At 38.5% G+C, this 72,089-nt stretch overlaps 1 pseudogene; it reads left to right on the forward strand.

The window, feature by feature from the left end:
• Positions 1-23,665: 23,665 nt before the first annotated feature.
• LOC149236315 (putative inactive purple acid phosphatase 2 pseudogene) lies at positions 23,666-26,611 on the forward strand (annotated as a pseudogene).
• Positions 26,612-72,089: the final 45,478 nt, after the last annotated feature.

The following is a 72,089-nucleotide window of genomic DNA, read 5'->3' on the forward strand; positions in this document are numbered from 1 at the left end:
TCCTTCTGCTTTAGGTTCTTTAGGTTGGTCTCTTGTACACCATTGGAGGTATTCCCTGGATACAATTACACATATTTTCAACAAACAAATATAATAGGACCAATTATTGATAGAAAAGTGAATTTGTAGTAATTAAATGGTGTAGGTAGAAGGAATTTAAAACCAACGAATAATTGATTCATAAAATATCTCATACATCGAAGATGAATACTTAAAATATAACTATAAAATAAAAAAAAACAAATGTTAACACAACAGATATATATATATATATATATAAGCGATATTCTAATAACATAATGAAGAGGGTGTTGCAGTGAAAACATTCATTCCTTCATTCTCATATTGATCCAACAATAAATACTGAATTAATATTATATATTAAAACAGTAATATCGTAGACAACCAGCTTCAAACTGAAGGGATTCCTAGTTAAACTTATATCATAAACACATAAACAATACTTAAACTATAAAAGGAAAAAAATACATGCAACAACTTAAAATTTATTCAACAAGCGATTGATCTTAGGTTTCAGAGGCATGCTCATGGAACTTTAACTTCAATAAAAAATGAACAATACTTTAATTACTGAATTCGATAGTAAATAATAGAACACAAGGCAACTAAATAAAACTAATGTTACAAAATATGAAACCATTCGATATCTATTATGCATGATATCAAAACCATTGGTGCTCAAATAGACATTCCTCTCATAGCTTATGTCAAGGCACTTATATCTAACTTATTCAAATTATCTTGAGTCATTGCGAGCAAGTGGAAACCTCAAAGAGATTACCTTTCACTCCCTTGAGAAGAAGTTTGCTGAAAGAGAGAAGGATTTTGTGAAGAAGACAACTCCTTAACCTTTTGAAGAAGTTGTGTGTCATGCACATAAAAGAGAGGAATCACGCACAATATTCTTCTAGAGGAAGAGGTAACCAAAGAGGAAGAGGGAGAAGGAATTTTAGAGGCAAGGGCGACAAAAAATTCCAAGGAGAAAAGTTTGAGCTTCATTGCATATGTTGCAATAGAGATGGACATGAAGCATCCACATTTAAGTTGCCCTGGGAAAAAATTGAGCAGGAAAGAAATGAAGCCAAAGTTAAAAACAATGACAAAGGGAAAGATAAAGAACTTGAATACACTCACTAGGTTGTGGCACATTGTAATATTGGAGTAAATGAAGACTTGTTTAATGCTTCACTTGCTTCTTGGAAAAATGATTGGTTGCTTGATTCAGGAGAAACTTGCCACATGAATTTTAGAAGAGAGTTTTTAAAAGAATTTACTAATAATGTTGATGGAGGCAAGTCAACCCATTAGGGCTTGGCACCATCAGGCTCAAATTGCTTGGTCTTCGAGACTTTCTTCTACATGATGTTATATAACTCCCAAATTTGAGGATAAACTTGTTGTCTTTGGTCGACATCTGCTAGCAAGGACACTCCATTCATATATTTGATGGCAAGGTTGAGGTTATAAAAGCATCAAATCACTCACCTATCATGACGGGGATAGAAGAGGAAAGACTTCTGAAGTTGCAAAGTACCTTTGCTTGTGCACAAAACTTTGCATACCATTCTCACTATGGCATGCTAGATTTGGACACTTGAATTATGACAACATTCGCATGTTGAAGAGAAGTGGTGTTACTGGTTTGCCTCCAATTCCTAGGAAACTTAAGCAATGTGATGCTTGTATTCTAAGAAAGTATAGAAAACAATATTTTCATGATTCTCATTCCAGAGCACATAGAAAACTTGAACATATCCATTCAGATTTATGTGGCCTAATGCATGTTCCTTCTACAAATGGAAATATATATATATATATATATATATAATGAAATTTATTAAATAACTACACCAGAATGTGTTGGGTTTGTTTATTGAAGAACAAATCTGATGCTTTTCAAACATTCAAGAACTTTCATGCATGGATTTAAAATGATGCACAATCCCATATTGGTGCTATTCACACTGATAATGGAAAAGAATACACTTCAAATGAATTTGGATACTATCTTCACCAGCATGGGATCAAACATCAAACAACTGTTCCTTATAATCCCCAACAGAATGGAGTAGCTGAAAGAATGAGCAAGACAATCTTAAATATGGTACGTTCCATGATGTTTTTCAAGAATGTAAAATTAATGTTTTGGGTTGATGCAGTTCTATGTGTTGTGTATATAAAGAATATGTTTCCATTTAATGCTATTAGAAATAAGACTCCTTATGAAATGTGATATGGTCACATTCCTTTGGTAAAGCATCTCAGGGTCTTTGGTTCCACCTATTATGCCTTGATACCTAAGGAACAAATAAACAAACTTGGTGCAAGGAGTCATAAGTGTATCTTCTTGGGGTATTCAAATGCATCCAAAGCATACCATCTCTATGATGAAGTTAATAATAATTTTGTTGTATCTAAAGACGTGATCTTTATTGAATCTTGCAAGACTAGCAATGTTGTTGAGTGACAACTTGATCGCTTGGATAGATTCAGACATGCAAAGTTGCTTCAAGTATTTGATAATTAGATTCCACATCTTGAAGGGGGGATTCCTATACTGGATCAATTTGTTGAATCTTCTTCTGAAGCAATCTCTCCCCCACATGAAGCTCCAACCATTAATGACAATTTGAGTGATGTGATTGAAAGAATTGGGAGACTCAATCTTGATTCAGTCCCAACTTAGTCAACTGAGTAGTCCGGACCATCTCAGAAAGGTCCTCCAAAATGACTGACAAAGACACTTGAAAGTGTTCATTCCTATGAGGTTGGAAAGATAGGAACAAGAAATTCAACTATGAAAAATGGAGGTGGTGTAGACGATTCTTATTCACCTGTTGATATGGATGTTTCTTATGATTATGAACTGAATTTGTCTACAGATTTTGAACCAACTTCCTTCAAAGAAGTTGCTTCTCATGATGAATAGAAAGAAGCGATGCACAAAGAATATGATGCCTTGATAAATAATGGCACTTGGAAGCTGGTTGGTCCTCCATTGGGAACAAAACCAATAGGTTGCAAGTGGGTCTACAAGAACAAGTATAAATTTGATGGCTCACTTGACAAGCACAAAACTAGGCTTGTGGAAAAAGGTTTTGCACAAAAGGAAGGGGTATACTATGAGGAGACTTCCCCCCCACATTAAAATCGGCTACCATCCAGACACTCTTTTCCTTGGCAACTTAGAACAGTTGGAAAGTCCATCAAATGGATTTAAAAACTGCTTTCTTGAATGGAGATCTGAAGGAGAATGTTTTTATGTCCCAGCTAGAAGTTTGTTGTGAAGGGCCAAGAGCACAAAGTATGCAAGCTTGTGAAATCCTTGTATGGCCTCAAGCAAGCACCACGAGCTTGGTATGAAAAGCCTACTGAGCATCTTTTGAAACTCAACTTCAAACATTATGATCTTGATGATGCAACTTTGTTTGTAAAGAAAGTTGGAAAAACAGTTGTATATCTTGTGGTGTATGTAGATGATATTTTGATGATAGGGAACAATGATAGCTACATTGCATCAATAAATAAGGAATTGAGGAATGGTTTTGAAATGATTGACTTGGGGTTATGTTCACTACTATCTTGGTATTAAAGTAACCCAACATCCAAAGTTTATATTCCTCTCTTAGAAGAAGTACATTGGAGATTTGTTGAACATGTTTGGCATGAATGAGTGCAATCCTTTGACTTCTCCAATGGAACATAACTTGAAGCTCACGTCCATTGAAGGAAGATAATTTGAGGATGCAACAAACTATAGACAACTTGTATGAAGTGTCAACTACTTGACTACTACCAGACCAGACATTTCATTTATTTTTGGAATACCCTTCAAGTTTATGCAAAATCCTTTTGAGGGACATTGGTATGCTGCAAAAAGAGTTCTAAAGTACTTAAAGCGAACTCAAGACTTTGGACTAAAGTATACACAAGTGGGTGACTTCATCTTGATTGGATACTCTGATTCAGACTTCGATGGAGACAAAGAAACTGGGGTATCTACTTTAGATTATGCTACGAGTCTTGGATCAGGCGTTGTCTCCTTGAGATCACACAAACAATCAGTTCCAGCAGATTCCACAACTGAGGCAGAATATTTGGAAGCAACTGAAGCAACAAATGAATTTTTGTGGCTCAGGGAAATTCTGGAAGATTTCCAGGAGAAACAAATGCATTCAACTTATCTCATGATTAACAACACTTCTACAATAAAGTTGCCAAGAACCCAAAATTCCATGATTGAACAAAACAGATCAATATGAAATACCATCTGATTCAAGATCATGTTGAGGCCAAGACAATCCATCTACACCATTGTTTAAAAAATGAACAGATTGCAGACATCTTCACCAAAGCGCTTGGAAGAGAAAAGTTCTAAAGATTCAGAATGATGCTTGGACTCACAAACATCCCTTTAGATTATGGGGGGGAACGTTGACACCTAATCTTTGGGATTAGGGAATTCATGTAAATATAAAATAAGGAGATTAAGAATATGAAGATACACTGGGAGGTGAAGCCCAAGATTCTCTCCCTCCATGTATATATCCATGAGAAATCTTAATGAAAAAACACAATTGGCATTGTCGAGTTACCTCCTGGCCTGAAATCCATATACACTCCCATGAAAGTTCCCAATTTTTTTGCCAAGATAATCTTCTTGCTGATGTTGTCCATAATCAGAATAAAGAGAAGTGGTGATAAAGAGCATCCCTGTCATAATCCTCTTCCCACTCTAAAAAAGTCAGTTGGGAAACCATTTATTAGAACAACAAGCTAGACATCTTTTATGCATGCCATGATCCATTCCACATTATGTATCTCCAACCCAATCTTCATTAGAATAATCCTAAGAAAGACCGAGTCCACAAAATCATATGCCATTTTTAAATTGATCTTCATCACCACCGCTTCCAATTTTTTGGTGTGAATTGTGTCGACACATTCCTGTATAATAGAAATAACATCTTATATCTTCATCTGTAAATGTAGAAGACTTGTAAAGGTTAAGGGGAAACTCATTATTGATACTGATTCGATTGCCAACTAATGGTGTTTTTAATTCAATAGGATTTTTATTATGAGGTTCCTCCTCATAACACTGTTACAGATTCGTTGACCTAAAATGAATATGCTTTCCAGTGTGAATGACCAATACGAGGTCGGGCTGAAGGTATAGCCTTGCAATCTTCGATTGAAAATAAAATTCATGTATGAAGCTTGTTCTAGATGAGCCCAAAACCTATCTCAATGCCCTCATTGCATACATAAGCAAACTATCCTTTTTTCCTACATGAGTAGGAAGAACGTATCGCAACACCCTTTCTTGCTGATGCTACGTGACATATTTCCATCCCTCAGCTCACACAATCCAATAAAATAAATTATCCATTGCCATTTAACATCATCCATGATGTCTATTTATTTAATGAATATATTCATGATTTTAATGAATGTAGCATCACGAAAATATTCACCAAGCTTTAACAAATATTTAAATTTTGCATTGATAAATTATCCACCCTATTTCAAACATAACCATATTTAAAATTTCTTAAATTGATTTAATGACACTTTAATATCACTTTGTAACTCACTTGAACATTGTTGTGCGCTTGTTTTAATTAGAAAATTTTAACTTATTCCCATTTCATTTCTTAATTTCTTAAAAGGATAAAATTTTAAGAATTTGAAATGAACCTTTTGAATATTTTATCTTTTCATTTTCTTCCCATCTCTTTTATATATAATTAATTTTAATTTTAATTTAAAGTGAAAAACTATATAAAAAGAGATGGGCTACAAAAAAGAAGGAATGGTTGGGAAATAATGTAGCTTCTCTTTTAATATTTTCCTTACTTTGATTTTAATGAAAGGGAATGATCAAAGAAATAATGTAACACAAAAGCAAAGTGGTTTTAGGTTAGTGTGAAATATTTAATATACATTTTTTATTGTTTAAATTAGAATTAGAATTATAATTGTATCAATCTACATATATTATTGATGTTGATGATAATTAACATTTATTATGGTTAAAAATTGATTTAATAGTATGTATATCTATATAACAACAAATATTTTACGGGTGGCGTTGCCGCCCCATTTCGACTTGGGGTCCAATGCAGCGATACCTTTGAATACAGAAGATAATCAGGCACCACACCCAATAATCCCCCACTTGGAGACTGATTATAGCAACTCCATCGTTGCTTCATTTGCTGGATAATGGCTCCACTTTGGACCTGGCTGTTTCTCATCTTCTTCATCATACTTGAAGACCAATTGTAACTGGGCAGATTCTCAGTTTCTCCCTAGTTACAACTTTTGTTAACATATATGCAGGATTCTGGCTGGTCTGTATCTTTTCCAGCTTCAACTGTCCATCTTCCAACATTGATCGTATGAAATGGTACTTGAGCTGTATATGTTTAGTCTTGGAATGAAATGCGGAGTTTTTTGCAAGATGTATGGCACTCTAGCTGTCACTGTATAACTAGCCCAGCTCCTGCTTCTTACCCAATTCATCCAGAAACCTTTGTAACCAAATAATTTCTTTACTAGCTTCTGTAGTAGCAACATACTTTGCTTCTGTTGTTGAGAGTGCAACAACACTTTACAGTTTTGAGACCCAACTAACAGTTGTTCCACCTACAGTAAACACATACCCTGTTGTGCTCCTCCTGTTATCTTTATAACCCGCAATATCTGCATCAACATATCCTTGTAGAGAAATGTTTGAACCACCAAAGCATAATGCTTGATTTGTGGTACCTCTCAAATACTTGAGAATCCACTTCACCGCCATCCAATGTTCTTTTCCTGGATTGTTCATGTACCTACTTACAACTCCCACTACATGTGCAATATCAGGCCTTGTGCAGACCATTGCATACATTAAGCTTCCAACTACTAATGCATATGGAACAATAGACATATGAGCCATTTCTTCCTGAGTCTTGGGACACTCCTCCTCACTTAATTTGAAATGGCTAGCCAAAGGTATACTAACTAGTTTTGCATTCTGCATATTAAATCTTTTCAACACCTTTTCTATGTACTCACTTTGAGACAATGTTAATTTGTGATTCTTCCTATCTCTAGTTATTCTCATACCAAGGATTTGTTTTGCTGCACCCAAATCCTTCATTACAAATGAGTTTTCCAATGTTATTTTGAGCACATTTATTTCCTGCATGTTAGAACTTGCAACAAGCATGTCATCTACATATAATAACAATATAATATAGCTGCCATCATTTTGCCTTTTAAGATAAACACAATGATCAGAGTGACATCTAGTATAACCTTGTTCAGACACAAACATATCAAATTTTAGATACCATTGCCTTGGAGCCTGTTTTAAGCCATACAAGCTCTTCTTCAACCTGCACATTAGTTTCTCCTTCCCTTTTACCTCATATCCTTGTGGCTGCTACATATATATCTCTTCCTCCAAATCCCCATGGAGAGAGGTTGTCTTTACAACTAATTGCTCAAGGTGAAAATCTTCAACTGGTATTAGACTTAAAATAGTTCTGATTGAAGTAATTTTAACAACAGGAGAAAATATCTCATCAAAATCTATACCCTTTTTCTATGCAAACCCTTTCACCACAAGTCTAGCTTTATACATTTTTCTACCTCCATCTTCTTCCTTCAACTTGTAAACCCATTTATTCTGCAATGTTGTTTTACCTGCAGGAAACCTGACTAAGTCCCAAGTTTGGTTATGTGCTAAGGAGTCCATCTCTTCTTTCATGGCTTGCTCCCATTTCTTCATGGTTTCTACCTGTACTGCTTCTTCATGACATTCTAGTTCACCAGAATTAGTCAATAATACATAATATAATTAAGGAGAGTATTCTTTAGGGGGTCTACTTATCCTGGTAGATCTTCTAACACCACTTTCAGGTGTTCGAAATACTTGTTGCTGTTGTGGTTGTTGTTCTGGATGTTGATCATTATGATTCTTAGGCACCATCACTTTTTCTGTGATCTCGTCAAGCACTGTGTATTCTCTGTTTTCTTTTTCCTGTTTCTTTTCTTGCAGCTGATCCTTATACAAAACCTTTTCATTGAATATGACATCTCTGCTCCTAATTATTTTTTGTTTTTCATAATCATAAAAGCGATAACCAAAATCATTAACACCATATCCAACCAAAGTTTTCCATTTCTTGAAAGTATCAAATACATTAGATTTATTTCGAATACAATAAATCCAGTTTTTTCTGGTTGCATCATCAATAAAAGTAACATAATAACGAGATCCACCAAGAGATGATACCTGAGCAGGTCTCCATACATTTGTATGCACAAGCTCTAATTTTTCGCTCTTCTTTTCTTTCCCAACTCTGAGGAATCTGACTCTCTTCCGTTTTCCATAAACACAATTCTCACAGAATTTTAAATCAACATGCTTCAAACCTAGCAAAAAATTTCTTGAGTGAATAATTTGCATCCCCTTCTCACTCATGTGCCCGAGCCTGTGATGCCACAATGTCGTATCTTCTCTTGTAGAGGTTAAAGCATTAACAGAATTAGAAATACCATTGCATAAATACATTGTACCAACCTTTTCTCCTTTTTCTATTACCAAGGATCCTTTTGTGACCTTCCAGGTTTTATCTATAAAAGTAGTCACACAGCCTTCACCTCTCAACTGCCCTATTGAAATTAGATTTTTCTTCAAATCTGGGACATGCCTTGCCTCCTTTAATAGCCATTGATTTACATTCTGCTATTTTATGAAAACTGTACCAATTCCAATGATTTTACAGGGTTTATCATCACCCAATTGAACCTGTCCAAAATCTCCTTGAACATAATCATAAAAATATTTCCTATTAGGTGTGGCATGCAATGAGGGCCCTAAATCTACCACCCAGGCATCAATAATATTTTCTAAAGAAAGAATCAAATCATCTTGCAACACATCACCTGTCACATTCGGTTCATGATTGTTTTCTTGCTACACGTCTCCCTCTTTTCCCTTTTGAGACCTGCAGTCTCTCTTCAAGTGTCCTTTCTTCTCACGTTTCTAGCACACTATCCCTGATGTAGACTTGGATCTACCTTTTCTTGACTTACTGTGATATCTAGGGCTCTTTCCTCTTTCCATTTTTCTTCCCCTAGTCTCTGCAGTCAAAGCATTACCTGATGTCTCACCAGAGCTTTTCTGTCGCATTTCCTCACTAAGGATTACACCGACAACATCATCAAACTTTAAAGTACTAGATCCAGAGACATAGTTACTAATGGCCAAAACTAAACCATTATAACTTTCTGGCAATGAGCATAGAAATAACAGAACCCTAACTTCATCATCAAAAGTTACCCCTACAGAACTTAACTGACTAGTAACTGTATTAAATTCATTTAAATGATTTGCAACAGATCCACCTTCTGACATCTTCATATTAAATAAACGCTTCATAAGAAATACCTTATTTGAGGCCGAGGGTTTTTCATATAGTTTGGGCAATGTCGACATTAAACCCTTTGTTGTTGTTTCCTTTGAAATATTAAACGCTACCGACACCGCTAGGCACATTCGTATTGTTCCAAGTGCCTTTCTGTCGAGAATATCCCATTCTATGTCTGTCATATTCGTCGGCTTCTTTGTCTTTCTACTCAATGGTTGGTACAGATCTCCCTGATATAGATAATCTTCCATCTGCATCTTCCATAGTTGGTAGTTTTGGCCATTGATTTTTTCGACCCTAATCTTACCATCTTTTGCCATTACTCCCACTCGAACCAGGAACCCTTCTCTCTTGCGAGTTTTTCAGCCAAATAGACCTTTGGCTTTGATACCAATTGTTAGAAAATTATATATTATAGAGCAATGGAACATATAAAATATTGCAGAAATATAAACACAGAAAATGCATAAAAAAGAGAGACATAGATATACGTGATTCACCCAGTTTGGGCTATGTCCATGGAGGAATAGCCAGTCCTTTGATTTATATTATCCAGCGAATTGAAGAGATACAACCTACAACATATCTGCCGTAATTCCCTCTTCGCTCTCAATCTCCTCTCTCTTCCTCACTAAGAATACTGATCTACATAGACACAATACAATTCCCTCATATGTAACGAGGGGTTTCCTTCTAGGGCAAAAAACCTTAAATTAAACATAAATTATACTGTCAGATCTCCGCCTAATGAACAACGCAAATTGACTATGGAATTACAACATTTTACAAGGAAATTTTACATCATTTCTTAGCTTCGGGGGTGCTGCCTTCGATCCCACCACCAGGGGGGGGGCTTCCAAAAGGTCACAGTGGCCCCCCTGGACCCCCCCTGCAACGAATATTTTACAGGCGGCGTTGCCGCCCCATTTCGAACTAGGGTCCAATGCAGCGATACCTTTGAATACATAAGATAATCAAGCTCCACACCTAACAATATATATATATATATATATATATATATATATATATATATATATATATATATATATATATATATATATATATATATATATATCTATATATATATATATATATATATATATATATATATATATATATATATATATATCTATATATATGTATATATGTATATATATATATAGATATATGTATATATATGTATATATATATATATATATATATATGTATATATATATATACATATATATATACATATATATATGTATATATATATATACATATATATATGTATATATATATATGTATATATATATATACATATATATATATATACATATATATATATATACATATATCTATATATATATATATAGGTATATGTATGTATATATATATATATATATATATATATATATATGTATATCAAATTTAATGTGGAATTTTATTCCAAAAAAATTTGTTATCGATTTTTTATTGAACTTCAAGGTCATCGAACTCAAATTCGAAATCAAACCAGGTGACATAGGATGAAATATGCACACACTAGATTTGGGAGAGCTCGGGGTTATTACTCTTCCTTTCGACAAATTTTTCTTTATAAAATTCTGGGAGAATTACAAGTAGTTATCGGAAGACGGTGGTGCTTCTCATGAAGCAACGATGGTGACTAGCCACATTCATATTGTTGCCCACTTTGGCCAAGCATGCTTTCTATGCAAACGCCATCTCGGGGCCAACACAATATTTACATGTGAAGGTAAATATCTTTGCTATGATTCCTTTCTTGATATTTGAGATGTGAAATAAGATGAATTCTTTTGACAAGTTACCAAATATGTTATGGTAAGGTTTATATACATAAGCATCAACATATTCAAGATCATTATATTTATCCTCCTCTCCATATGGTTTTGTTGGTAAGAGATATGCAAAGAAATTGAGTACGATATTCTCGAATTTTACTATTCTAATTATGGTTGTACTAGTATAAAATTGGAATTCGTTATCATATATGTCTTCCCAATTTCTTAGTGTTGAAATATAGTTTTAACTTTTAAAGCTAACTGATGCATATTTAATTAAATCCTTGGTATTGAACCCATGGAGGAGGCAGTGAAACAATTGCACTGATTTACTGTGAAAATTCTAGAAACCTCGAATCACTACTACAACAACTTGATATTACTTCTCCTACTTGTTAATCCATGCAAGTTATTTACTATGTTCTACTGTAAATATTGAAGTAACTACAACCGCAGTCTTCACAACTTTAAATAATATGTATAAACAAGAATCCAAGTAAGAAAGAAATAACACACAAAAGTGACACCATTATTTTTGGACCAATGTCCCCGGAAAAACCCAATGTGAGAAAACTGGTGCAGTAGCTGAGGGTTTGAATTATTATGTAGTAATTTTTTAGTACAATTCTTCAGATGCCCAAACTGTAAATCCTATACAAAGATCTACATGGATAGTGAGATGATCTCACCTTGTCATTGGGAAATCCATGACTGGTCTGTGTTAGAGATGAGCCTCTGTGTTGTCTTTGTGCAGTCTCTGCGTAGTATTGCATCACACCCACGCAGTTATTGTGTCATTACTGTTGGGACTATTTTGCACCTCCTCTCGATCCTCTGCTCGCTGGAAAATTTGACCCTCTCTCCTTCTAGTCTTACACCCTAGCTTCGACACTAGATCCCGATTGTTTCCCAGCAGAAATAAAAACTCCCTTTGAAGATCTGTGCTGCCACAAAATAGCTCTACGTTGCCTCTACGTGGCCCAGCGTTGTCTCTCCAGACTACTCTCTGCGCTCTCTACCTTGCACTCTATGGATCAAGAAAACTTTCTCTAGAAAATTATCCCTGCCCCTCACTACAAGAAATCTCCTCGATCACCTTCTCCGACAACTGCTGCATTGCTCTCTTGAGAAAATCGATCTCGGATCTCTCACCCAATGTGTTTTCCAAATTCCCATCAAGCCTCTTCTTATAATCCTCTCGTTGATCAATCAAAAACCCAGATTAGATTTTAATCAATGGCTCAGATCATTTTGGCTTGATCCTCGTTTTCTTCTTGATGTTTGACACCAAGTTTAATTAATACCCTTTAATTATTTTAATTTCATAAGTTTATACTTAGGAATCCATTAAAAATAATTAATTATTTAAATAAAATTGTCTCTGGGCAGAATTTCCCAAAACGATTTATGGGTATTTTGGAATACACGTGTCCTGGCCTTCCTGCAAATTTTGAGGCTTAGAGCACATCCGATGCAACCAGAAATCAACACTCCCTCTTAGCGAGGAATGTGCTCTAGTAATGTAACCTGCTGAAGCATCAATTTGACACTGTAACATTTCCCTCAGCGTTGTTTATGTCTGACATCACTACCCACCAACTACTACACAAATGCTACATCTGTGTTGTTGCTGACTCTGCATGTTACTGCCAACTACATTACACTGCAACCTTCTTCAATTGATGTTGCTACAACTACAACAATTGCAATGAAAAAACATCCAAAATACTGAACATGTGTTTAGCATGATGCATTTTTTGTTGGAGTTATCACTGTTGCTAGTCTCTGCGCTAACCCTCTAAAGCCTTTGCGTTGTTGTTGACTCTGCACTGTGCCAATTGCACTGCTTCCAACTTTGCTCTGCATTGCTCAGCCTCTGGTGCTCCTAGCCACTATAACTGTCACTCTAACACTCCTCTGTACCAATGGACATTGGTCCATCCTGCTACTTCTGAAATGGGCTCCCATAGAAAGGTATTTATCTAAGAGGTGGACTCCTCAAGGATCCTGCCCATCTGTAGTTCTTTCAAACTACAGTACTAGATCACCCCACCTCTCCCTTGGAGATATCTGTGCAATCATGGAAAACTCCTCCTCCTCGATCTTTGTAGTTGTAGCCTGCGTATCATGTTTCTCGTCCTTGTCCTTCTTCTTGAGAGGACATTTTGTATCTTAGTGACCAAATTCACCACACCAAAAACATTTGATCTTTGAGACATCCTTCGTCCACTTCCACTACTCCTACTTCCCCTTTGATGCAAGGGTTGCATTCTCTCCTCCTCCTTGGGCTTCATTCCACTATTGTTGTTGCTATCAATTTTGTACTTGAATAAGTCTCACCTCATCTCTCCTGTTGAAGAGAGGCCCACATCCCTTCCCAATCCGAAAATTTCTCTCTGCCCAGGATACTCTGGACAAATACTTGCCATTCTTCTGAGACTGAATTCAGGGCCAACCTCACCATCTCTATAGGCTAAGGCGATGGCCCTACAACTGCCAACTGATCTCGGACTTCATGAAGCTTCGATAGGAACAGATCAATGCATTCCCCCTTCTGCATCCTCACATATCTCATTTTCTCCTCCAAGTACATCTTCCGTTGAAGATCCTTGATACAACGTAGCCAAGGCATCCCACATCTCCTTGGTAGTCCCTTTGCCAACAATGTGACATACAACATGATCCCTCACTCCATCGAGGATCAACTAATTGACCTTCACCATTTCAGCCTTGTACTTCTTGAGTGGATCCACATCTGCAGGTTCAACTACCACATTATTGACATAAATCTTGAGATCATGCTCATCCAGAAGGCATGAGATCATAACCTTCCAGATCACATAGTTGGATGCTCCATCCAACCGATCTTGATCTCTCAGCCCGTTAGCTTCCATCTCTGCCAATAACATGTCGAATTTCCTCCTCTCTTCTATGTGTTGCTACTAGGATGGCCTACACACTCCCTACTAGAGTTAGTATATCTGCTCCTCTCTACAAGTGCTTAGAAATTGAGAAATCGAATTCCCTCGCTTGGAATTCTTTGAGGAATAATTTACCTGAAAAAGTGTCTCCTTCCTTCTTTTGATGTTTTTCTACCCCAGCAACTACTATAAAAAACTGTGTCTCACCTGAAGATTGCTCTGCGCTGCTCCCTCTGCCTCTCACAAATCTCGATCTAGAAATCTTACCTCTTTGTCAACTCACTTAGAGAGAGATCTTCCTCGAGACTCTTTCCCTCATGGCCTGGACTACGAAATCCATCTGTGGATTCGATCTGTTTCCTATGCAACACTTCTATCTCCCTCCTTCTCTTCAATGCTGGGCTCTTCCTGTCTGCTCTCTTGCTTCACGTGTGATCTGATACCATGTGAAGCAAGAAGCCCCAAATCACTACATCAACAAACTTATATTACTTCTCCAACTTGTTAATCCATGCAAGTTATTTACTGTGTTCTACTGTAAATATCCAAGTAACTACAACTGCATGCTTCACAACTTTAAATAATATGCGGAAACAAGAATCTGAGCAAGAAATAAATAACACACACAAGTGACACCATTATTTTTGGACCAATGTCCCCGAAAAAACCCAATGTGGGAAAACCAGTGCAACAGCTGAGGGTTTGAATTATTATGTAGTAATTTTTTCATACAATTCTTCAGATTCCTAAACTCGAAATCCTATACACAAATCTAACTGGACAAAAGATAGTGAGATGATCTCACCTTGTCACTAGGAAATCTGACACTGATCTGCGCTGGAGATGAGCTTCTGTGCAATCTCTATGCAATATTGTGTCACTACTGTTGGGACTGTGCTACACCTCCTCTCGATCCTCTGCTTGTTTGAAAATTCAACCCTTTGGCCTTCTGATCTTACACCCCAGATCTAGAACTAGATCCCGACTATTCCCCAGCAGAAATACAGACTCCCTATGAAGCTCTGTGCTGCCACAACGTAGATCTACGTTGCCACTGGGTGGCCCAACGATGCTTCTCCAGACTACTGTCTACCCTTTCTTCCTTGCACTCTTTGAATCAGGAAGACTTCCTCCGGAGAATTATCCTTGCCCCTCACTACAATAAATTTCCTCGATCACCTTCTCCAGGAACTGTCGCACTGCGCTCTTGAGAAAATTGATCTCTGATCTCTCACCCGATGTGTTTTCCAAATGTCCATCAAGCCTCTTCTTATAATCCTATCGTTGACCAATCAACGAACCAGATTAGATTCTAATCAATGGCTCATATCATTTTGGCTTGATCCTCATCTTCTTCTAGAAGTTTCACCCCCAGTTTAATTAATACCCTTTAATTATTTTAATTTCCTAAGTTTAGACTTAGGCATCCATTAAAAATAATTAATTAAATAAAACTATCTCCATGTGGAATTTCCCAAAATGATTTCTGGGTATTCTAGAATACACATCTCCTAGCCTCCTTGCAAATTTTGAGGCTCAAAGAACATTCGATGCTACTAGAAATCAACATTCACCTTTAGAGGTTTGAGGTTTTCCATTGATTCTGAATGTTTTTCATATTTTAAAAGTTGTAACCCCTATGAAAATAAATTGTAAATTGTTTTTCGTTATTTTGATCTAAGAAGGGTAGGGAGAATATCAGGCGCAACTGCGAGGAAAATGTCAAAACTCTAGCCCAAGATTTGTTAAGGACAGGGAGAGGTAGTGCCTTTGGTGGTGTCCTGGCTCAAGGTCAAAAGAAGGTTCATCAAGTACACTATCTTATCATCTACGACTATCTGATATAGTACAAATTTTGAGGGATTAAGATGATTTCTCATTGACTTCTATTATGATGTTGTTCCTTAGGGTATTGTTCATAGATTCGTCATCCACCACATAATATGTAAACTCATTATTTTAAAAATATTTCTTTCGAGGCACGTAAATATCAGAATTACTTTGTTAGCACATCAACGTTATGAAAGCCACAAGTGTTTCTCTCATGACAATCCATGTCAATAGGTTTGGTATCAGTCTTTGTTACATGTTTTCACCCATTGCCATCTCTTTTCATCTAATATTGTTTTCAACCATTGCCGATTAATTGCACACATCCTCAAAATTTTCAAAAGGTAAAATCATTCGATCAAAAAACAAGATGGCGAGTAGCAAGATTCAATGCGAAAGGGTTTTCCAGCTTATGAAAAGAAATAGTGTCGGGAGCCCACATCGCAAATATTACCAATAGTTATTATTTTCCTTTTCAAATCTCTGTGTATGTAGGTGCCTTATATTAGTGTTTTTGTGAAGCATATTTTGGTATTGGGGAGACCTACGAATGTGCCTTTTTATGTTTTTTGTGTTCTTTTCAAGGGTGGAAATATCCCAAACACCTAGCAAAACAACTTGGCTAGTTTGAAAATCCAAAAAAATGTCGTGTTAAAGGTGGGAGATGGCTAATCTTGACAATCATTCTTCATTTCAATGAAGTGGGCAGTTGAAACATCTTTAACACGATAACTTCTTATATCTCGTTGCTTCAAGATTGTTAATGTCATTATTGTATGAATGTTTAACATATTTTAACATTTAACAATCGATGTTTCTAGAGCCTCTTAAAAACCTGTATTTTGAAGGGCATATGGATAGTTTATAAGTGTTTTCTTAAAAATAATCTAGATCATATATTCAAAATGTCATTTTTGGTCTATGCTCCTAAGGAAATCTCTCATGGAATGTGTTTCACTACCTGTGGGCTTGAAATTTTCATTAATTGGGAATGTGTTTTCATCAATAGTGGCTTTGAACATGTCATTAATCTTTAGAAAACACACAAAATTAATTGGGAATTTGAGAAAATATAAGGGGGAAATGTTTATTGTTTTCAATAGGCTTCAAATTTATATTTTGTTGATAATAGTAATGACTTTTAGGCTATTTCTTCAATTTTTATGTGAAAACCTTCCAGGGAGAGCTTATAAAACAATTTTGGTGTTGCTTTTCACCTTGCAATTCCATGGATTGCCCAAAACGCTTGGTTTCTTATCTTGTGCTCCAGATTGACATGGTATGGTATGCTATCTGAAAAGATGGACACCCCAACATGCAAGCGCCTTTTGGGAATTTTTTGAGTCCCATGTCTCACATTAAGAGGCATATAATGTTAAGCTTTGAGTTGGGTATTTTATGCTTTGGATGTATTGAGGCATATAACGTTAAGCTTTGAGTTGGGTATTTTATGGTTTGGTTGTATTGTTGAGCTTTGCTATTGATGAGATCCTGATCTTTCAATGGCTTCCAGTTCCTTAGAAGACATGGCTTTGCCTATGCTACAAAGGATATTGTTTAGGGTAGACCATTTTCTTATAAGATTTCCACCAAAAGAAGATGATATGGACTATTTTAATGTGAAACCATTCCCTATACATGAACTACCTATGGATTAGATTTATGAATTTCTTACATGCGAAGCTTTGGACTTTACCAAATGTTGTGTTGAAAGTACTTGAACCTAATAATATTTCAACTATATATAGTTTTTAGGTCTTTTTGGGCAAGAGCATGCCATACTTTGCATATTTGAAACCTATTCAAGCTTTGGTGGATGAAGATTGTTTGGTCCAAGTCCAAAGAACGGAGTTATGGCTCTAGTGGTTACATGATGTCATGGACATTCTTTCATAAGATATTTGAAGTTTGTACCACATTCATGGATTTCAAGTATATGTACAATGTGAAAAGAAATGGATCTTAGTTTTATGCAATTGATCGACATTTTTTAGATGTTGCAATTGGAAATGCAAATTAAATTTATTTGATAGCATTTTACTTAAATATTGGTTTTACTTATTTCCATATTCCCACTTATCTTATCAACGTTCCTTTGTACCTCTCTCATAGGTAATATTTTAGATTGCAATCTTAAATCTTAAAGGAAAAGGTGTTGCTTCACACCCGTAGATGACATAAACCCGTGGAAGGCACGCGATATCAACAATTCAATTGCCATCCACTCTCATTCACCAGTTTGAGTTGTGACCCAAGGTGTCAGAGTTCGAATGCGTATTAGAGATTTTAATCGCAAAATTTATGGATTTGAAGGTGGTATTGGTAATATTTTTTTCAGAAAGAAAAAGCATGATGTATTATATAAGATATATAATGGACAGATACATTTTACAGATAGATCTTCATAGGGGCTATTTTAGCCGACTTTGGATTTTCAGAAATTGACCAGCCCATTGAGTTGACACAAGTTGTTGTCAAAAAAAGCATGATAACCAGATACATTGCTAAAATAGAAGCATAAAGATCTCTCCAAAGAGAGAAACAATATTCAGAAACTTGTTCAAGGAGATTCCAAAATTTCTTCAGGCATAATCAGAGCTGTATGGAAGAAAAGACCAAAAAAACTAAAGCCAGATGCAAAACTAAAAACAAAAAGATTTGAAATTAAGAGCCTGGCAAGGAAAAGTCCTGGATAGAGAAAATTTCCTCGCCATATTTTACCTTCATGTACCATATACCTTGCTCCAAAAGGAGACCTTCCTTTGATAAGGTATCCGCTTGCTGATTCTGTGATCTAAAAATGTGCTCGATGGAGCATCCATCCAATTTCTTCCAAAGGAACTTGATTCTATCCAGCCAACCTGTAAGGAGAGGGCTGCTGATTTTGGAGCTATAAAAAGGGTCTCTTTCACCTCTAATTACCTCACATTAATATGTCAATCCGGGAACGTTTTGTTATTTCAAAGAGTGTCTCAGTCTGAGGCTATCATTTTCCAGAGTAATGCTAGTAGTACAGTGTTCAGAAATACAAGAGTAAATTGATGCTTGTTTATGGCTAACTACTTTAAAAGATTAAACCACACATTCAGAAAGCTAAGCAATTTATCAGTCAAGGGTTCAGTAGCAGTAACTCATCCCTTTGTAAACTGATGGAACTAAGGTAAATTGGAGAAAAGATCATGGATCTGGGAGCCAGACAGTAAATGTCAACGCTCACTACAGCCTGAGATCGTTCTTCACACCAAAATAACAATTGGAAAGAAATGAAACAGAAAATGAGAAATAGGGCAGCAATCAAGAAATAGAACAACAACTCTGAAATGGAACAGCAAATCTGAAATGGAACAACAAATCTAAAATGGAACAACAAATCTAAAATGGAACAGAAGTTAAGAAATAGAACAACAACTAAGTCTAACAAGCAGTAACCCCTTGGTCTATAAGATCAAATGCACTAATCGTAATCTACAATAATCAAACGGCAATCCTTCACTCTTAAGGACTGATTGAACAACACACCAAAATGGAATGGCTCAGATTAATGATGAATTAAGGAACAACACTCCAAAATCATATATGCACACGACAACCCTAAATAGTAACCCAATCTTGGTAAACCAATTATCACTCTTCAGCTATAAAAGATTACGACTGCGTTTCAGAATGGAACAACAATGTCTATAAATACAACAATCGCAAAGAACATAATTGCTAAGATGAATTCCGTGATAAGTGTACAGCACAGAGGCTCTGTAATTGAACAACAACAATATTCCGTAAAGACTAACGGTATTGTATCAACATTCAGAAGAACAGTGATTCGTTGCAGAGTCAATACAATAAGTCTGCCTTTAGAACTCTTACTGAATTAAAAATACCAGATCATGTAATGTAAAATGTACAAAAACGCATCAGATTACCAAATAACATCGATACGCAAACCACGCATGAACCAAACATAATGATACATAAGCAAGTGTCTTCCAAGGCCGGGCCCTTAGCCTCCAAGGGTACACCGCTCGAAGTTACTCCAAACTCAGAGATGAAATAGTAACCAAGTTTGTATTAATGCATAAAGCGAAATTACAATGGATCAGTTCTCGGAAAGATGAAGCCTGGCCGGAATAACCAGGAGGCAGGAGAAAACAAGCTTTATCTTTGTTTTTTGAAAGTTTCAGAACGAAACCTCAGAGCATCCAGTGCAACAACAATATATCTCAAAAACACACCACCATGAACCAAATTTGAAACGGATGTCTTGACAGGGTTTGTATATTCCAAAACAATTCTTTAATCTATCAATGGAAAACCACGACCAGACCAAATTTACAGACCTTAACATAAGGATTTGAGCATAAAACCAGGAAAATAACAGGCCGAGGGAAGGTAAATTCAGACTTCTAGCAGAAACGGAATTCAGACAGAAAATTGAAACAGTAATTCAGAGTTCATAACTCATATGAAGTCTAAAAATCCTTTTTTTCCCTAAATTTACAGCTTCCATACAGACAAAAAGTCTATCATTTTATGATATATTATGGTAAAAAAGACTGACCTGTAAAGCAGTGAGCGTTTGTCTGAGTGAAGAGCACCGCCAAACCGAGCAGGAAGCCTGAGCCGAGCGATACTCCACAAAACATAAAGTTTCAGCACTATCTGGCCATTACTCTCGCTCAAAAAGAAAACTATAGACCTCGCCAACCAAAATGTTGATTTTCTCCCAGAGCACTTTGCCAAAGGATGAGATGGGACGAAAACTAAGCAGGGGACATGCAACAAAATGGGCCAAAGGTTCCGGGAGAAAACTATAGACTCAAGACAAAGGAAAGTTGGCTAAGCAGGAAAGACAAAAGATAAGTCGAGAATTTGAGCTGACTGAAATTCACAGCGTTAGTGAAAAATGGCGAGAAAGGGAATGTCCGAAACTTGCAAACCCCGCGTTTCCTTGGACAAAACACATTTTCTGAGAGGATAACACGTCTGAGCCTACAAACCAAGCATCAACCATGTCTGTGCACGTAGCCTTTTGTCTTGAAGCTCCTCTGTTTCTGAGAGGGTGACACATCTGAGGCTAAAAAAACCAATCTACAACTCTTACTATGCACGTAGCCTTCATGCATCCGCCCTTTGATTGTTGTAGCTTCAGGTCTTTCTGCTATTGGACAGAAAAAAGCAAGCACTTAGTTCTGATATGTCGGTCCGCAGTGCTCTCCACTAGGCGCCCCTTCCCCTAGTGATAGCCTTTAAGGTGGTATTGGTAATATACAATAATGATTTTTGATATTATATAAACAAAGTTTTTAAATATGTTAGGAGTCTTTATTTGTAAAGAAAAACGGGAAATGGTGATATTGAGAAAATGAAAACTGTCATTTATATTTGAGATAAACGTCATGCATTTAAAATGGTTAATAAATTGAAGTCACATATAATTTTTATGTACTTTTTCACTTAAATTTGATGTTCTATTAATTATTTATGGTTAAGTTTTTTTATTAAATCTGATATATTATTAAATTTGATTTATTATTAATTATTTATATGGTTTATAACATTATATTTACGCCGTAAGGCGTTCCCTCTGAGAGGAACTCCCCTCTATGCTGCGCTGGCTCGTTATGGGCCTTTAGATCGATTGTTAGACGATGGAATAAACTCCAGCCATTAGATCGTCCTTCCATCCTTAAGACAGTTGTCACTCAATGATGGGCCTTAGAGATCACGGTTACAGCATCCTCGCCTTGGCCATGCGCATCAAGTCCCCTGAGCTTCTGCGCCTGCAAAACCTCACCATCTTTACTCTCAGCGACGATTCCGTTTTCTCGAGCGAAGGCCAAGAATTTTCGAACAATGTGAGGTACCATGTGGTTCCCAACATGAGGCTGCCTTTGGCAGATCTGGCGCAGCTTCCGGCGGGCACAAGACTGAAGACTCTCCTCCAGGGGCAATCGCTGGTTGTGAGCGACAGCAAATCCTTCTCTGTCAATTATGTGGGTATAAAGATTGCGGATGTTTTCAGCAACAGATGGATAGTCGTGCATGAGATTCTTCGGCCGCTCATAAGCTCTGTGGATGATGGAGTGGGCTCCAGCGACAGCAGCGAGATTCTTCGGTCCCTTTTGATGAGCTCAGAGGATCAGATGGGGTTTTACAGAAACAGCAGCACTGGTGATCATCATGAGTAGTAGTAGGTCAATAAGGAGCTAAAGATTCTTTTATTTTAGTTGCTGTCTGTGTATTTGTGATGTATTTTGCCTTTGCAATTTGAGTACAGTGGTATCCATGAGAAATCATGTCCAGGAAGCAAGCAATTAAATGTCTATGAATGCAGCATGTTATGTTCCTCTATCAAGAAGCCACATTTTGCTTGAACTGTAATGGTCGATTTCTTATTTGCTAGGGATGGTTGATGTTTCCCACAAGACGTACATGGCTGTACTGGCCATATGCTTTCTGCTGATATACAGGCTGGATTGGGACTAAACAAAACTATTTCTGAAAACATTCAGAATCTTGGATGTGAAGGCTGAATTTAGAGGCTGGGATTTGTGACAGATGACAAGAAACTTTCTTGAGAAGGCTGTGTGAATGCCCAACTCAGGTTGAGTAACCTTCAATAGAAGTATGACTGTTGCACTTGGTTAAAGAGCTACTTTTCCACTATCCATAACAAATATTCCATTCATGTCTTATTCTTAGGCTTAAAGTTCTTTTTATAACAAAATTTCACCTTTTGCGTTAATTAAATTGACTGCCTATTAACATAATTTGACTAATTTACTGATTATTTTTCTTTTAACTCCCACTTTTTTTGTTAATTAGTCTGACCAACAAAAGTAGACTGAGTTATTGATCAACTAATGTTGAAGCTGATTATCCTAGAGTGTTGTAACAGTCCCCTCTCCTTGAATTACTTTGCCCCAAAGCAATTGTAGTGTTGGGTGTTGTAGAATATCTGGGCATTCCCATGTCACCTTTTCTACTGGTAGATCTTTCATTGAAGGAGGAATTCTGTTAGCACCTACAGTGCCTACAGAAATAAAATAGGCATACTTAATCAACTGACCAATCACTACATAAATAGATTTCTTTCTTCTATCTCATTGCAATCCACAGGGCAGTTCTTGGAATACATTTGCAAATTCATTCAGTGGCTGTACATCTTTTTGCATTGTTGTTTCAAGAGTCTTAACCCTACCATGCCAACCCTTCATTGAAGTACATAGGAAAATGGGACATAGTTCAATTGTAGCAAGTGTTTGGACTTTATTTGCTGAAATCAGTCTGTTGCACTCAATTGCAGTCCTTCAACAATAGTCAGCTATTATCCTTAATTTTTACATATGACCTCCAGTTTCATGTGGACTTGGCCCAGAGTCTTCAACCATTGAATGCCTATGACCTCATCAACCCTGCTAGTGTCACAACATAAAAATTAGAGTTTAATTCATAGACGTGCAACTGCAATTCCATTCCCTTGATCATCACCCTGCACTCCATCATAGTATCATTGACGACCATTATTTGGAAGTTTTGTGATCAGACATCTTTTATGCTCATGGATGTCCTTCAGCTTTTCATCTATAAATTGAAAAGTATTATTAGAATCTTTGAGGCTGCCACATTTCTGTCCTTAGTTTCCATTTTATCCTCGTAAGTCTGGTATTGAGTAATTCCCTACATGACAACAAGGGAGGCAGTTTGTTTTGTGGTTCTTGGTCTTCTTTATCCATTGTGTGCTCCTGTGGCTGTTTGTTCGTCTTGGTTGCTATCAGTTGTTTCAGTATAAATATCTACAATCTCAGTCATATGAATCTTTCCAGAAGCCTTGCTTTTGTGTCCCTTGGACCAGGTTTCTTTCCAAGTGTAGCAAAGCCCCTTTGAACGCAGATCAAAGATTCTTAGGGTCCAAAAATCTAGCTTTTGATGGGCTAATATTCAAGACAAAAGAGAAGTTGGATTTTTCATTACCCTAAGAGTCTACTTTTGATGCTATGGGAAGTTTGGAAGCTGAACTAGTTGCAATTTGACTCATAACAACTTTTGAATAGGCGCCTCCAAGGTACTGGGCTTCAAAGCCTTGACATAACCCCTAATGGACTCCTTTAATCCATCGATATACATATCAACCACTCGTTGAGGGGAGATCCTTTGAACAAAAAAACTTGCTTTATGAAACTCTCTCAAGCACTCCTTTTATAGCATGTTGCTTCCAGTCCAACTCTGGTTTTGGTTGATAATATTGGAAATTCTGTTTCTGGTTTGTAATATTGGGATTCTGGTTCTGATAACCTTAGTTTCAACGGATTTTATTTCAGAATATTCCAATATGGAAGGAAATAGGAATAAACAAGAGATATTTCCCCACCCCTTTAGTTGCAATCAAAAGTTCATCACAAAACAAGTGGGGAAGAACAGGAGGGATTTCCCAATTTCAAAGAGGATCATAAGCATTGGAGTTAAAAGAAACGAGTCTTACAGACTAATGCAGAGATACCTCGTAGCCAATTTACACAGTTTTCTATCAGCAGGCTTTGTTATACTTTTCTGATGATGAATATGAGAAACAAAGAAAACCGCTGACAACGTGATTACTTGATTCTTTTACTTCTCTCTTTTGAGAATATATTGGCCCGGATTTTCTATAGATATGCAAGAAAAATGTCCACATGAAATGGTTTGACTCCTCTATTCACTGGTTTTCTTCACTTTTTTCTCTTTTGTATTTGGCATGAAAATTTGAAGATTGTACGTGTCTGATTTGAAAACCCCTAAATTAGGCCATAAATCCTAAATAACTCCATTTGTTTTGAACAAGTTTAGAAACACAGCTTACGGAATTTTCTGTTTCGTGGACAATATTTCCCATTTTTTGTGATTATGGTTTCAATAATCCTTTCAGTATTGTATAAAAACAAATATTTCGGAAGTCATGTGGTTATGTATTTGTAAATGAAGTGAGCGTCGATCAGTAAATGCGTTTTCTGCTAATTACTACTATTTTTTATTTTATGTTGTGTTTTAGACCTAAGTCTCTCATGTTGAGCTCAAAGATAAAAAAGTTATGTAACAGAATGTGTGCGCACCATTTATATGACAGGTCGGAAGCGATGAGGGTGGCTGGAGTTCAATTCAGAGTTTTGTTTCTTTAGATAAAGATTCAGACGAAACTATTGCATTCCTCTTTGGTGATTTGGGAGTCTCTGTACCTTACAAAACTTTTCTCTGGACCCAGGAAGAGAGCAAGCGTACAGTCAAATGGCTAAAGCGCGACCTTGAAGAGCTTGGGGATAAACCTACATTTATTTCTCATATTGGTGACATCAGCTATGCCAGAGGCTATGCATGGCTATGGGATGCATTCTTTACTCAGATTGAGCCTCTTGCATCCAAGGTTCCTTATCATGTATGCATGGGAAATCATGAGTATGACTGGCCATTACAGCCGTGGAAACCTGAATGGTCAACCAAAGTGTATGGAACTGACGGAGGTGGTGAATGTGGGGTCCCTTACAGCTTAAAGTTTCAGATGCCCGGTGATTCTTCTTTTCCAACTGGAAATGCTGCCCCATCAACAAAAAATCTCTACTATTCATTTGACTTGGGAGTTGTACATTTCTTGTATATGTCCACTGAAACTAATTTTTTACGAGGAAGTGATCAATATGCTTTCATAGAGCAAGACCTGAAAAAGGTTGATAGAAACAAGACGCCATTTGTAGTATTTCAAGGTCACCGTCCAATGTATACCACTGACAATGCAGTCAGTGAACGGCCCCTACGAGAAAAAATGATTGAACACTTGGAGCCTCTGCTAGTTAAGTATAGAGTCAACCTGGTCTTATGGGGCCATGTTCACAAGTATGAGAAGTTTTGTCCAATGAAAAACTTTTCATGTGGAAGCATGGACAGTGAAGCTGATCTTCCCATACATGTTGTAATTGGAATGGGTGGACAAGACTGGCAACCAATTTGGGAACCTAGGCCTGATCACCCAACAGATCCTATCTTTCCACAACCTGTTAGATCTCTTTACCGAAGCAACGAGCTTGGTTATACAAGACTATATGCAACTAGGAAAACATTGACACTTTCCTATATTGGGAACCATGACGGACAGGTCCATGATGTTTTAGAAATACGTTTGAAAGGTATTTAGAAATCTTCTAACTGGATTTAGTTTATGAAGGCGGGCAGCTTATTCCTGGTTGGAGCTTTACTCGGTTTTATTGGTGGATACCAATTCTACTCCAAAAGAGACGTGTTCAACGGACAGGGCTGGAGAGCGTTGAGCATTTATAGATAGCATAGAAGACGAAGATACCATGCTAGCATAAAAAAACCCTACCAAAACAGGTTTTCTGGATGGGTACCTATTTATAATCTAGAAAAGAAACATGATCAGTGGACAGGGCTTAATGCTTATGAATCCTAATGCATATCATGCCATGAGAGCATGGAAGATAAAGTAAACTATATTACTATCCAAAAGCCATCAGAAGCAATTAATAGACTGCAAATACTATGGTTATAACTTATAATGTAGCAGAGAAAAGCAAGTCAGTTGGCCACGCTGAAGCATTTTTATCAAATAATTCCTCTAATAGCTATAGAATTCTCTTAGCCATATCTACATGAGACATTGAAATTTTGTTGGGGCTCTCTTCTTTTGAATGGGTGTGATGTAAATAATGTGTAGCAACAACAGTGTATAGACTCTACCCACTTACTCTTGAGCTTTTGCCCCCACTCTGCATATATTTACGCCGTAAGGCGTTCCCTCTGAGAGGAACTCCCCTCCATGCCGCGCTGTCTCGTTATGGGCCCTTAGATCGATTGTTAGACGATGGAATAAACTCCAGCCATTAGATCGTCCTTCCATCCTTAAGACAGTTGTCACTCAATGATGGGCCTTCTCCCACCACATCGCCAAGGGCCTCTTCACCTACGCCGATCTGCAAAAGCTGCCCAACGGAACAAACCTGGAAGCCATTGCCGCCCACTGCAGCCTCGTCGTCACAGGTAATTCTCATGGAGGTGGCCGCCAAGATTCCATCTCTCCCTCCACTCAGATGTCGGCCGAGTATCATCCAGTGTACATTAATGGAGTTCTTGTCTCGCATCCTGACATTCTCAATGACGGGCTGTTAGCGATCCATGGCGTCGACAAGCTGCTTCTTGATCTTGATCTTGATCACAGTAATTATGACACAACTGCGGGAGCCCCTGTTCCTGCAATGATGTCACCATCACCATCATCATCAGCTACTCCTGGTCCTGATCATCCCCTGAATGTCATAACGCCCTTCATGCTGCAAGATGCAGCGCTCAGTCTTAGAGATCGCAGTTACAGCGTCCTCGCCTTGGCCATGCGCATCAAGTCCCCTAAGCTTCTGCGCCTGCAAAACCTCACCATCTTTACTCTCAGCAACGATTCCATTTTCTCAAGCGAAGGCCAAGAATTTTCGAACAATGTGAGGTACCATGTGGTTCCCAACATGAGGCTGCCTTTGGCAGATCTGGTGCAGCTTCCGGCGGGCACAAGACTGAAGACTCTCCTCCACGGGCAATCGCTGGTTGTCACCATCATCATCAGCTAGTCCTGGTCCTGATCATCCCCTGAATGTCATAACGCCCTTCATGCTGCAAGATGCAGCGCTCAGTCTTAGAGATCGCGGTTACAGCATCCTCGCCTTGGCCATGCGCATCAAGTCCCCTGAGCTTCTGCGCCTGCAAAACCTCACCATCTTTACTCTCAGCGACGATTCTGTTTTCTCAAGCGAAGGCCAAGAATTTTCGAACAATGTGAGGTACCATGTGGTTCCAAACATGAGGTTGTCTTTGGCAGATCTGGTGCAGCTTCCGGCGGGCACAAGGCTGAAGACTCTCCTCCACGGGCAATCGCTGGTTGTGAGCGACAACAAACCCTTCTCTGTCAATTATGTGGGTATAAAGATTGCGGATGTTTTTAGCAATAGATGGATAGTCGTGCATGAGATTCTTCGGCCGCTCATAAGCTCTGTGGATCCGATGGAGTGGGCTTCCAGCGACAGCAGCGAGATTCTTCGGTCCCTCTTGATGAGCTCAGAGGATCAGATGGGGTTTTACAGAAACAACAGCACTGGTGATCATCATGAGTAGTAGTAGGTCAATAAGGAGCTAAAGATTCATTTATTTTAGTTGTTGTCTGTGTATTTGTGATGTATTTTGCCTTTGCAATTTGAGTACAGTGGTATCCATGAGAAATCATGTCCAGGAAGCAAGCAATTAAATGTCTATGAATGCAGCATGTTATGTTCCTCTATCAAGAAGCCACATTTTGCTTGAACTGTAATGGAACAATGGCAATTTATATAATGGTTCTGATTCCTTTAATTCTTTTCTTTCATGGTTTCTTAATTTTCTGTATGTCAAGTATGACTTCGCGCTTTCATTTCTTTTCTCTGTCATGAGAATCTCCTTAAGCCATGGATTTTCTTTATCGATGGGAAACAACCATAGAGCTGAGATGGTTCAAAGAGAAACTAAAATGGAATGCCAGTAAACGAGTAGAATTCACAGAAGAGGCCAGATCGCCATAGATACTGCATTGCCAGTAATAATAATAAACATGCCATTTAATCCAGATCCTTCAAAGAAATGTGAGGATGCAATCTTCTGATCGAAACTAGCAAAGTCTGCTGAGCGTTGTTAAGAGCACACGTAATGAAATTCAAGATTGCATAATATTAAGGAAATTTGATTACTAAAATGTTTTGGAATCTACAAATCAAATTAAATTGCCTGAAAGTTATATCGTAATTCAATCACCTGAAATTTATCATAATTACAAGGATGTTGAACACCATTTAGCACTGATATTTTCCATGCATGAAGAAGTCTGCAATTTTTTGTGTCGAAGAATAGCATTCAAGTCTAATGGGCTCAGAGAAGTAAATCTAGGATTATGGCACGAATGCTTATGCAACTGCGTGAGTGAACTCTCTGAATTCTGGCATGGGGTTGTGGTTCATAAAGCCTTGCACCATCTGCAAAATAGTTTTAAGAGTGGATAGGTATACCCTTTCAGGAGTTCAAAAATATTTACGCTGTAAGGCGTTCCCTCTGAAAGGAACTCCCCTCCATGTCGCGCTGTCTCGTTATGGCCCTTTAGATCGATTGTTAGACGATGGAATAAACTCCAGCCAATAGATCGTCGGTGAAAAATGTTGTAGGCGGTTCAGATTATTGGAATGTCATAGGCAGTTGAGAATATTGCGCTTTTTAGAAACCATTTTTCGTGATGTTTTCCATCCTTAAGACAGTTGTCACTCAATGATGGGTCTTCCCCTCAATTTTGCCATCCCCTTCTTCATTTCCATTCCCCCTCTCCTTCCATTAATTCCCTCGCTGCTCTTTCCACTTCCTCTCTCTTCACCAATGCATCTGCGCCCTTCTACGCTTCAATGCCCACCTTCATCTCCTTCACTAGAAGGAAGGCATTCATTCTCTGTTCAGCAAAGAGAGGCCAAGCGATCATCGGCACTCCATGTAAGATGCTTTCGATCGTTGAATTCCAACCACAATGAAAAAGGAAACCGTCTGTGGATGGATGAGAGAGGACAGCAATTTGAGGCGCCCATGAATCCACCACAAATCCACGGTCCTAAATTCAAGTCTCGAAACCCTCAGGTAGAACCTCCCTCATATCTACTTCAGTAGTCATCATGGATTCAGTTGGAGGAGGAGGCTCCTTACGCAACACCCAAAGGAACCGCTGCACACTTACTTCTAGCCCCAAAGCTAGTTCCTGAATCTGATTCTCCGATAGGGTGCTGCGGCTCCCAAAAGAAACGAACAGAACTGTCGAGGCGGGCTGGCGGTCCAGCCATTTGAGGCAGCCCTCCTTCTCAAACTTCTCTTCAGATTCTGAAAGAGACAAAGCTATTAGCAGCCCAACGGGATAAATACAAGGGGTCATTTCAACAGCGCTCAGAACCTTCCTTCCTTGAGAGCTTTTATTTGTGCTGGTTCCATTTCTTGGCATGTATTTATCAGAATTCCATGAGCTTCCTGAAGCCGAAGGGAATGTTGAATGAACCAGTTGAATGAAATATCAGATCTTTCTAGAAGAGGGTCTGGAAAATCTATTCTGAGAATCGGCGGAAGGCCCGTCAGAAAGAAATTATAATTAAAGTGGATGTAGTGTATATGTGATGTGGCAATGTCATGGCCTAGATTGTCAATCATAGCAACTCTCTGATTAGGACGTGGTTTAATATGGGGATATGTGTTCCAGCTTTTTGAATGCATGTGAAACTAAGCTGCCATGTTGTAGTCTTCTAGACTTGTGTAACTGGTTCTGTTTCCTTGGTTAAGTGCAGGTTTCAGTTGATCAAATAAAAACTGCAAATAAGTACACTGATGACACCATCTATGCTGGAGAAAAACTTATAATTCCTTGAGAGGGATATGGGAGCTCAGATTATATTTGAAAGTTTGTAGTACAGGTTGTCATGGAATGTGTATGCAGTAATTTGCACAACAGCCTCAAGTCCCCAGTCTTGATTAGATATAAGAGGTCGTCCAATCCAGTTTGAGTTTTGGATTGTTTATGGTAGGTTATCTATCACAAAATTTAAGGAAATATGTGATAAGCCAGTTGGAAATGTATTTGTTTTGTTTATACAGGTTTTTTTTAGATTTGTTACTCAGGGGCACGATGTCATGTTCTAGAGATACCATGTCCATGTATCTTTACTATCTCGTAAAATGCAAGTTGAATGCTAATCATGCCAGAGTCCAGTGATTCTTTGGAAACTCATGTAGCAAATGGGTGATTGGTGTGCCCTGCATGACAATGCTACCCTGCGTTTATTAATAAGCTTTATCGTTGTATTGAACTCTTGTATTTTGGTGAGTGGTCTGACTCTATTTATCAATTATCTTTATTCTTTGTTCCACCTTATTGTAGAGCATTTCTTAGCGTAGTTGTTGTTCAACTTTTTGAATGCATGTGAAACTAAAGTTGCCATCTTGTTCCCTTCTATCCATTGTATAAGACTTGTGTAATTGGTTCTGTTTCCTTGGTTGAGTGCAGGTTTCAGTTGATCAAATAAAATATGCAAATAAGTACACTGATGACACCATCTATGGTAGAGAAAAACTTATAATTCCTTGAGAGGGATATGGGAGCTCAGATTATATTTGAAGGTTTGTAGTATAGGTTGTCATGGAATGTGTATGCAGTAATTTGCATAACAGCCTCAAGTCCCCAGTCTTGTTTAGATATAAGAGATCGTCCAGTCCAGTTTGAGTTTTGGATTGTTTATGGTAGGTTATCTATCACAAATTTTAAGGAAATATGTGATAAGCCAGTTGGAAATGTATTTGTTTTGTTTATACAGATTTCTTTTAGATTTGTTACTCAGGGGCACGTTGTCATGTTCTAGAGATACCCTGTCCATGTATCTTTACTATCTCGTAAAATGCAAGTTGAATGCTAATCATGCCAGAGTCCAGTGATGCTTTGGAAACTCATGTAGCAAATGGGTGATTGGTGTGCCCTGCATGACAATGCTACCCTGCGTTTATTAATAAGCTTTATCGTTGTATTGAACTCTTGTATTTGGTGCCTCCAGAATTATTAATTTCCAACCCATATTGCGATGTGAATGATTAGTATTTGTCATTTGGTATGCATAACAAGCTTTAACTAACTTCTTTTGGTGAGTGGTCTGACTCTATTTATCAAGTATCTTTATTCTTTGTTCCACCTTATTGTAGAGCATTTCTTAGCGTAGTTGCTGTTCAGCTTTTTGAATGCATGTGAAACTAAAGTTGCCATCTTGTTCCCTTCTATCCATTGTATAAGTCTTGTGTAACTGGTTCTGTTTCCTTGGTTGAGTGCAGGTTTCAGTTGATCAAATAAAATCTGCAAATAAGTACACTGATGACACCATCTATGCTGGAGAAAAACTTATAATTCCTTGAGAGGGATATGGGAGCTTAGATTATATTTGAAAGTTTGTAGTACAGGTTGTCATGGAATGTGTATGCAGTAATTTGCACAACGGCCTCAAGTCCCTAGTCTTGTTTAGATATAAGAGATCGTCCAGTCCAGTTTGAGTTTTGGATTGTTTATGGTAGGTGATCTATCACAAATTTTAAGGAAATATGTGATAAGCTAGTTGGAAATGTATTTGTTTTGTTTATACAGATTTCTTTTAGATTTGTTACTCAGGAGCATGATGTCATGTTCTAGAGATACCCTGTCCATGTATCTTTACTATCTCGTAAAATGCAAGTTGAATGCTAATCATGCCAGATTCCAGTGATGAGTTTTACTATCTCGTAAAATGCAAGTTGAATGCTAATCATGCCAGAGTCCAGTGATGCTTTGGAAAACCATGTAGCAAATGGGTGATTGGTGTGCCCTGCATGACAATGCTACCCTGCGTTTATTAATAAGCTTTATCGTTGTATTGAACTCTTGTATTTGGTGCCTCCAGAATTATTAATTTCCAACCCTTATTGCGATGTGAATGATTAGTGTTTGTCATTTGGTATGCATAACAAGCTTTAACTTCTTTTGATAATAAAAAATGCAGGCTGCATACTGGCATTTGCCTCTCAATTGGACTATTTAATGGTTATTTTCCACAAGTAAATAAACAGTGTTCATTTCAGATGGCATTTTCTCTTTGAAACTGTGCCTCTGGACAACAACCTGCTAACTTAACTGAACATTCATAAAGCTCTGCCAAATCTTAGTAGTTCATGGCCTATTTTAAATTCTATCAAACTTATTCGAACTAACACAATATTTACTTAAGCGGGGTCATTTCACACTGCTTAGTACAATAGAATGATCTTTCTTGAAATAGAATAAGTACTTCAAAAAAGTACCTATGAATTTTACTCATAGTTATTTGACTTTAACCTTAACATAATCCTTTGCAGAATCCCTATATGTCTTCTGGTACAATGTGTCTCTTGTTTTACCCAAAAAAAAAGAAGAAGAAAGAAGCAAAAAGGGCATCCTGGCCTTACAGAGCCCGACATTAGAAACTGCCAATGTCAAATATAGTAGCTCTGCTATCCACCTAAGGAACCTTGAAGGTATATTTTCAGGGAGCAAACGCTCAGCTCCCGCGATAGCCTGCAAACAATGTTTTAATTTAGAATAGAATTATCATGGTAAATTGGTATAAGAATATTAGTATAAAAAATCACCGAGTTATAAGCCTAAATATTGGCAAAGGCTAATTCTTCATGTGGCATAATCAATTAGCCATGTTATCTTGCTACATGATGCAAAAAAATGACCCATGGATCCTAATACTTTTTAGGGCTCTTTTTCAATTCAATAGGCTTTTCTTCTTCTTCTTCTTCTTCCTGAGATGGTAAAGATAATGACTCAAGAATGACTCTAAGCTTACTAGATAACCAAATTCTCAACATACCTTGCAATGCATATTTGTTACACCTCTATTATAGACCAAGACAAATGTAACAAATCAATGTACACTAGTGCATCAATATGATTGTTTTCACATAAGGCTTGATCATTAAAAGGACATTATGGTTTGTACCTTTTGGGAAAATTGCTAGTATAGTCAACATCAGAGAAAATACAAACGACCCAGAATATGAGAGAAAATACAAATGACCTAGATCCATTAAAACCTTGAAAGTTTGTTCATGAACTCTCTGAATCTGGTATAAAATGTGTGCTGTATTTGAAACTTCAATTTGCCATTAAATTAATGGGACATGAATTCCCACAAAGCAGTTCAAAAATGTGCAATTAAGTTGAGCTTTCATCTTGTCATTCAATTGATGGACACTCAATATTAAATATAAGATAAATATATAGGAGTAGCATGTGAGTGTTAGATTTATAAAGAAGATTCTTTTTATTATTAATAAAAATATAGATAGTTAGTTTCATTTTAAAGGGTTACAAATATGAGTTATAAATACAAGACTTAATAGGTTGTAAATATTTAAAGTGTTGTAAATATGAGTTATTAATTGTTTTTACTCAAAATCTGATAAATAGCAATTTCTTTTTAATTGAGTGACTTAAATTCATGTTTTTTTAGGTTGAAGGTAAAGCCAGTAAAGTGCAAAAATTGTGATGCCAATAATTAGAGGGATTGTCATCATGGGGTGATAAGAAATTTAATATTCCAAGAAGAGGAGGTAGTAGTAGATTCTAAATAAATTAGCAATGCAACAACATAAATGTTTGCAACAAATTTAGAGAGATCCACCTTGTTGAATAATGCACACACTACATGGATAATGGATTTCCGCACTTTATGCCTTACGACGTTTTCTTTGCAACATCTAGTGCAAATGCTAGTTTAGGTTTATTTTAGCCTTCGTTGTTTTTGTTATTAACATTTATAATATTTATGTATTTGGATTTGGATTTTTTCATAAATTTAAGAAAGAAAAGTATGGAGTTTTAAAGAAAAGTAAGCATGTGAAAGAAAAGTATGGAGTTTTAAAGAAAATTAAGCATGTGAAAGGTTATAGATGTATATTATGTAATTATATGAATTTTTTTCTTAAATTTCAATTACTTAATCAAATAAAATAGTCTTAAAAAAATAGGTAAAATCTTAAATTTCTTCTTAAATTACCTAACCAGAAAAATAAAATAAATATAGTTTATTCTTAACCATGTTGATTCACATAATCACTAACTCAAGGTTTCACAAAATTAAAACGATGACTTGATTTAATTAATAGTTTTTCAAATTGATCCAGGTGGATATTGGTGGCCACCTGCCAAGTCCACCTGGACCCCCACCATTGTCTTTCTCAGCATTTTCAGTTTCCTTAATTGTAGCACAACTTAATATTTTTAGCAGTTTTTCGGGTCCTGAACTTCCGGAGCCGTTTTGAGGCCCTAAACGACGTTTTTTGGGAAATCTGGGGGCAACATGGGTCCATGGACCTATGTTGCCCTTCCCAAAGTGGTAGTGCTCGGATAGATCTTTCTAACGAGCTATTGTACGCGTCAAACGGAGATCGTATGCCAAAGTTACGACCCCGGGAAGTTGATGTACCAATTTACCCAAACGGGGCCCACAGTTTGGCGTTTCATCTCCTAGGGTTAGGTTTTGGAATGTTAAGGGTTATCCATTGTTTCTCAACAATAAATAGGCCTTCGAGCCTCATTGTAACACAGTTCAGAGGCATGTAGCCATCACATCTCTTCTCAGAGATAAGCTACCATCGCCCTAGCTAGTTTATTGCCATTTCTGTTTGTAAGCATATTTCAGTATTTTCCATTAATGAAATGAAGTATTATTTCCGCTGCATCTTTGTGTATATGGTTATCTCTGTAATTTGTTGCGTTCCTGTTTAAATCCGGATCAGTGGTATCAGAGCGGTCTGTTTTTTCTCTGTTTTTCTTTGCATGTCCCCAACAAGGTCGGGATATAAGGAGTTAGGGCTTGAACTGGTTGAACCTTTGCAAGACCAGCCTCGCAAATCCCGACGGCCTCCCATGGCGGACGAGAAGAAAGACGAGGGGGCAGGAGATCCCATCAAAATCTTGCTCGAAGAAGCGCTCGAGCGACAACGGAACGCGATGATGGACAGCTTTGCGCAGATCCTTCAGCGGCTACCCAGAAGCGGTGCATCGGCTTCCAGTAGCTCCTCTGGAAACGCCACACCCTTGAAGGTACAAGTTAATTTTGAAATCTCCATATTCGAGGGTCAGATAGACGCCGATGTCGTAGATAAATGGTTAAATCTGCTAGAGGGTTATTTTTCTGTTCATGAATTTTCGAGTCGGGAAAAGATTGTTTTTGCTCTTCTCAAAGCAGCCCCCCATGTCAAGGACTGGTGGGAAACCTACTGCGAGCAGAAGGATGAAAGTACTGGCTCACTATTTTCAGCCGCACCCACCTGGGATTCGTTCCGGGATGCCATCAAGGAGCAATACTACCCTGTCGGAAGCTATGAGGACGAATACATAAAGTGGACCACGCTGCGGCAGGGAAGGGACCAAGACGTGCCGGAGTTCACCAATCTTTTCCATACCCTTCGTACAAAGTTGGGTATCAAGGATTCAGAGCAACATTTGATACTCAAATACCGTGGCTGCCTGCACAAGTACATCCAGGAAGAAATACAGTTCTTAAATATCCCCTCGCTCGGCGCAGCATACCGGTATGCCGTCAAGGTCGAGCAGAAGTTTAAACAAAAGAAGCGAGACTTTGGATCTGCGAATCCAAAGCAGGGGAAAGGTGCCCCTAAACCACAGAACAAAGGACAAAGCCAAGGCGGGACAGCCCAAGACAACCAGCCGAAGCTGCAAGCAAAGAGCAATGCCGCGAAGCCGAGAAAGGACACTGGAAAATGGTGCGAGTTCCATAAGAGCTCCACTCACAACACAAGTGAGTGTCGGGCCAAGAAGTCACTGGTGGCTGAGCTAAAGGTTTCAGAATCAGATGCATGTTCTGACTCTGAGTCAGAACCCGATAAGGGGTATGAAAAAGGGAAGCAGATCATTGATTCGGATCCCAGCGCCACTGTTGCTACCGCAAAGATCCAGAAAAATGAACCCGAAGATCCAGAGGAGGAGGAGCGTCTCTTCCACTCCCAGATGTGGGTAAAGGGCTCCCCGATACAGTTCATTGTTGATAGCGGGAGTCAAAAGAACCTCATTTCGGCAGAGGTCGTGAAGCGGTTGGGCTTACCGACCACAGCACATCCACAACCATACACCATTGGGTGGCTTCACCAAGGGCGAGATCTTCGCGTGAGCCAGCAGTGTCGCCTTCCATACAACATCAAGCCCTTCACGGATGAGGTATTGTGTGACATTGCTCCCCTTGAAGTTTGTGATGTATTACTAGGACAACCATACTTGTGGAAGCGACATGCTTGTGTATGAATCAAGGCCCCGTGCTGTTATTATTACATTGGGAAATAAGTTGTTCAGGATACCAGAGGTAGCACCACCTGCCGCCATCTCTTTGATTACTGCAAAACAATGCAGTAAGATCATTTCCAAAACCAGGAAATTTGTTTTCCTGATGATACGCCCTCAAGGGAAGAAGAAGACAGTGGTCGCGGCCTCCAAATGGGGTTCCTCTGCACGGCAGCTACAGATGGACAAGATTGTGGAGGAGTACGAAGACATCTTCACCTCCCCGGCAGGGTTCCTCTGCACTGTCAAGTCAAGCACTCCATCGATCTGACCCCAGGTGCGCCGCTACCCAATGGACCAATTTATCGGCGCTCCGTTCTGGAGAACAATGAAATCAAGAGACAGATTCAGGAGCTCCTGCAGAAAGGTCACATCCGTCCGAGTTCTTCGCCCTGTGGGAGCCCGATAGTGTTGGTACAGAAGAAGGATGGGACGTGGAGACTCTGTATTGACTATCGGGCGCTGAACAAGATCACTGTCCGTAATAGGTACCCGATCCCGCGGATTGATGACCTCCTAGACCAACTAAAGGGGGCGAAATATTTCAGCAAGATCGATCTGAAGTCAGGATATCACCAGGTACCAATTGAACCCTCAGATGTGTGGAAGACTGCCTTCAAATCCAAGGAGGGCCTCTTCGAATGGTTGGTCATGCCTTTCGGATTGACGAATGCTCCTGCAACCTTTATGAGGCTAATGGATGACATCTTGCGGCCATTCACCAACTCCTTTGTAGTAGTATACTTGGATGACATTCTGATCTTCAGCCAGAGTTGGGAAGAGCACCTCCACCACATCCGACAGGTTCTCCAAACACTGCGGCAACACAAGCTATGTGCCAATTTGGAGAAATGCACTTTTGGCATGACCGAGGTTCAGTATCTGGGATACATCATTGATGAACAGGGGGTGCATGTCGATCCAGCCAAGGTCCAAGTCATTCGGGATTGGCCCTCTCCAACCACTCTAACAGAGCTCCGCAGCTTTCTAGGTCTTGCCAACTTCTACCGCAGGTTTGTGTTGGGATTTTCTCATATTTCTTGGCCCTTGAGTCAAGTCACCAAGGGCGGGGCGAAAGCAAAATTCTTTTGGTCTGAATCTCAACAGAAGGCATTCAGGGAGTTGAAGGATCGCCTCTGCACGGCACCAGTGCTCGCGTTACCAGATTTACAACAACCATTTGAGGTCGAGACAGATGCCTCTGACTATGCTATTGGGGCAGTCCTTACTCAACATGGACATCCAGTGGCATATCACAGTGAAACACTTTCAGACACAGTCCGGAAGTACCCCACTTATGATAAAGAGATGTATTCCATTGTACAGGCCTGCCGACAATGGAAGCATTACATTTTGGGGAAGGAAACGGTCATCCACACAGACCACCGACCTCTGCAGTTCATACAGACCCAAGGGAAATTGCAGAATGATCGCCATCAGAAGTGGTCTACATACCTGCAACAGTTTCACTTGAATATCAAGTATAAAAAGGGCAGCACCAATAATGTTGCAGATTGCCTCAGTCGACCACCGATCATGGCGCTAACCACCGTGCTCAACTCTTGCGGGCACGAGACTTCTGATTGGCCACTTCTCTACAAAAGCGACCCAGAATTCGGCCACACATACCAGACACTCTTGGAGGGTCGGCAGGTTGCAGATTTTCACCTCCAGGATGCCCTATTATGCCACCTCGGTCACCTTTGTGTTCCTTCAAGCGAGCGTGCCAAGATGATTTGGGAAGCACACTACAGTCGGGCTGCTGGGCATTTCGGGGTCGAGAAAACAGTGGCAGTACTGCAAAACTATTTCTATTGGCCGAATCTTCGACAGGATGTTGGGAAGTACATCCGATCATGTACTGCCTGTGCCATTGCCAAACCGACCATTAAGAAGCAAGGCCTCTATACCCCGTTGCCTACCCCTAGTCGACCTTGGGAATCCATCTCCATGGATTACATGTCAGGCCTTCCTTCCACTAAGCATGGAAATGACTGTGTTTTTGTGGTCGTCGACAGGTTCTCAAAGATGGCCATTATGATGGCCTGCAAGAAGAATATCACAGCAGAAGCCACTGCTAAACTCTTCTTTGAACGAGTGTGGGTGCACTTTGGGATCCCACAGTCTATCATCTCAGATCGGGACAGTCGGTTTCTCAGCACCTTTTGGTCCAGTCTCTGGTCAATGCTGGACACCAAACTCACGAAGTCCACAGCCTTCCATCCTCAAACTGATGGCCAGACAGAGGTTGTCAATAGGATGATTGTGCACATTCTGCGCATGTATAACTCAAAGCATCCACGCACATGGGACGAGAGCCTCCCCTACATTCAGCACAGCTACAACCGAGCTCTTCACAGCTCCACTGGCCATAGCCCTTTTCAGGTGGGTTTGGGATTCCAGCCACTATGCCCCATTGATGTGGCCATGCCACTTGCAGCTACTCACATGAATTCAGCTCATGTCCAGTCCGAAACAGATAAGGCCACCAGCTTCATTGAGCGAATCCAACATATTCGCCAGCAGGTCCATGACATTCTTGAGAAATCAAATGCCAAGTACAAGCAGCGACATGATCAACATCGGGTGCCACACAAGTTTCAGGTGGGCGACAAATTCTGGTTGCATTTGCAAAAGGAACGCCTTACTGGAGCCTATCGGAAATTGAGACCACTCAGATATGGTCCTTACACCATTACTAAGGCTATGGGAGACAATGCATTTGAGCTCAGCATTCCCCCATTCCTTGGCCTGCACCCAGTATTTAATGTGGACCGCCTTCGGCCATACTTTCCACCATTGCTAGACACATCTGACATTGCAGAACAACTCAAACCCACAGAATTAAATCCAGATTGCATGGAACAAGCTGCAACTGATCGGATCATGGACACACAGATCAAGAACACTCGCCAACAGAATATCCAACTGTATCGAGTTGTCAAAGCGGGCCAACTCCTTCAGCAGGGCAAGTGGCTCACCAGGGAACAAGTTCAGCAGAAGTTTCCTCATCTCATGGAGGAGCTCAACGCAATGGGGACCATTGCTTCCTAAGGGGGAGGAATGATCCAGGTGGATATTGGTGGCCACCTGCCAAGTCCACCTGGACCCCCACCATTGTCTTTCTCAGCATTTTCAGTTTCCTTAATTGTAGCACAACTTACTATTTTTAGCAGTTTTTCGGGTCCTGAACTTCCGGAGCCATTTTGAGGCCCTAAACGACGTTTTTTGGGAAATCTGGGGGCAACATGGGTCCATGGACCGATGTTGCCCTTCCCAAAGTGGTAGTGCTCGGATAGATCTTTCTAACGAGCTATTGTACGCGTCAAACGGAGATCGTATGCCAAAGTTACGACCCCAGGAAGTTGATGTACCAATTTACCCAAACGGGGCCCACAGTTTGGCGTTTCATCTCCTAGGGTTAGGTTTTGGAATGTTAAGGGTTATCCATTGTTTCTCAACAATAAATAGGCCTTCGAGCCTCATTGTAACACAGTTTAGAGGCATGTAGCCATCACATCTCTTCTCAGAGATAAGCTACCATCGCCCTAGCTAGTTTATTGCCATTTCTGTTTGTAAGCATATTTCAGTATTTTCCATTAATGAAATGAAGTATTATTTCCGCTGCATCTTTGTGTATATGGTTATCTCTGTAATTTGTTGCGTTCCTGTTTAAATCCGGATCACAAATACAAGTACACAAAATATATAAATTGTCTAAATAGTATCCATAAAATGTTGGAAGTAATGCTACCATGTCATGTGTTCCATGTGTATTATAAGTTGTGAGTGAATATGAGGTGTTGTTTTAGATGTGGTTGGTTCCCATGTGTATGAGTTGTTGTTGTGTCATGTCCGAGTCATAGATTCACTTTCTTAGGATCTAGATTTGCTCAGTAATTTGTATCCTATATATATATATGTAACCTTTGTGATCAATAAAAATATGAGAATCATTTGTGTTGTCTTTAATTTTTCTCTCTCTTTCTATTTCTAATATGGTATCAGAGCCTGTTATGTCTTGACCCCCTCAAGGGAGGGGCCAAGGATATGTGAGGGATCCTGAGTGTTATTGTTTCAGTACATATTAGTATAGATGTGTGAGAGTTTATTTTAGTGTGTGGACTTTTTTTTGTGATCCTATGTGTGTAGATTTGTTTGTTTCTTTACAACTTCTTCAAGCATAGTCATATCCTTCCGTTATCTCGCTATCTGTAAAGTTGTGTTTGTGCTTATCTTCTCAGAACCTACAAAGGAGTTAAATTCATGCCTAGATGGTTTTGTCAAAATTGTGTGCATTGTCATATGATAAATCTGCAAAATTGAGCTTATGAACTATACACGCTGCTGCATGGATCTGGACTTGAGATTTGTTGCGAAGGAGTTTCAAGTGGCTAGTGATAGATGGCAAAAGTGTTAAAATTGGAGGCATATCTCAATGTTTTGCTTTTGCAGGGAAGAGATCTCTGCATCAAATGTTGATGTGCAATCTTGTTCTGATCTCAAAGTTTGGAGTTTGCATTTTAAACATATTGAGTCTGGTCAACTCAATATGTGAGTATAAGTTTGTTGGAATTGACCACTCTAACAAATGTTACTTTGTGAAGACGAGAAAACTCCAAGATAAAGATTGAACCAAATGAACAAATTTTGACCTGTGCTAAGGAGGGACATGGTGACTTGTCTATGCCTAATTGATAGTTGATAGTTTGATGATTACTAAGTTTGTAGTTGTGAAATGTTTCAATTCTGGTTATAAAAAGGGTTAGTGATTCTTAAACTAGAATTCCCAGTGTTCGAAACATTAATTCTTGTGTGTTAGTAAGGTCAAGTTGTTTGATGAACTTTTGAACACATTCAATATCTAGACTCTCATCTTAGCAATTGATGGATAGCCGAAAGTGAAATATCTGAGAGATGGTGGTTGGTCTATAGGATGGTTCATTACTAGACGACTCTTATCACAAAAGCCCTCATGAGCTGTTGTGTCAATATTGTTGATCTTGCAATGTTCATCAACGATGGTCAGAGGTGATTACGTTTTAAATGGAGGTCAACTAACAACTCAAATATATGGTGGTGAAAGAGCAGTGTTTGTGAGATTCCAGAGTGGATGTGAGTGCTAATGAAGACCAATCAGATGTGTTTTCAATGTTTTCCATGTAAACATTAACAAAGGGTATTGGAAGTAATGCTTCCATATCATGTATTCCATATGTATTACAAATTGTCAATGAGTATTTTGAGGTGTTATTCTAGATATGGTGTTTCCCATGTATATGAGTTGTTGCTCTGTCTCATCCTAATCATAATTCCACCTTTTTAAGATCTAAATTTAAAAAAAATCAATAAAATCAATAATTTGTATCCTATATATAACACTTGTAATCAATAAAAATATAAAAAAGATTTACAATGATAAAATAAAATAAAATAAATATTAATTTCTTTATTTACTATTTCTATGCGTTATCAATCAAATTATATTAAAGTAATTTATTAAACTTTATAATCACCACATACATATAAATCTATATATTTATATATATTTTGGGTGCAGTTGATATTTGGACCGCTGAGCATGCAGAATCTTTCTGGTTAAAGATCCAACGAATATGTTAAACCTTCGTATTTAATATATGAGTGTTCTGTTTTATTATATTAAAGTAATTTATTAAACTTTATAATCACCCCATACATATAAATATATATATTTTGGTTGCAGTGGATATTTGGACCGCTGAGTATGCAGAATCTTTCTGGTTAAAGATCCAACGAATATGGAAAACATTCCTATTTAATATATGAGTGTTCTGTTTTTCTCTTCTGGAAAAGAACGCAGAATCTTTGGGACCAACTCTGAGCTATAATCCACACTTGCACGGTATAAAGAATCACTGGATGCTTTAACTCAGGATAGGTTCAATGGAATGCTTATCAATTATATCCATCGCTATTCCAATGGCTGATGCGTCAGATGGGGAGCAAAACACCTTTTTCTTTGCGCATTACTTTTATCCCGTGAATCCCTTGAAAGTAGTATTGCTGGTATCGTGCAATCCAGTCTGTACAGAATACATGTCTGCGCTGTCGGCGTATTCTCCATTTTTCTGGTTCTGGAGCGCGACAGAAGCATCCATGTGCTTTTTATTTGGAATAAAAAGCAAGGACTGCGTGTTGAAACAGTCCATTTGTCATTGGAGTTCTAGGTTCATCAGTCTCATCAATAAAAAAAAAAACTAATACGTACTGCATGCACTTGTGCACGCTATTTCAATGGTGCATTGAATTGTGGGCAAACAATAATTCCCTGTAATGAGGGGTGAGTCTGTTTATTGCGTCTTTATTTAGTTAATAAGGAAAAATAATTAGTCAAATTACATAATAGTGGTTAGACCATGATAGATACATTTTAAGGATAGCTACATTTTAAGTAAGGATGTATTATGAGTGGAGAGATTAAATATATATGTACGGATGTATCATGTATAATGAATAGAGATACAATGTTATTTTTTATTATTTAAATTGTATTTTTAAATGTTAAATAAAATATATATATATATATATATATATAATTAAATAAACTTTTTACTTTGGAAATTTATTTTTTCATGATATATACATAATTTTTTTTAAATAATATATAATATATACATAATTGACATTAAAATACATGTACATAAAGATATTTTATTACTCAAATTAAAGTATTTTTTTATTATTAATGTATTTTTAAGTATATGTCAATCTTAATTAGTATTAAAATATTTTATTTTAACAATATTTTTTTTCTATATATAGATATATATAAAGTTGATACCGACATAAATTAGTTAACATAGATCTTCAAATATTTTATTTAAATATCTGGTTGATTTTTTTTTCTAAAATATAAGATCTAACACTTCTAATTACTTTAGATCATATTCATTTTTTTTTAATTATATCCTATACACAGTTCTGACAATTTTCTTCAAATATGAATAGTTGTGGAAATTTTCATTCTATTATTATTTTTCTATTTAGAGCATAATTTTTGTTTTTAATTTTATTTTAAAGGGGGCAGAATGGCATACTTACACATCCCCTCATACTAGTTGTAGAATGAGCCTCTTGGCTCAACTAGATTAGAAATATTAGCTAGCCAAATTACATAGCTGTTTTTTGGTTATTAATAACATAAAAATAATGTAATATTCAATGAACAATATGAATAATAGAAGGTAAAGTTATTGAAAGCCAAAAAGAAAAAAGATGCAAAAACTATGGAGATATCTGATAGTGAGTTATAGAGATTCTTTGATAGTGCTCACTAGATACATAATGAACCCATAAGATATCGATAAATAGTAGCAGCTACTACCTCACCTGAAGTAGCATCCTCCTTCCTCCAGTTACCAGCTAGAGGAGTCTGCATGGGTTTGCACTTCTCCATGTGGAATCGCCTGAGTATCTCATTGGCATACTTGCCTTGATACGCAAACATTTCCCCATACTTCTGCCACACTTCCATGCCTAGAAAGTAGTGCATAAGACCCATGTCTTTCATCTCGAACTCTCTTGCAAGGTCCTCGTTGCAAGACTTGATCAACTGATCATCACTTGTCAATATCAGATCATCAACATAAAGAACAATGATCAATGGCTTACCTTCTACCATGATGTGGTAAAGGTTCACATCCACTTCACTCTTTGTGAAGCCCAACTCGGCGAAATAACTATCGATCCTGGTGTACCAAGCACGAGGTGCTTGCTTCAGCCCGTACAAAGCTCTCTTGAGTCGGCACACATGCGACTCACGATTGAAGGTCTCAAAACCTTCTGGTTGCTCAATGTACACCTCTTCCTCAATATTGCCATTGAGGAACGCAATATTCACATCCATCTGATGGATCTTCCAACCCATCTGCGCTGATAGTTCCAACATCGATCTGATAGATGAGTACCTTACTATAGGAGCAAAAGTTTCATTGTAGTCGATCCCCTCGACCTGTGAGAAACCACGGGCAACAAACCTTGCCTTATATTTCTCAACACTCCCATCAGCTTCTTGCTTTACCTTGTAAAGCCATCGAGAACTCACTACTGACTTGTCCTCCGGTCTTGGGACAATAGCCCAAACATTGTTCCAAACGATGGAGTCGTCCTCCTCCACCATTGCATCAACCCAGACTGGTTGCTGCACTGCTTCCTTGAATGAAGAATGTTCGGTCTCTACACACTCCCCAACCAAGGCCATGTAACTAGTGTACCGCTCGGGTGACCTCCTCTATCTGTGCTGAGAAGATGGTTGTCCCACATTCTCTCTCACATCCAGCATCAACTTGTCAGCTTCCCTTGAGCATTTCCGCCCATCTCTGGAAGACATACATGAGTGGATGTATCCACTCCTAGATCCTCTGCATGCGGCTGCTCCGCATCAGTTTGAGGCTCCTCCTCCTTAGGAACCAAAAGTTCTTCCTCTGCATGCAACTTGAGCTCCCTCTCAAGTCATACTCACATGAATTTCTGCTCGTCGAACTTCAGATCTCTGCCTACCACTGTCCTCTGACTGGTAGGCAAGAACACCCAATAGTTGTGGGGTGTATTAGTGTACCCCACAAGTATCCCCAACTCAGCTGTTGTATCTAGCTTCTTCCGGGCATCTTTGGTCACATGGCAATAAACCGATGATCCAAAGATCTAGAAGTGACTCACATCTGGTCTCTTCCCAGAGAAGGCCTCCATTGGTGTCTTCATTCCCAGTATACGATGCGGTCTTCTATTATGTAACTACATTGTTGTATTTCATGCCTCAACCCATAAATGAAGTGGTAGGCTTCGGTCATGCAACATCGCTCAAGCTGCTCCCACAATCGATCTGTTCTTCCTTTCGGCCACCCCATTCTGTTGTGGGTTATGGGGTGTCATCAACTCCCGTTTAATTCCTTCTACTGCATAGAAGTCCTTAAACTGTTGGGAGACATACTCTCCACCATTGTCGCTTTGCAAGGCCCTTATTTCCTTTCCAGATTCTTTCTCTGCCAAGGATTTGAACTCATAAAACCTTGAGAAGGTTTGATCTTTTTCTGCATAAAGTAGATCCAACATCTACGAGAAAAATCATCAATAAAAATAACATAGTACCTTTGTTTAGCGGTGGAGGCTGTAGAGAATGGTCCACACACATTTGTATGAACTCACTCCAGGATTTCTCCAGCTCTACTGTCTTGATCCTAAAAGGAATATTTTGCATACTTACCCAAGGTACAACCTTTGCATGTATCCATTTGCTCCAGTTTTCCCTTGGTAAGTCCAGTAGAAATCTATTGCATGATCTTCAAGGTCCCATGGTGCAAGTGGCCCAATCTTCTATGCCATAGCTCGCCAACATCTTGGCTCTACACCAACTCTGCTTTGGAACTCAATGCAACACAGTCGTCTACCTCCAGCTTGTAGAGATTATTTACTTGAATCCAAATCCTCTTGGTCTGTCCAGTGCCGATATGCCTCAGGAATGCCTTTCCTTTACTAAAGACTACATCATAGCCTTTGTCTTCCAACATAGCGACGAACACAAGATTCTTCTTCAGACCTGGCACATACTTTACATCAGTCAGGGTGAGAGGAGCTCCATGTTCCCTCTGAAACACAACCGTACCTTCACCTGAAACACGGTACTTTCCATCATCGCCCATCTCAATGCACATCTAGAGGTCCTTCTCCTCCAAGGTACTGAAAAGATTCTTGTCACCGGTCATGTGGAATGAAGCTCCACTGTCCAGGTACCAAACACACCCCACCATCGATGAAACCATGCATGCGATGAGGGTGAAATCCAATTCGAACTGTGAGGCCAGTGCCTCACCATCTGATCCCTTCGAGGATCCCTTTTTGGATTTCTTCTATGGACAATTCGTAGCATAATGGCCTACCTCATGACAATGAAAGCATCTCACTTTTGATTTGGCAATCTTCTTCCCACCATGGGAAGAACTGGATTTGGAATGGGATGCCTTCCCTTTCCCTTTCCTCGCCTTACTCGCTATGGCTAGATTTTTTTCATCATCTTGCTTTGATGAAGATCCATCTCTGGTGCCTCTTCTTATCTCCTCCTGCATCAAATCCGATCAAAGTCGTTCCCAATCTAGCAATTTCTCTCTTCCATTTACCGAGTCTTGGTAGCTATGCCAGCTCTTAGGAAGACCGAGGAGAGCAAGACTTACCATGTCATCATTGGTTGTTGTGATCCCTACACTTCCAAGATCATCCTTGTAGGTGGTGAGCTTGTTCAGATATGTAGAGATCATGTCGCCCTTTTCACACTTGATTTTCCGAAGCTTGTCTTTCAGCGCCAACTTCCTCTGATCGTTGTTGTTCTGATATAGATCCTTCAATGTTTTCCACTTTGAGAACGGTGTCTCCTTCCCATGGAGACTCGAGACTATGTGGTCTCAAACTCCCTCCAGAAGAATCCTCCTCGCTCTAGCCACACATTTCTTCCATTCTGCCAATTCTTGGGCATTAACAGTTGCTGGATTGGGGACTTCTTGATCAATGAAGTCCTTCAAATCGTTGTCCTCTAATACCGCTTCCATGTGATCCTTCCAAGATATATAATTTGAGCTGCCATCAAGGGCATACTCGAGTCTCAAATCGTTGAACGCCATTGGTGAAATTTGAGATGTGATAAGAATTTGAATTCTATAATCAGGAACTTCTTCCTTCTCCCTTCTTTGTATACTATTCTTCGCTTTGATCACCTTTGCTCCAATACCATGTAGAAATTCCCACTGTAGATCACCTAATAATGCAATATACTAAAGCAAAATACTTGATCTACTTCTACAAACAAACTTGTGGATGCTTGATCGATTTTGAGCAAGATCAAATAGAACACATATAACAGAGAATGAGAAATCAATCACACATGAACACAGAAGAATACTATGGGGAAAGCCTCAGCTAAAAACCTCGATCTCTGTATTATCATACAAGTGGAAATATGTCTGGATTACACAAAGCTTGAACTCACAAGCTATCCAGCTCTCAGTACAATCCCTTAATGCTGCTCATAGACTGAACATACACAACATATGCCTTCCTCCAATACTCCAAGCCTCCTATTTCCTTGTGCAGTTTCTCTTGGGTCCTCTGGTTACCACCTGTGTGAATTGACCTCTCACACAACTCACCAAACTCAGAAGTAACTGCGCAATCTCCAAGGAATGAATTCCTTCTACATGCAAGAGATATCCTCAATGGAATATTCCTGCAACTGATAGTACACTGTCCCATCATCTGATCTTAATTGGGTTTCTGATTGAACTGACATGCATGAGTTATTTATGAGAGAATATTCAATTATCTGAAGTGCAGTAGTTACATGCATGCATGCATTAACTAACTGAACTCACAATCAGTTCAACAAACTGTTGGAACTAATCTAACTGGACTTAACTCAGTTAACTAAGCTAACTAATTACAACTCAAAGTACAACTCATCCTGATCTCCTTAATCAAGGGATAACTTCCTCAATCAAAGGGGAAACTGTTGCATGTCTTCACATAGACTTCATGTTTGATTTTCTCCAACTAATTAACTTAAGATGAATTAATTAATTATTTTTCAAACAACTGCTAAGATCAAATTCGAATTTTAATTCTCAATTTTAGTTCAGGGACTAACTAAAATTGTAATGTATCCCGAAATGCTATTTCTAACAATGCTATTTTTAGCACTTATATATTTAGCATTTCTTGTTGCTATTTTCAACAGATTCTCCAATTGCATGAAAGTAGTTCAATGACATTAAGATGTTGCATGCTTTTAAGGAGAATAATTTCATGACAGAGATGATGTCAAAACAAGCATTATTTTTAATGATGAATAATTTCTCTTGGAATTTTGTAATGATGTTTTATATCTTAATTTTCTTTTCAATTTTTTTTTATTTTTTTATTTTACTTCTTTATGTTGAGGTAAAAATTCTATGTAATTATGGGAAGCATTGAAAGGTCACCCGAAAAGGCCCACCAACTGACTCTATTATGTTGAGTATAACCCTGATAGACTTAAAAAAGAACAGAACCCCCTCATGACACTGCCAAATGAGTTGACGGAAGCTTCAACCAACTAAAACCTAAATATATATGTTATTCACGCATCAAAATAAACTGCCAAACCACCAAAGAATTGTACTTTTTAACTTTTCGTGAAATAACAAAATTACATTGAAAAAAAATCTTCGATAATTATTATTGTTAACCATAAATTACATAGCTAATAAAATGAAAAAAAAAAAGTAGCGAACCCAACTGTATGGTATTTATTGTACAGCATAAATTAAATTGTGTCACACACCAAAACACTTTTTCCTTTACATATTAATTTTTATAAGGTATAAGGTATGGTTGGTATTGTGCATTCCACTCTATCGCATGCACGTCTGCGTTGACGCCTTATTCTCCATTTTTCTGATATGAACGGAGATAAGAGCATCCATTTGATTTTAATTTGGAACTGTTATCACTCAGGTTTTCCCCAAAGTTATAAGAAAGGGAAGGATGCCGACGTAACCACAGACCAATCTTTTAGATATAGAATCTAGCCAATTTGTATCCAGAGAGGGCTCTCTCTTTTTGATTTAGCTTTGTTTTTTAAAGGTATTAGGCTAGTTATGAAGTTCAATGGTTTTGTCTTGAGTTTGGGTGGTGGGATTCAATAGAACAAAGAGGTAAGACAGAATAGTTCAGTCCATTGGGCATGATGGAGTCAAAGAAGATGGCTTTCTGGATTCGGTTTCTTAACAGAGGATGGCTTCACAGAGCAAGGTAGTCAAACAGGGAACAAAATAAAGAGTTGAAAACAAATGGAATGGGCTCAAATGGGTGAAGGGAAGTTAAGGATCCTTCAACATATTGAAAGAGGGAAAAAGCATGATCACTGATAAGGACCAGTTAAGAATTATTTAGCAAATAATCAACATGAATAATCGGGAAACGGGAGCAATTAATATTTCACTGCTTATTCTAATTCTAAAGAAAACACAGAGAACACCAAAGACTGAAAATAAAGTGCAATCAAGCATGTTCTGAATTAACCCATTTTCTTTATCATTCAGATTATGATACATAGATGATATAATAAACAAGAAAACTATAAAACACAAGATATAGAGGACTTATTGAACCGGAGTTTGATTCAAGAATTCTATGACAAGTCCTCTGCTTCAATTTTTCATCCAGTATGGCCAGACAAACAAATGTTTCCAACAGCTCTTTATTCCAAAAATTCAGTGTTACAGCAGAGTCTAAGAAATCCACACACCACAATCTACCCCCAAAATTTAATGGAGGGAGTATTTATACTACAAAATATGTACAACAAATATCTCATTACAGCTGTGAGATAATATATAGGTTTAACTAATAAAAGTTTACAAGTAAAATAGAAACAACTAACTGATGTTGTGCTGGAGACAGGCCTTTAGGGTTCAGCTTGCAGCTATCTTCTGTAGTAGCTCTGCGCCGAATGCCTATCTTAAATGTGCTCTTTAATTTTGATGTGATTTTGTTTGATGCCGACCTGATACTCTTTAACTCTGCTATGACATTCTTTATTGTTGATCTGCTTTGCCTTTAATTCTGAACTGATACTCTTTAACTTACTTTAATGCTGAACTGACCCCTGCTCACCGTTGTTTGGTATTTCGTCCAAAATTTACTTTTTCCAAGGGCAACAGCGTAACTATGGAAAAACACCTGTTTTTGGGATACTGGAGGTTATTCTGCGCTCTTTAATCCATGACATTGAGATCATTCTGTGGCTGGCATGCTAACTTCCCACGGAGATTGCTGAGAAGTCCTGGCAATTGATGAACTGATAGCCATGTATTGAGAAAATTTACAGGTACCTGTGTCAAAAGAGGAGGAAATTGTATGCTGGAGGGTCGGTTGACAAGCGGAGGAGCTCGTCGATGGAGCCTTTTCTGGTCAGAAACTAGAAATGCGACCTCAATCAATTTTACTTTGGAGGAGAGCGCGGAGCGCTGCATGCAAAAAAAATAGAAAAAATGACTCTTTTTCCTTTTATTTGACAAAATGGAGTTTTGGCGGGAATGTTTGATTTGGATGACGGATGACCTCAGCAGAAGTACGGAGCGGGGGACGTGGCGAGTGATGTCAGCAAAGGACAGCTGACGTCAACGGAGGGTGGTGGTAAGTGGTTTTGCCCGCACCGCTTTTGGGGCTGGGCGGTTTCGGACGGAGGGCGAGCGATCATAGTGGGAGCACAACACGTGGCAGAGTACGAGCACCAATACCGCTGGTTCCCCGCACATTAACGCTCGGCGGTTAACGGGGGTCGCGAAATGGATGTGGACCGTTGGATGGCGATTGGGTTAATTGGACGGCGGACGGTGCATGGAGATGGCGGGAGGTTAATTCGCAAGGCCGACGCAAATAAATCATGTTTTTTAATTGAATCGGGGTGGTTTTGATTGGTTTGGGACTGATTATTAATTAACCCATGTGGTTAATTAACTCCTTTACGCGCGGGGAGGTTCGTAATAAGTTCCAGATGAACTTATTAATCCACATTTGTACAGTGACTATGGTCGTAGTCGATTGGGGAGGGGATATGTAAAATATTGGGGTTTTTTAACATATTTATATACTACGAGATTGGGTAATAATGTGGGTTTTAAATAATATAAATTAAAGTTAATATGAATTTTGAAATGGAAAGTGCTAAATCATATGGTTAAAAACTTAGGCTAAAAGGGAAAAGTGGTTTTATATGAGAAATATGGCCATTCTCCTAAGTAAAATGGGGTTTTACTTAGGCAATTGATGAAAATGGAATGAGTGGCTTGTGAGTGATATTAAGCAGATCTTAATACCTTTGGGGAAGTTAGTGAATGATTTTTTAGGGAAAAGTATGAAGGGGAGTTAGTTATGTAATCTGCCTTACTTGAGCTACATCAAAAATATTTTCCTTGTACTTGTGATAGAAGTGAAATTTAACACATTTTTAGAAACATAACCCATCACAGGTATCATTCTGCAACACCAATCTACCTACCCTGCCTACTTTGCCTAGCATTTTTTCCTTCTTTCTTTGGGTGCATTTAGACTAGCAAACCCTCATCAACTTTTCTTTTCTTTGCATGGTAAGCCTACCTAAGTCTGCACTTATTACTTCCAAGGGCTCAGATTAAATAGTTGAGCTCCTTTGCTTCTCTACCTATCTACTTATCTGCCAAGATTAAACAGTTTGGTCAAATTTTTATTCTCTATCTCTAAAACAGGAAATTCAAACATGAACTGGCCAAGATTACGCTGTTTGGCTATTCATCAATTTGTGGCATAAAGTTCAACAAGTTGCACACAATGCTTTATTTACAGAAAATGAAAAAGTAGTGGCATTTTGGACTTGCACACTTTCTTGGTCTTTCTTTATTTTGGGGTTCATTTCTTTCACTTTTTTTGACCATCTTATTCTTTTTACCCTTTGATTTTTCTTTTAGGGCATACCCTCTTTACATTTTTTACATTTATTTTTTATTTTTTTGATAATATGGAAAACCTTTGCAACAAGGAAAGGGATGAACATATTACAGAGCTCAACCAGTCAATCATGAAATATGACACCTATTGGTATAAGAGTATACCAGTGGCTCAACTTGGGGATGGCTTTCCCTGGTGGAAAGTCAAGAACATTAGGTCAGATGGCCTTTTGAAAAACTTTTACTTTGCTCTGAAATTTCCCTTTGCTGGTTGTTTTTTTGTATATATGACAGCACACTTGTGAAGCTTAGGGCCTTCTCTTCGGGCTTCAACTACAGGAAGTTACTATCCAATCAACACTTAAACATCTATTCTTCCTCCTTGAATCCTTCTTTGAGCACCTTGTCTCTTGGGTAGGAACTTTTAGCCTTGGTCCTTTTGTCAAAATCTTGTTAACCTTCTCCTGCACAACCTGAGATCTGACCTGAAACAAAAAAGGTGCTGCAACCTTTCAAACCAAATTAGTAAATCATCAAAATCTTTAGGCCTTTGGATTGGATTAAAACATTTAAGGATTTATTTCATAATCTACTAAAAACCGATCTAAATCAAACTGAAATCCTACTTACTTACTCTAATCAACTTTCTGATTGCTGGTTAGGTAAAATGAAACAACCAATGCAACCATTCAAGCATTATATATATTAGTGACCTTTGTTGCTTGTACTTGTTGGTGTTCAAAATTGAGATCTTGCAATCAAATATATCTTTGTTAACCTTTGAGAAGATAAGGAAATTCCTGATCTCTTTTGTTGAATCTAGAAATTGTACAAAAGGATCTTGTAAAATATATACATTATTCTTTAGCTGATTCCAACAACTGTACAAATGTTCTGGATGGCCTACCTACCATGAATTTGAAAAATCACCTTTATCTTTATCACCTTGCATGTTTTCAACTGCTTTTTGTGATGATATTTCTACTAACTGTAAGGTCTGTCTGGTAAAATCATTATCATCTTGATTTTGACAGTCATAGTCTTGGATCGTTTGATCATTGGTTCCAGCTTCCAAGTCTTCTTCTACAACCTGACATTCAATGGCATTTTGGGGCTGCAAATCTAGATATGATAAGTTGATTTCAAAATTTTCTGTGCATTCCTCCTCATCCTCATAGCTGAAACGAACAAGCTAATCACTACTTTCAAGCTGTTGAACTTGAATTTCCTTATCCCCCAAATTAGCTTCTGATTGCTCTGTAAAGTTAGTTTGGATTTGAAGAACATAATTATCATCATATTGATCATATTTGGGCAAATCATCAAAAGAAGAAATGTCATCAAACACACACATTAGATCATAAGCTTTCTCCTCCACATATTGCTCTATGAATCTATCTTCTGATTTAGCGGAAATTTGTTCATGATTCTTAATCTCTCCTTGCACTGATGGCTGCAATATTTTGACCAAAGGATAACGGTAATCCTGCCATATAAGATTTTCTGGATGATTGGTATCAGGAAAACAAACCTCATTCCAAACTGCTGCTTGATTTGAGTGATTGGTCATTTGTTTCTCCTCTTTATTCTCCACTGTATCCAAGTGCTCTGAATACTCTCCATCTTTATCAAATATAGCAACTTTATCACATACAACAGGAAAGTCCTCAACATTGTCTTTGTCAAATAGAAGCTTGCAAGGGAGTTGCAAACTCTCATTAATTTTGGATGAAAGATCATGATCTATCAAAGTATGTTGTCTCATTTCATTTGCATGCAAGGAAAGAAAATTTGTGACATGGTTTTCATCAAATAATTTTGACTTTTCTTTAATCTCTGAAGTAACCACTACTTGTTGAAGATGGTCTTGTGGTTCAATATTTTCAGGCTCTATTATCTCTACCTCCAGACCTCTGGACTGTTGCTGCTTTTCATTGCTATTTTCTATTTGAGCAATTTCAGGGAATTGCATTTCTTCATTCTGATCAGTTTGTAGTGCTACAAGAATTCTTCCTGTGGGGAAACTTCATGGTTTTCTGAACAACATACATCATCTTTTTCTTTCAGAGGGGAAGATAATTCAAGCAAGGCTTCCACTTTTTGAAAAGGATTCTCTCCTAAGATCTCTAATATTTCATGATCCATGAACTGATTATCATCATCAATATAGTAATTTTCAAGATAGTGAATAAAACTTTCAAAATTGTCACAGCAGTCTCGAACTAGCAATAGAGATGAATACCTTTCTTTGTAGTTGTCATGAAATGTAGCATGAAACTGCTTTAAAGAACATATTCTAGAGGCTGGTAAATTTTCATACCAAGATCTAGCTTTTTCTTCTAAAGTTAACATAAACATTTTCATAAGGAAATCTTCATGGAATTTGACTTTAAAATTCGAATGTGCATATGAAATTTCAATAAATGTAAAGCAGCATCATCTCCTATTTCATCTTTAAACAATGGAAGATTTCTTGACCAGTTAAATTTGGGCAAAGGGTTTGGAAAACCTGGAATCTTTGACCTGTCCAAAGGAGCATACATGCGATGATTTGTTAAATTCATCTTGAATAAACTTAATGCTAAAATTGGATCACCACAGGTTCTCAACCACTCTGGATTCTTTTAGTAGTGGAGTCTTGAGTATTTGAGGCTTCTTGATTGGAAAGTGATCATCACAAGATTCAAAAGGATGATATCTAAGTTAAAAGCCTGATCTTTTTGTATTGTTCTTTCAGATTCGTCCCTCTCCAGTGGAGTCTTAGTTGTGAAATTGATGTGGAGTCACCAAGTGGATGATCTTTAACCTTTGTGTGTCTAATCCATGTCCACCATCATAGATAAGATCTAAAACCTGTAAAACAGTTCTGAAGAAAAGGTTTAGTTCTCCAGGAAACCAATTTTTGAGTGTTTTATGATTATTTTGTTTTTTGTGGATTTTCAAAACAACTTCTATGATTTTTTAAGAGGCTTTAGATATGAGATTTAAACTTTCTTAAAGACTTTATTTGACAAGAGAAACTGATCAGGTATTTGAAGCTAGATGTTCAATCTATAAGCTAGACCGGAGATAGACTGAAGCAGCATTCATTTACTTCTGCAATTGAAAAGCAAAAGCATTTCAAAGGCTACTTGGCTAACTTCAGACTCCGTCTGTAGCATATGAAATAAACAATAGTAACAAACAATTGTTCAGGTCCCTAGTGGAGTCGCCAACGATGTTATCACTCAGGTTTTCCCCAAAGTTGTAAGAAAGGGAAGGATGCCGAGGTAACCACAGACCAATCTTTTAGATATAGAATCTAGCCAATCTGTATCCAAAGAGGGCTCTCTCTTTTTTATTTAGCTTTGATTTTTAAAGGTATTAGGCTAGTTATGAAGTTCAAAGGTTTTGTCTTGAGTTTGGGTGGTGGGATTCAATAGAACAGAGAGGTAAGATAGAATAGTTCAGTCCATTGGGCATGATGGAGTCAAAGAAGATGGCTTTCTGGATTCAGTTTCTTAACAAAGGATGGCTTCACAGAGCAAGGTAATCAAACAAGGAACAAAATAAAGAGCTGAAAACAGATGGAATGGGCTCAAATGGGTGAAGGGCAGTTAAGAATCCTTCAACATATTGAAAGAGGGAAAAAGGATGATTACTAATAAGGAGCAATTAAGAATTCTTTAGAAAATAATCAACATGAAAGAATCAGGAAACAGGAGCAGTTAAGATTTCACCGCTTATTCTAATTCTAAAGAAAACACAGAGAACAACAAAGACTGAAAACAAAGTGCAATCAAGCATGTTCTGAATTAACCCTTTTCTTTATCATTCAGATTATGAAACACAGATGATATAATAAACAGGAAAACTATAAAACACAAGATATAGAGGACTTATTGATCCGGAGTTTGATTCAAGAATTTTGTGACAAGTCCTCTGCTTCAATTTTTCATCCAGTATGGCCAAACAAACAGATGTTTCCAACAGCTCTTTATTCCAAAAATTCAGTGTTACAGCAGAGTCTAAGAAATCCACACACAACAATTTACCCCCAAACTCTAATGGAGGGGATATTTATACAACAAAATATGTACAACAAATATCTCATTACAACTGTGAGATAATATCTAGGTTTAACTAATAAGAGTTTACAAGTAAAATAGAAACAACTAACTGATGTTGTGCTGGAGGCAGACCTTTAGGGTTCGGCTTGCAGCTATCTTCTGTAGTAGCTCTACGCCGACTACCTGTCTTAAATGTGTTCTTTAATTTTGATGTGATTTTCTTTGATGCCGACCTGATACTCTTTAACTCTGCTATGACATTCTTTATTGTTGATCTGCTTTGCCTTTAATTTTGAACTGATACTCTTTAACTTACTTTAATGCTGAACTGACCCTTGCTCACCGCTGTCTGGTATTTCGCCCAAAATTTACTTTGTCCAAGGGCAACAACGTAACTTTGGAAAAACACCTGTTTTTGGGATATTGGAGGTTGTTTTGCGCTCTTTAATCCATGACATTGAGATCATTCTGTGGCTGGCATGCTAATTTCCCTCGGAGATTGCTGAGAAGTCCTGGCAATTGATACGCTGATAGCCATGTATTGAGAAAATTTACAGGTACCTGTGTCAAAAGAGGAGGAAACCGTATGCTAGAGGGTTAGTTGACAGGCGGAGGAGCTCGTCGACGGAGCCTTTTCTGGTCGGAAACTAGAAATGTGACCTCAGTCGATTTTACTTTGCATGAGAGCGCTGCATGCAGAAAACATAGAAAAAATTATTCTTTTCCCTTTTATTTGACAAAATGGAGTTTTGGAGGGAATGTTTGATTTGGAGGACGGATGACCTCAGTAGAAGTACGGGGCAGGTGACATGGCGGGGGATGTGGTGGGTGATGTCAACAAAGGACAGCTGACGTCAGCGGAGGGCGGTGGTAAGTGGTTTTGCCCGCACTGCTTTTGGAGCTGGGCGGTTTCGGGCGGAGGGCGAGCGATCATAGCAGGAGAGCGATGCGTGGCAGAGTACGGGTGCCAATACTGCCAGTTCCCCATACGTTAACGCTCGGCGGTTAGGGGGGTCGTGAAATGGATGCGGACTGTTGGATGGCGACTAGGTTAATCAGACAGCGGACGATGCATGGAGATGGCGGGAGGTTAATTCGTGGGGCCGACGCAAATAAATCATGTTTTTTAATTGAATCGGGGTGGTTTTGATTGGTTCGAGACTGGTTATTAATTAACCCAGGTGGTTAATTAACTCCTTTACACGCAGGGAGGTTCTTAATAAGTTCCAGATGAACTTATTAATCCACATTTGTACAGTGACTATGGTCGTAGTCGACCGGGGAGGGGATATGTAAAATATCAGGGTTTTTTAACATATTTATATACTACGGGATTGGGTAATAATGTGGGTTTTAAATAATATAAATTAAAGTTAATATGAATTTTGAAATGGAAAGCGCTAAGTTATATGGTTAAAAACTTAGGCTAAAAGGGAAAAGTGGTTTTATATGAGAAATATGGCTATTCTCCTAAGTAAAATGGGGTTTTACTTAGGCAATTGATGAAATGGAATGAGTGGCTTGTGAGTGATATTAAGCAGATCTTAATACCTTTGGAGAAGTTAGTGAATGATTTTTTAGGGAAAAGTATGAAGGGGAGTTAGTTATGTAATCTGCCTTGTTACACAGTAATTTGTCACCATCCCTGCTACTCCTCTTGTCGTACCTTGGAGGACTCATCCCGGGAGTTATAAGAAGTGACAAAGTCTAAAAACACTTGCATTATGTTCCCCTGAGTATGTACTCCATGTTCCCTGAAGACACCTCCTGCAGATTATCCCTGAAAAGTGCTCTTTTTCCATTGGCGCAAGTCCAAAGTATCTTACCCGCGCCAATCATGGAGATCCTCAAAAGAGGGCGCGACCATTGGCGCTCTATCTTAGAGCAACAGTCGTGCCAACCAAGTTTAGTCATGCTTTTTGCCTTAACGCACGCCCGACTGTTGTTTCCTTCATTACATGGAGCTTTTTGAAGATAAAAAATCAGCCTTATGTCGAGCTCTATCCTATCTCCATCTTTAATGGCTTTTGGGGGATAATGTTAATCCACAAAAGGTGTCCCGGTTCATCGTATCCTCCTCCCTTCTTCATCTATATAAGCTTGTCATTATGCATTGGACAAGCTAGTGATAGTAGTGATAGTAGTGATAATCGTTAGTCATGGAGTGTTAGATGTTGAGTTCTTGAGTTCTTGGAGGAATGCTAGTGAGTGCTAGAGAGGTTATGCTGCCGGAGAGGAGATGCATTGCAAGACACATATAGTTACTCGCCCAGCCAGGAGAAGGGTCAACGTCAGAACAATGGTTGTAGCTTTTCCTGTTTATTATTAATTGATGAGCAACTGCTGTTATAGTTCCAATCTCATTGTCTATTATGGTGATGTGTTGATTTATTTCCTTTCTGACTGAAATATAGTTGTGCCTTGGTAGTTTTTATGTTGGTATCTGTCTCTTCCTTTGCATGTGCAGGTATTCGTTTATGATCTGTTGGAGCGAGGGAGCGGGGATATCAACTCTGCTTCAATCATAGCGTTGGACTCCAGGTTGGTCTTCTTGATTCACCTTTGATGCATAACTAGGAACTTGTGTAGCAGCGTGGTTTGATTGTGGCTAGTTCTGTTATAGGCTAGTGGGATCGCCTCTGTCCGCAGAGGGGATTTACCTACCCAACATGCCTCACTTGAGTTGCATCAAAAATATCTGCCTTGTACTTGTGATAGAAGTGAAATTTAACACATTTGTAGAAACATAACCCATCACAGGTATCATTCTGCAACACCAATCTACCTACCCTGCCTACTTTGCCTAGCATTTTTTCCTTCTTTCTTTGAGTGCATTTTGACTAGCAAAACCTCATCAACTTTTCTTTTCTTTGCATGGTAAGCCTACCTAGGTTTGTACTTATTACTTCCAAGGGCTCAGATTAAATAGCTGAGCTCCTTTGCTTCTCTACCTATCTACTTATCTGCCAAGATTAAACAGTTTGGTCATATTTTTATTCTCTATCTCTAAAACAGGAAATTCAAACATGAACTGGCCAAGATTACGTTGTTTGGCTATTCATCAATTTAACAAGTTGCACACAATGCTTTATTTACAGAAAATGAAAAAGTAGTGGCATTTTGGACTTGCACACTTTCTTGGTCTTTCTTTATTTTGGGGTTCATTTCTTTCACTTTTTTTGACCATCTTATTCTTTTTACCCTTTGATTTTTCTTTTAGGGCATACCTTCTTTACATTTTTTACATTTATTTTTTTATTTTTTTGATAATATGGAAAACCTTTGCAACAAGGAAAGGGATGAACATATTACAGAGCTCAACCAGTCAATCATGAAATATGACACCTATTGGTATAAGAGTATAACAGTGGCTCCACTTGGGGATGGCTTTCCCTGGTGGAAAGTCAAGAACATAAGGTCAGATGGCCTTTTGAAAAACTTTTACTTTGCTCTGAAATTTCCCTTTGCTGGTTGTTGTTTTGTATATATGACAGTACACTTGTGAAGCTTAGGCCTTCTCTTCGGGCTTCAACTACAGGAAGTTACTATCCAATCAACACTTAAACATCTATTCTTCCTCCTTGAATCCTTCTTTGAGCACCTTGTCTCTTGGGTAGGAACTTTTAGCCTTGGTCCTTTTGTCAAAATCTTGTTAACCTTCTCCTGCACAACCTGAGATCTGACCTGAAACAAAAAAGGTGTTGCAACCTTTCAAACCAAATTAGTAAATCATCAAAACCTTTAGGCCTTTGGATTGGATTCAAACATTTAAGGGTTTATTTCATAATCTACTGAAAACTGATCTAAATCAAACTGAAATCCTACTTACTTACTCTAATCAACTTTCTGATTGCTGGTTAGGTAAAATGAAACAACCAATGCAACCACTCAAGCATTATATATATTAGTGACCTTTGTTGCTTGTACTTGTTGGTGTTCAAAATTGAGATCTTGTAATCAAATATAGCTTTGTTAACCTTTGAGAAGATAAGGAAATTCCTGATCTCTTTTGTTGAATCTAGCAATTGTAAAAAAGGATCTTGCAAAATATATACACTATTCTTGAGCTGATTCCAACAACTGTACAAATGTCCTGGATGGCCTACCTACCATGAATTTGAAAAATCACCTTTATCTTTATCACCTTGCATGTTTTCAACTGCTTTTTGTGATGATATTTCTACTGACTGTAAGGTCTGTCTGGTAAAATCATTATCATCTTGATTTTGACAGTCATAGTCTTGGATCGTTTGATCATTGGTTCCAGCTTCCAAGTCTTCTTCTACAACCTGACATTCAATGGCATTTTGGGGCTGCAAATCTAGATATGATAAGTTGATTTCAAAAATTTTCTGCGCATTCCTCCTCATCCTCATAGCTGAAACGAACAAGCTGATCACTACTTTCAAGTTGTTGAACCCTGAATTTCCTTATCCCCCAAATTAGCTTCTGATTGCTCTGTAAAGTTAGTTTGTATTTGAAGAACATAATTATCATCATATTGATCATATTTGGGCAAATCATCAAAAGAAGCAATGTCATCAAACACACACATTAGATCAGAAGCTTTCTCCTCCACATATTGCTCTATGAATCTATCTTCTGATTTAGCGGAAATTTGTTCATGATTCTTAATCTCTCCTTGCACTGATGGCTGCAATATTTTGACCAAAGGATAACGGTAATCCTGCCATATAAGATTTTCTGGATGATTGGTATCAGGAAAACAAACCTCATTCCAAACTGCTGCTTGATTTGAGTGATTGGTCATTTGTTTCTCCTCTTTATTCTCCACTGTATCCAAGTGCTCTAAATACTCTTCATCTTTATCAAATATAGCAACTTTATCACATACAACAGGAAAGTCCTCAACATTGTCTTTTTCATATAGAATCTTGCAAGGGACTTGCAAACTCTCATTAATTTTGGATGAAAGATCATGATCTATCAAAGTATGTTGTCTCATTTCATTTGCATGCAAGGAAAGAAAATTTGTGACATGATTTTCATCAAATAATTTTGACTTTTCTTTAATCTCTGAAGGAACCACTACTTGTTGAAGATGGTCTTGTGGTTCAATATTTTCAGGCTCTATTGCCTCTACCTCCAGATCTCTGGACTGTTGCTACTTTTCATTGCTATTTTCTATTTGAGCAATTTCAGGGAATTGCATTTCTTCTTCATTCTGATCAGTTTGTAGTGCTGCAAGAATTATTCCTGTGGGGAAACTTCATGGTTTTCTGAACAACATACATCATCTTTTTCTTTCAGAGGGGAAGATAATTCAAGCAAGGCTTCCACTTTTTGAAAAGGCTTCTCTCCTAAGATCTCTAATATTTCATGATCCATGAATTGATTATCATCATCAATATAGTAATTTTCAAGATAGTGAATAAAACTTTCAAAATTGTCACAGCAGTCTCGAACTAGCAATAGAGATGAATACATTTCTTTGTATTTGTCATGAAATGTAGCATGAAACTACTTTAAAGAACATATGCTAGAAGCTGGTAAATTTTCATACCAAGATTTGGGTTTTTCTTCTAAAGTTAACATAAACATTTTCATAAGGCAATCTTCATGGAATTTGACTTTAAAATTTTGAATGTGCATATGAAATTTCAATAAATGTAAAGCAGCATCATCTCCTATTTCATCTTTAAACAATGGAAGATTTCTTGACCAGTTAAATTTGGGCAAAGGGTTTGGAAAACCTAGAATCTTTGACCTGTCCAAAGGAGCATACATGCGATGATTTGTTAAATTCATCTTGAAGACACTTAATGCTAAAATTGGATCACCACAAGTTCTCAACCACTCTGGATTCTTTTAGTAGTGGAGTCTTGAGTATTTGAGGCTTCTTGATTGGAAAGTGATCATCACAAGATTCAAAAGGATGATATCTAAGTTAAAAGCCTGACCTTTTTGTATTGTTCTTTCAGATTCATCCCTCCAGTGGAGTCTTAGTTGTGAAATTGATGTGGAGTCGCCAGGTGGATGATCTTTAACCTTTGTGTGTTTGATCCCTGTCCACCATCATAGATCAGATCTAAAACCTGTAAAACAATTCTAAAGAAAAGGTTTAGTTCTCCAGGAAACCAATTTTGAGTGTTTTATGATTATTTTGTTTTTTATGGATTTTCAAAACAACTTCTATGATTTCTTTAAGAGGCTTTAGATATGAGATTTAAACTTTCTTAAAGACTTTATCTGACAAGAGGAACTGATTAGGTATTTGAAACTAGATGTTCAATCTATAAGCTAGACCATAGATAGACTGAAGTAGCATTCATTTACTTCTACAATTACAAAGAAAAAGAATTTCAAAGGCTACCTGGCTAACTTCAGACTCCGTCTGTAGCATATGAAATAAACAATAGTAACAAACAATTGTTCAGGTCCCCAGTGGAGTCACCAATGATGTTATCACTCAGGTTTTCCCCAAAGTTTTAAGAAAGGGAAGGATGCTGAGGTAACCACAGACCAATCTTTTAGATACATAATGTAGCCAATCTGTATCCAGAGAGGGCTCTCTCTTTTTTATTTAGATTTGTTTTTTAAAGGTATTAAGCTAGTTATGAAGTTCAAGGGTTTTGTCTTGAGTTTGGGTGGTGGGATTCAATAGAACAGAGAGGTAAGACAGAATAGTTCAGTCCATTGGGCATGATGGAGTCAAAGAAGATGGCTTTATGGATTCAGTTTCTTAACAGAGGATGGCTTCACAGAGCAAGGTAGTCAAACAGGGAACAAAATAAAGAGCTGAAAACAAATGGAATGGGCTCAAATGGGTGAAGGGCAGTTAAGAATCCTTCAACATATTGAAAGAGGAAAAAAGGATGATTACTGATAAGGACCAGATAAGAATTATTTAGCAAATAATCAACATGAAGAATCGGGAAACGAGAGAAATTAAGATTTCACTGCTTATTCTAATTCTGAAGAAAACATAGAGAACAAAAAAGACTGAAAACAGAGTGCAATCAAACATGTTCTGAATTAACCCTTTTCTTTATCATTCAGATTATGAAACATAGATGATATAATAAACAAGAAAATTGTAAAACACAAGATATAGAGGACTTATTGATCCGGAGTTTGATTCAAGAATTCTGTGACAAGTCCTCTGCTTCAATTTTTCTTCCAATATGGCTAGACAAACAGATGTTTCCAACAGCTCTTTATTCCAAAAATTCAATGTTACAACAGAGTCTAAGAAATACACACACCACAATTTACCCCCAAACTCTAATGGAGGGGGTATTTATACAACAAATATCTCATTACAGCTGTGAGATAATATCTAGGTTTAACTAATAAGAGTTTACAAGTAAAATAAAAATAGCTAACTGATGTTGTGCTAGAGGCAGGCCTTTAGGGTTCGGCTTGCAGCTATCTTTTGTAGTAGCTCTGCGCCGACTACCTGTCTTAAATGTGCTCCTTAATTTTGATGTGATTTTCTTTGATGCCAACTTGATACTCTTTAACTCTGCTCTGACATTCTTTATTGCTGATCTGCTTTGCCTTTAATTTTGAACTGATACTCTTTAACTTACTTTAATGCTGAACTGACCCCTGCTCACCGTTGTCTAGTATTTCGCCCAAAATTTACTTTTCCAAGGGAAACAACGTAACTATGGAAAACACCTGTTTTTGGGATACTGGAGGTTGTTCTGCGCTATTTAATCCATGACATTGAGATCATTCTGTGGCTGGCATGCTAACTTCCCGCGGAGATTGCTGAGAAGTCCTGGCAATTGATGCACTGATAGCCATGTATTGAGAAAATTTACAGGTACGTGTGTCAAAAGAGGAGGAAACCATATGCTGGAGGGTCGGTTGACAGGTGGACGAGCTCGTTGATGGAGCCTTTTCTAGTCGGAAACTAGAAATGCGACCTCAGTCGATTTTACTTTGCAGGAGAGCGCGGAGCGCTGCATGCAGAAAACATAGAAAAAATGACTATTTTCCCTTTTATTTGACGAAATGGAGTTTTGGCAGGAATGTTTGATTTGGAGGACGGATGACGTCAGCAGAAGTACGGGGCAAGTGACGTGGTGGGGGACGTGGCGGGTGATGTTAGCAAAGGACAGTTGACGTCAGTGGATGACGTCAGCGAAGGGCGGTGGTAAGCAGTTTTGCCCGCACCGCTTTTGGGGCTGGGCGGTTTCGGGCGAAGGGCGAGTGATCATAGCGGGAGTGCGACGCGTGGCAGAGTATGGGCACCAATACCGTCGGTTCCCCACACGTTAACGCTCGGCGGTTAGGGGGGTCGTGAAATGGATGCAGACCGTTGGATGGCGACTGGGTTAATCGGACGACAGATGGTGCATGGAGATGGGAGGAGGTTAATTTGCGGGGTCGACGCAAATAAATCATGTTTTTTAATTGAATCGGGGTGGTTTTGATTGGTTCGGGACTGGTTATTAATTAACCCAAGGTGGTTAATTAACTCCTTTACGCGCGGGGAGGTTCTTAATAAGTTCCAGATGAACTTATTAATCCACATTTGTACAGTGACTATGGTCGTATTTGACCGGGGAGGGGATATGTAAAATATCGAGGTTTTTTAACATATTTATATACTATGGGATTGGATAATAATGTGGGTTTTAAATAATATAAATTAAAGTTAATATGAATTTTAAAATGGAAAGCGCTAAGTTATATGGTTAAAAACTTAGGCTAAAAGGGAAAAATGGTTTTATATGTGAAATATGGCCATTCTCCTAAGTAAAATGGGGTTTTACTTAGGCAATTGATGAAAATGGAATGAGTGGCTTGTGAGTGATATTAAGCAGATCTTAATACCTTTGGAGAAGTTAGTGAATGATTTTTTAGGGAAAAGTATGAAGGGGAGTTAGTTATGTAATCTGACTCACTTGAGTTGCATCAAAAATATATGCCTTGTACTTGTGATAGAAGTGAAATTTAACACATTTTTAGAAACATAACCCATCACAGGTATCATTCTGCAACACCAATCTGCCTACCCTGCATACTTTGCCTAGCATTTTTTCCTTCTTTCTTTGGGTGCATTTAGACTAGCAAACCCTCATCAACTTTTCTTTTCTTTGCATGGTAAGCCTACCTAGGTCTGCACTTATTACTTCCAAGGGCTTAGATTAAACAGTTGAGCTCCTTTTCTTCTCTACCTATCTACTTATCTGCCAAGATTAAACAGTTTGGTCAGATTTTTATTCTCTATCTCTAAAACAGGAAATTCAAACATGAACTGTGCAAGATTATGTTGTTTGGCTATTCATCAATTTGTGGCATAAAGTTCAACAAGCTGCACACAATGCTTTATTTACAGAAAATGAAAAAGTAGTGGCATTTTGGATTTGCACACTTTCCTGGTCTTTCTTTATTTTGGGATTCATTTCTTTCACTTTTTTTGACCATCTTATTCTTTTTACCCTTTGATTTTTCTTTTAGGGCATACCCTCTTTACATTTTTTACTTTTTTTATTTTTATTTTTATGATAATATGGAAAACCTTTGCAACAAGGAAAGGGATGAACATATTACAGAGCTCAACTAGTCAATCATGAAATATGACACCTATTGGTATAGGAGTATAACAGGGACAACTACAAGGATTGCGTGTTGCAACAGTTCATTTGTCATTGAATTCTAGATTCCTCAACCTCATCATCATTTCAGTTCATTTGTCATTGAATTCTAGATTCCTCAATCTCATCATCATTTCATTAGCCAGACATTTATTTACGATTTGCAGACGTTTATATGGAAACAAAGAACAACCTTTCCATGTACAAGTGCATACGCCTCTAATAATTTGAAGGTCTTTCCGTGTACAATTGTTGTACGATCATCCTGTTGACAACCTCTGTTTGGCCATCAGTTTGAGGATGGAAGGCTATGGACTTAGTGAGTTTGGTGTCCAACATTGACCAGAGACTGGACCAAAATGTACTGAGGAACTTGATGTCCCGATCTGAGATGATAGACTGTGGGATCCCAAAGTGTACCCACACTCATTCAAAGAAGAGTTTAGCAGTGGCTTCTGCTGTGATATTCTTCTTACAGGTTGCCATAATGGCCATCTTCGAGAACCTATCGATGACCACAAAAACACAGTAATTTCCATGCTTAGTGGAAGGAAGGCCTGACATGTAATCCATGGAGATTGATTCCCAAGGTCGACTAGGGGTAGGTAGCGAGGTATAAAGGCCTTGCTTCTTGATGGTCGGTTTGGCAATGGCGTAGGCAGTGCATGATCTGATGTACTTCCCGACATCCTGTCGAAGATTCGGTCAATGGAAATACTTATGCAGTAATGCCATCGTTTTCTCGACCTCGAAATGCCCAACAGCGTGATTGTAGTGTGCTTCCCAAATCATCTTGGAACGCTCGCTTGAAGGAACACAAAGGTGACCCAGGTGGCATAACAAGGCATCTTGGAGGTGAAAATCTGGAACATGCTGACCCTACAAGAGTGTCTGGTATGTGTGGTCGAATTCTGGGTCGCTTTTGTAGAGAAGTGGCCAATTAGAAGTCTTGTTCCCATAAGAGTTGAGCACTGTGGTTAACGCCATGATTGGTGGTCAACTGAGGCAATCTGCAACATTATTGGTGCTGCCCTTCTTATACTTGATATCCAAATGGCACTGTTGCAAGTATGTGGACCACTTCTGATGGCGATCATTCTACAATTTCCCTTGGGTCTGTATGAACTGCAGGGGTCAGTGGTCTGTGTGGATGATTGTTTCCTTCCCCAAAATGTAATGCTTCCATTATCGGCAGGCCTGCACAATGGGATACATCTCTTTGTCATAAGTGGGATACTTTCGAACTGTGTCTGAAAGTGTCTCACTGTGATATGCCACTAGATGCCCGTGTTGAGTAAGGACTGCCCAAATAGCATAGTCAGAGGCATCTGTCTTTACCTCAAATGGTTGTTGCAAGTCTTGTAATGTGAGCACTGGTGCCGAGTAAAGGCGATATTTCAACTCTATGAATGCATTCTATTGAGATTTAGGCCAAAAGAATTTTTCTTTCGCTCCTCCCTTGGTGACTTGACTCAAGGGCCAAGTGATATGAGAAAATCCCAACATGAATCGACGGTAGAAGTTGGCAAGACCTAGAAAGTTGCAAAGCTCTGTCAGAGTGGTTGGAGATGGCCAATCCCGAATGACTTGGATCTTGGCTGGATCCATATGAACCCCCTATTCATCAATAATGTATTCCAGATACTAAACCTGATTCATGCCAAAAGTGCATTTCTCCAAATTGGCACATAACTTGTGTTGCCGCAGTGTTTGGAGAACCTATCAGATGTGGTGGAGGTGCTCTTCCCAAATTTGGCTAAAGATCAGGATGTCATCCAAGTATACCACTACAAATGAGTTGATGAATGGTTGCAAGATGTCATCCATTAGCCTCATGAAGGTTGCAGGAGAATTCGTCAATTTGAAAGGCATAACCAACCATTCGGAAAGGTCCTCCTTAGCTTTGAAGGCAGTCTTCCACACATCGGAGGGTTCAATTGGTACCTGGTGATATCTTGACTTGAAATCGATCTTAATGAAATATTTTCCCCCCTTCAGTTGGTCCAGGAGGTCATCAATCTGTGGGATAGGGTACCTATTACGGATAGTGATCTTGTTCAAAGCTCGATAGTCAATACAAAGTCTCCAAGTCCCATCCTTCTTTTGTACCAACACGATCGAGCTCCCACAGGGTGATGAACTCGAGCGGATGTGACCTTTCTACAGCAGCTCTTGAATCTGCCTCTTGATTTCATCGTTCTCTAGAACAGAGTGTCGATAGATTGGTCCACTGGGCAGTGACGTACCTAGGGTTAGATCGATGGAGTGCTTGACCTGACAGTGCAAAGGAACCCTTGCAGGGGAGGTGAAGATGTCCTCGTACTCCTCCACGACCTTGTCCAACTGTAGTTGTCGTGTGGAGGGGCCCTGTCTGGAGGTCGTGGCCGTCGGCTTCTTCTTTCATTGAGGGTGTACCATCAGGAAAACAAATTTCCCGGTTTTGGAAATGAGCTTACTGCATTGTTTTGCAGTAACCAAATAGATGGCGGTAGGCAGTGCTACCTCTGGTATCATGTACAACTTATTTCCCAAAGTAACAATAACAGCACGGGGCCTTGATTCATACACAGCATGTCGCTTCCACAAGTATGGTTGTCCTAATAATACATCACAAATTTCAAGGGGAGCAATGCCACACAATACCTCATCCGTGAAGGGCTTGATGTTGTATGGAAGACGACACTGCTGGCTCACGCGAAGATCCCATCCTTGGTGAAGCCACCCGATGGTGTACGGTTGTGGATGTGCTATGGTCGGTAAACCTAGCCGCTTCACAACCTCTGCGAAATGAGGTTCTTTTGGCTCCTGTTGTCGACAATGAACTATAGCGGGGCGCCCTTTACCCACATCTGGGAGTGGAAGAGATGCTCCTCCTCCTCTGGATCTTCAAATTCCTCCTTCTGGATCTTCGTGGTGGCCATAGTGGCATTGGGCTCTGCAATGATAATCTGCTTCCCTTTGTCATTCCCCTTGTCGGGTTCTGACTCAGAGTCGGAACATGCATTTGATTCTGAAACCTTTAGCTCGACTACCGGTGACTGCTTGACCCGACACTCACTTGTGTTGTGAGTGCAGCTCTTATGGAACTAATACCACTTTCCCGTGTCCTTTTTCAGCTTTGCGGTGTTGTTCTTTGCTTGCATCTTTGACAAGTTGTCTTGGGCCACCCCGCCTTGGCTTTGTCCTTTGTTCTGCAGTTTGGGGGCACCTTTCCCTTGCTTCGGATTGACAGATCCAAAGTCTCGCTTCTTCTATTTAAAATTTTGGTCGACCTTGACGGCATATCAGTATGTCGTGCTAAGCGAGGAGATGTTTAGCAATTCTATTTCTTCCTGGATGTACTTGTGCAGGCAGCCATGGTATTTGAGTACCAAATGCTGCTCCATATCCTTGATACCCAACTTTGTGTGAAGGGTATGGAAAATATTGGTGAACTCCAGCATGTCTTGGTCCCTTCCCTTCCATAGCGTGGTCCACTTTATGTATTGATCCTCATAGCTTCCGACAGGGTAGTACTGCTCCTTGATGGCATCCTGGAATGAATTCCAAGTGGGTGTGGCTGAAAATAGTGAGCCTGTACTTTCATCCTTCTGCTCGCAATAGGCTTCCCACAAGTCCTTGACGTGGGGGGCTGCTTTGAGAAGAGCGAAAATAATATTTTCCCGACTGGAAAAATCATGAACAGAAAAATAACCCTCTAACAGATTTAACTATTTATCGATGGCATCTGCATCTATCTGACCCTCGAATATGGGGATTTCAAAATTAACTTGTACCTTAAAAGGTGTGGCATTTCTAGAGTAGCTGTTGGAAGCCGATGTGTCGCCCCTGGGTAGTCGCTAAAGGATCTGGGCAAAGATGTCCATCATTGCATTCCTTTGTCGTTCGAGGTCTTCCTCGAGCAAGATTTTGATAGGATCTCCTGCCCCCTCGTCTTTCTTTTCATCTGCCATGGGAGGCTGTCGGGATTTGCGAGGCCGATCTTGCAAAGGTTTGACCAGTTCAAGCCCTAACTCCTTACATCCCGACCTCGTTGGGGACATGCAAAGAAAAACAGAGAAAAAAAAGCAAACCGCTCTGATACCACTGATCCGGATTTAAACAAGAACGCAATAAATTACAGAGATAACCATAAACACAGAGATGCAGCGGAAATAATACTTCATTTCATTAACGTAAAATACTGAAATATGCTTACAAAAAGAAATGGAAATAAACCAGCGAGGGTGATGGTAGCTTATCTCTGAGAAGAGATGTGGCGGCTACATGCCTTTGAACTGCCTTAAATGAGGTTCAAGGGCCTTTTTATTATTGAACAATAAGAGCAAACCCTAAACAACCAAAACCCTAACTTGAGAAGATGTAACACCAAGAGTTTATGGGCCCCGTTGGGGTGAGTTGGATAGCCAACTTCCCGGGGTTGCGACTTGGTCATATTATCTCCATTTGACGCGCATGATAGCCCGTTGGAAAGATCTCTCTGAGGACTACGACGGAAAAGACGATTTTAAACAAAAAATTGCTAGTGGTAGATTTCCAAAAAAATGTCGTTTAGGGCCTCAAAACGGCTTCGAAAGTTTAGGACCCGAAAAAATGCTAAAAATAGTAAACTGTGCTATAATTAAGGAAACTGAAAAACTGAAAGAAGCAATGGTGGGGGTCCAAGTGGAATTGGCGGGTGGCCACCAATATCCACCTGGATCATTGGATGTATTGAGGCATATAACGTTAAGCTTTAAGTTGGGTATTTTATGATTTGGTTGTATTTTTGAGCTTTGCTACTTATGAGACCATGATCTTTCAATGACTTCCAGTTCCTCAGAAGACATGGCTTTTCCTATGCTACAAAGGATATTGTTTAGGGTAGACCCTTTGCCCATTTCATTGGTAATAAGAACGGGGATGAATAACTCATCTAGTGTTTTGGTTCTGACCAAAAGAGGGTTCATCCGAACCCTCAAAAAATAACCTGGAGAAGCTATAATATTTCCACCAAAAGAAGATGCTATGGACTATTTTAATGTGAAACCATTCCCTATACAAGAACTATATGGATTAAATCTCTGAATTTCTTATATGCGAAGCTTTGAACTTTACCAAATGTTGCGTTGAAAGTGCTTGAACCTAATAATATTTAAACTATATATAGTTTTTAGGTCTTTTTAGGCAACTTCATGCCATACTTTGCATATTTGAAACCTATTCAAGCTTTGGTGGATGAAGATTGTTTGATCCAGGTCCAAGGAATGAAGTTATGGCTCTAGTGGCTACATGAAGTCATGGACATTCTTTCATAAAGATATTTGAAGTTTGTACCACTTCTCTTATTGACATTCCTTTGTACCTTTGATGCAAATGCTAGTAATAAAATCATACGTAGTAATCTAGATTGCAATCTTAGGCTAAGGGAAAATGTGTTGCTTCACACCCGTGGACGACATAAATTTGAGATGACAAAAACCCATGGAAGGCACGCGAGCTCAACAATTCAACTGCCATCCATTCCAATTCACCAGTTTGATTTGTGACCCAAGGTGTCAGAGTTCGAATGCATATTAGAGTTTTTAATCACAAATTTATGGATTTGAAGGTGGTATTGGTAATATACCATATTGATTTTTGATATTATATGAAGAATTTTTTTAAATATATTAGTTATAAATATGTTAGGAGTCTTCATTATTCATTCCGCGACCTGATATAACGCATTCAGAAAATGTGTTGGTCGTAAATTCTTTTAATTTGACCAAAAAATTAAAGCCCCATCTGTAATGTTAACCTTATAATTAAAAAATAATTTATTTACTGGATTATTTTAAATCTATTTTTTTAGGCTGTGATTGGTTGGCTTCGCTATAGTATTATTAAGTCATGATTGTAGATTTGTACTTCGTCGGCTTGAGCTCAGGCTTGAGCTCATACTGCTGACTCTAGCATCAAACAGGGGGCTTGAATCAATTTGTCTATACTACTATATGTTGCTTCGAAAAACACCCCACAATCATATGTTTTTCGCTTGTGTGTTTCGGGGATGCTCATTTTAATGTCCTCCCTTAAA

This window comes from Pinus tabuliformis, chromosome 8 (assembly GCF_031772625.1).
Source record: "Pinus tabuliformis cultivar Carrire ecotype Pingquan chromosome 8, CPIR1, whole genome shotgun sequence".
In the NCBI taxonomy this organism is placed as follows: domain Eukaryota; kingdom Viridiplantae; phylum Streptophyta; class Pinopsida; order Pinales; family Pinaceae; genus Pinus; species Pinus tabuliformis.